Source organism: Mesoplodon densirostris, chromosome X (genome assembly GCF_025265405.1).
Source record: "Mesoplodon densirostris isolate mMesDen1 chromosome X, mMesDen1 primary haplotype, whole genome shotgun sequence".
Classification (NCBI taxonomy): Eukaryota; Metazoa; Chordata; class Mammalia; order Artiodactyla; family Ziphiidae; genus Mesoplodon; species Mesoplodon densirostris.
This window is the reverse complement of record NC_082681.1, coordinates 16,918,728-16,990,816: the sequence shown is the minus strand read 5'-3', so window position 1 is coordinate 16,990,816 and position 72,089 is coordinate 16,918,728. Positions and strand designations below refer to the sequence as shown.

Here is a 72,089-nt window from a genome sequence, read left to right as displayed (position 1 = left end):
ATTCTCTCGTGTGGATTGTTGCTGCCTCTGCCTCTAATCTCAGCCTCTTTAATTCAACACTCCAGACAGCCATGAGTGCCTCCTTGTCTAAATACGACTCTCATCATGCTACTGCCTTATTTAAAACCAACAAACCAACTAACCAACCAGACAACCAAACAAACAACCTAAAAACACCTTCTTTGGTTCCCAAAAGCTTCAGTACAAGTAAAAGTCAACTACTTATCCTGCCAGTCAAAGTCTTCCACAGTCTTGTCCCTGTCTTCTTTTCAAACTTTGTATTGTGTTTCTCCCCAAAGGAACCCTTTCATTCCAGCCATATGGTCCATTTGACATCCCGATACTCATGCTGCTTATATGACCTGCAATGCAGTTCTTTCACTTATTCTTACCTAATATTCTTTCCATCCATTAAAGCCCAACTTGACTCTCACTTGCTCCATCCACCCTTCTTCCACCCAGGAAGGATGCTGGGAATACAATACTAAAATCAATAAGCCTTTTCATTCACTTTTACCGAAAATTGTCTATCTCATCTTATAGAATCTTCTAATGCCAACACTGAAAATTCTCACTGTTCAGGAAAGTGAGGTCCAATGAGGAGAAGTGTCCTGCAATGGTGACACAGTGAGCGGATGACTCAGAGGTGAGTCTAGAATCTAGATCTCTGGCATCTAAAGTCAAAGCATTGACCACTCCCCCTGCTCATTGCATTATAATTTATCCTATGGTTCTTATACACTGCTGTCTTAGAATATAGATTTTTCAGTTGGTTCCCACATCCCTCATTAGTACTGAGTTCCAGGAGGGCAGGTGATATTTCTCCTACTTCTCTGAATTCCCCACAGCACGTAATCCATTGTTTTGGGCAGAACAGGCATTTTAGCAAATATGTATTGATTGAACAGATATGATACATCACAACCTGACATAAAGAATCAATTTTCATTGTCTCATTACCATATTCTATCAATTAAAATTAATAGTGGCCTTGGGTCCCTGAGCAGTTACAATGACAATGCATGATATTCCAAAATAGTCAGGTAAACTAGAGGCCCTAATGTATATTTTATAAAGTCTTTGAAGGGCAGAGCTGGAAATGCCCTAGAAGGTCATTTGACATAGCAGTCTCCTTTATTCCCCCCATTTTATTGATGGGAAAATTGAGATTCACAGAAGAACAAACAAGACTTGCCCAAATGTACACATTAAATGAATGGCATAGTTAGGACCAGAAACTAAATCTCCAAATTCCTGAGCCAAAATTTTCCATAACCCAGGAGAACAGGTTACATACTACAGTGGTTGAACTGTTAATTCCCTAGAGTTTGGAGTCTGACTGACCTGGCTCAGCCACTTGAGCAAGTCATCTCATCCCAGTGAACCTCAGTTTCTTCATTTTCAGTCATAAGCCTGCTTGGGGAGCTCCGAGGCCAGCCGAGGAGACAGTACTCTCCATAGGTTGTGACACTTCCTGCACTGGATGGAAAAGACCCAACCATCAGCTGAGGTCCAAGGCCATGCAGGCCCCTAAAGACACTAAGTGGAAGCCCTGGATGGCCCAGTACATGCACAGATGTGCCCCAGATATTGTCCATAAGCCTGAGATCAAGCAGTGTGGTCCTGTGCCTGCCTGGCGTGGAGACAAATGTGAGGAACATTGGGGAGGTTAACTAATTACATACTGTGAGGAACCAGGGAGTAGGCACTGAAGTAATAGGACAGCACCCTCAGGAGCTGTCATTCCTCCATGAAGGGCCCATTGTGAAACTGTCAACAATGGCAGTTGAAAGTCAATGAGTGGAGGAGGACCTCTTGTCTCCAAGGCACTCAGTTGGAACTGCTTAGTGCTAGGACAGCCAGAAGGACTTTGAGGTCTCACCAAAGGTTACCAACCAAAGAACCAGAAAATGTAGAGAATGGTCTTTCAATGGTAAGTAGCACCTGCCCCTTGAGTAATTGTGGCTACAGGGACAAAGATACTAGGGGAATGCTCTGACCTCCAGGTAGAGTTCAGACAGGGCAAGGCTGGGTGTACAGACACCAGGGGCACTTAAGAATTAAGTCATTGAAGATGAGGCCTGATCAGAAGCATGGGAGACAAGAGGAAGAAACCCATGACATAGAGTCCAGATTTAATAAGCGTAAAGTGCTCAGATATCCAAATAAGTGGTAGAAGGAAACTGATTTATTGAACAGTTACTGTACATTCTAAATTACCACAGACTTAGTGGCTTAAAAACAATATCCATTTATTATCTCACAGTTCTGTGAGTTGAGTATAGAATGGCTTAACTGGAACCTTTGCTCAAGGTCTCGCAGACTACTGTCAGAGTGTCACTGGGGCTGTGGTCTCATCTGAGGGTTGGAGTCCTCTTCCAAGCATATAGGTAGTTGTTGGCAGAATTCATTACCTTGCAACTTGCTTCTTCAAGGCCAGCAGGAGAGAGACTTTTATATCTCATCTCCACTGTCTTCTATAAAAGGCTCACCTGAATATCTCAGACCCACCTAGAATAATCTTTCTCTTGATTAAGTCAAAGTCAAACTAAATAGGGATCTCATTACATCCGTTAAGTTCCTTCATCTTTACCATACAACATAATCTAATACGGATGTGACATCCATCACCTTCACAGATTCTGCTCACATTCAAGGGAAAGGCTTATACACCAGGAGACAGGAATATTGAAGACTATTTTAGAATTTTGCCAACCACTGTCTGTCCTCTGACCTCCAATGACCCGCATCCCTTCTAAGTGCAAAATACATTCACAATGTTCCCGAGAGTCTCATCTCATTATAGCATCAGCTCAGAATCCAAAATCTCATTTAAATCTCATCAGCTGAAAGATCCAAATCTCATCATCTAAATTATCTCTATCAGGTACAGATGAGGCTTTCTCTCCATCTTTTAAGCTCTTTACGTGTATTGTACTATTATACTTAATTCTGAGGACAATCCTGTGCATAAATTTTCATCATCCCCATTTTAAAAATAAGGAAACTGAGGCATGTAGAAGTTAGTTAACTTGCCTAGGGTCATTTAGAGATTAAGTTTCGCAGTTAAAACTTGAGCCCAGTTATGTGGAAATGTGCTAACTGCACTCAATGTCTCTAGAGCAGCATGTTCTGAAACCCTGTTGGCAAGTAGGGGATCTTAAATAATCATCCACATCCCCAGTAGCCACGCTTTGGGGACTGTTAAGATTCTCAGACTGGAGAGTTAAATGTCAGATAGCATCACTAACATTTTAGTATGGATGAAATTCCCTGCTTATGTTTCCATGGTGGAGGTGAGAATTGGGTTGAGAGAAGAGTATGAATTAATGAGAAGAATAAAACAAATGTTAGCGGCTCCAATTACATGATCTAAGAACCAAAAAAAGGAGGGGGAAATATGTGAGTACTAGCTCCTATCCTGCCATGACTTGATATATGACTTTGGGCAGATAGCTTTTTTCCTCTTTGAGCCTCAGTTTCTTTCTTTGTAAAATGAACATGTTGAATGCCAGATGGTCTCTCTAGGCCATTTTCAAAGGCCTGCAATGTTAACAAGAGGGGCAACCAACAATGCAGACAAATGTCATGATTTGGCATTTGGTAGAGCAAAGAGACCTGGTTATTTAAATTCCATGACATTGTTGTTAAACAGAGAATGCTAAAGCATATGGACATAGCCTTGACCTCAGAACATGTGATGGAGCCTTACAAAATATTGCCAGGGAAGAGCCCATGACCTTTGAGAAACAAAGGTGATATTTAAGCCATTGATGACCATTATTTTTATAGTCTATAAAAATATAGACTACTATATTTTTTAAAAAGCAGGGTCCTGAAGAGCGTCAGAGTGAACAAAGCCACATTAGCAGTAGATATATCTTGAATGCCCTGGTTGGTGAGGGCCAGAGGACTTGAATGCCTGGATAGAGGAAAAGGAGCTGTGGGCATGGGGGGTGCAAGGTTAAATGGGGAGTAAACACCTCCCTCTCATGACTCCACTGCTTGACCCAAAGTAACCATACACATCCTGCAGTTCTCTTCCCTCCATTCATGAAGCCTTACCAGTTGGTTTCACTCATTCCACAAATGCTGATTGTACAACTACTGTGTGCCAGACACTATGGGGGACTATGACAGTGATAAATGATATATAGTCTAGAACCATGCTACTCACTCTTTATTCATGATGTCTATCCCTTGATCTTCCACAGAGTATCTGAGACAATTATTCATCCTTCAAGTCTCAGGTCCATGTCTGCTTCTTGGATGACATTTTCTCCGGTGAATGGCGCTCTTCTCTTTTCTCTTCCCTTCCCTTCCATTCTCAGCTCCTTCTGTGACCTCCTCACATAATACTTGCTACTACCAGTCTTATGCTTCAGATACACATGCATAGCTGTGATATCCCCTGGTAGTCTGTGAGGAACTTGAGAACAGGGAATGCTTTGTTTATCATGCAGTAGGTGTTCAGTGCTGCAAATTCTTCCTGGGGCTGCCCTTAGTGGCATGTTTCAGAATCATAATCACTATTATCACTGTTCTGGGGACTGTACTGAACACTCCATATACACCATCTAATTTAATCCTCATTATTCTACAGAGTCAATTGGCTATTAAAATAGTACAGTTCCTACAAGAACCCAGGTCTGCCTGATCCTCAAACCTGTTAAAATACTGTGCTAATCCACCTCCCAGAGGAGCCAGTAATGCACTGTCATCCTTTTATGGCTCCTATAGAGGTAGTTTTAGTTAGAAGCTAGCTCTTCTCAGCTTTTTTTAGTTCAGGTCAATCTGAAGTGAATTTGCATTTGCCAAGCCCACCCAACCGCAGGTTTGGGGATGGAAGAAGGGGAGTGGAGGAAAGTAGGCTGAAAGCAACCCCGAAGCTCACTGAGCCAGGGAAAATGATCCTCCAGGATCCCCAGTGTTAGCGGATCTGATGATAAACAACCTTGAGATAAGAGAAAGAGAGAAACCAGCCAGAGACAAAATGATGACAGGTGGCATAGCTAGGTTTGCCAAGTGGTTACTTGGAGGTTGTTTTCAGGGAAGAGCAGAAGAGGGAAAACCCCCACCCAATATATTCAGTTCCTTTGACCACAGAAGGGAACATCGGAGGTGCTCAGCTCCTTGAAGCCACCCCACACATCCTGCTTACTTTTAGTAGGAGCCAGTGAAGGCCAGTATTGGCTGCTTCAGTGTCACCTTCGTGCCCTCGGCAGTGATAGACTCCACTTGACACTAGAGGCTTTTATCAGGTCTGTGACACATAGATGTACTTTTGGCTGAAAATGTAGAAAATGAACTGGCCATTGTTTGTTATCAAAAAGCAAAGAGCAGCTTTTTGAACAAGCATCACAGTGACCCTTCCATCTGAGTACTCCTTTTTACCTTTTTCCACCGGAGGATGAATACTTCTTTATATATTTACAGTCAGTTGCAATAAACTCTGGGCTTTACAAAATTCATGTACAAATTGAGTTTTTAATGCTGCATATCAGATACAAATTAGGTCCTCTCCCACTTTACTTAGTAGTTTATATTCCAATCACCTTTCTTTGCTCATATTTTTTATTAACAATTTTAAATTTGTGTCTAGGGTGATTTTTAATAAATCATTTGGTAGTGCTCGGCCTGCATATTCCAGCATTCTCCGCACACACACATTCAGCTGCCCAAGAGAGTTGTTCACACCTAAGCACTTGGAAGACTCCAAGAAGCTCCTTCTTCAAATATATTTTATCAGCTGCAGATAGATAAGTCACCGTGTAATGCATTGTTAATATTGAAAACTGTATTTGCCCACACCTGTGCAAGAATATATTTATATTTATATCTATGTATTTATATCTATTTGCTTCCATTTGTCAGAGATGCTGAAAGATTGCAGGTGCTGATGGAGTTTTGCCTTTCCCAAGGGCTTTAGAAGTTCACATTCCCCAGGGTGCAAACTAGAGCCCTAATAAGAGGACGAGGTACTGTCCCTTCCAAATGGTGCTGCTGGCTCCCCAGAAGTAAGAGCAAATGGCACTCCTGGAAGGGCAGGAGGAGATGGCATGACAGGAATGAGGATGTCCAGCTGCTACACACTCAAACGTCACTGTTCTGGAAGAAGGCAAGCTTCCTGGAGAAGTAGTCAGACTCACCCCCACTCCAAAGGGCAGCCAGGTACCCAGAAACCAGATACAGCCACTTGTTTGAAGCTGGAACAAAACAGCCAGAGCACATCAAACAGGTTTAGAGTTTCAGGGCAGTGCAAGCAGAGGGAAAACGCCCATCGTGGAAGGGCAGGATGAGGCAGAGATCCAGGGAGGCAGTAAGGTGGAGGTGTTTGTCAGCAGGTTCCAGGTCTCGTCTGAAGCTGGCTTCTGGAATGGGAGACGTTAACTGATTAAAAGCTCACCGTCTTTGGAGTCATACAGACCTAGGTTTACATCCTGGCCTTGGGACTTAGAGTGCGACTTTGTGCAAGTTACTTATTACAGCTCTGATTCTCAGTTACATCATCTGTTGAACAGGTATAATTGCAGCAGTCACCTCCTAGGGTTATGGGGATGACTGGATTTGTTGGTACAAGATGCTTAGAAAAGTGCATAGCCCAGAGTGAGTGCTCAAAAATAGTACTCATTATTAAAATTAGACTAAAATAAAATAAGACATCTAGCCTTCAGAGGAAGGGTAGGTGAGGATGGACCCTTACCCTTACCTGGAGAACCTGGGTGACCAGATCCCAGGTGGGCAAGTGTTTGATCATAAAGCTTCAGTTTAATCTGTGTCGGGGGGCAAAGCCACAGGAGAACATAAGCTCGGTTGCTAGAATTTTGTCATTGCATTAGAGAAGGATTTTATGATGAGGTCCCTGAAATATTTAACCAAGACTTCCTAAGTCCCCCTTATTGGTTAGGCATGATTCTCTGGTTCTGCAAGGGGTGGGGGGAGGCTCGGCCAGTCCAGCTATAGAGAAAGAAGGGCTGAAAGGCCAGAGCACCAGATGCGTCCCCATCTCGCAGCCGTAGCCAAGGTGTTGACGGGGGCGCTCAGAGCCAACTCGTGCTCCTCTGGGTCTCAAAGCACCTTAATCCAAGGCATCACCAGCGTTGGCCTAGATTATTATAACAGCTTCCTAACTGCTGTTCCTGCTTCCACCCTTGCTCCCTCTGCACAAAATCTGTTCTCAAAAGGCAGACACAGTAATCCTGCTAAACAGTGATTCTCAGCCCATAATGCACATTAGAATCATCGGAGGAACTTTTGAAAATACCCTATTCCAAAAAGTTAAATCGGAACCTCTGATGTAACATTTTATTTCTTGCTCAAACCTTTTAGTGTCTTCTTTTCTCTCCCAGAGAAAAGACAACTTCTTACCATAGCTTATATGATTAGTTCATATGCCGGTTTTTCTGACTTGATCTCCTACCATTTTCCTCCTTGCTCACTATGTTCCAGACACACTGTTCTCTTTGCTCTTTTTTTGAATGTGCCAGGCAAGCTTCTCCCTCACATACTTTTCACTTACTGTTACCTCTGCCCAGAGCACTCTCACCCAGACACATACATGACTCACTCGCTCACTTTCTTTAGGCCTCTGCTTAAATGTCGTTGCATAGGAAAGGCCCTCCATGCTGAGTCTATCTGCGGTACCACTCCAGTCGCACTCTGTCCCTCTGTCCTGCTTTCTTTGTTTCACACACTGTCACTACCTGACTTCATATTTCAGATCAATTTATTTCTATTTTCCCCACTAGAATGTAACATCTATGAAGACAGGGATTTCTTTCTATCTTGTTCATATCTATATGCCCAGCTCTTAGAGCTGTGTCTGGCACATAACAAATATTTTGTGGTTCGTTGGTTGAATGAATGAATGAGTGAGTGAGTGAGTGAATCTCTGTTCCATCTTGCTAGGCTCTGAGTGTATGGGAAGAGCCAGAGGAAGCTCCCTGGCTGTAACAGTGCATATTCAGCACATGCGTAGGTAGAACTGGTGTGCAAAGTCTTAGCTCAAGACTACATTAATTAATTGAAAATTTATTAATAATCAAGATGTCCAGATGGCTTTTGTTTCAATGGTCATAGGATGGACTTCTAGCCATCCTAAAAGCTTGTTGGTACATAACTTGATAGGTATCACAAAGCCTTGTTTAGAGTCTTGGAGTGGAAAGATTTCTGAGCTTAGCTCTAAAAATGTAGCAGATGGCTATGCAAATGTGGTAACTGATAGTAATACCACATTTGCATAAATACTGTATTTTCAAAGCAATTTATTGCTTTACAAAAAGCTGGACCAGAAATGGTACATTATTTGTTTCCCATTAGCCCTTGAATGTGATTCCAGTTCATATAATAGGCTGGGTGGCTCTGCAGTGCTCAGATTTACCCTATAAAACCTTGTGAAGCCACCATGTGGATCCAAACAGATCTCGAAATAGCATGAACTTTCCCCAAAATGGTTATGCCCTATTTTTCATCATTGAGGAGTGACAAAATTGGCCCTCATTTCTGCCTTTTTGCTTTATTTCCACTTTACCCAGCCCAGCCCAGCTGGACAGTTCAGTCACAGGAACAGTCCTGCCTTGAGCATTGCCACTTCTACAGCTGTGATTCTGGAATCTTCCCTGCCTAGAAACCTCTCTGTCTTTTCAGCCTGTTTGAATTCTAGCCTCCTTCCAGGGACACATCAAGTACCCTCTGCCCAGTAAAGTCTTCTCTGACCATCCCAGATCAAACCGATGACCCCTCTGAACTCCGGGGAAACCACTGCTCATGCCATCGACTGGGCCCTTCAGTAGCTTCATCTCTGGACATCACACTGTAGTAGCAGAACTAAAATAGTCCTAGACTTAAAACTATTCTAGATCCCACTTAAATTTTTTTTAAAAGCCATAAAATGATCAAATTGATCCACAAGTAAAATAACTGCCTGCCAAAACAAGTTCTTCATTAAAGGAAGACAATAAAATATAGACACTCAATAAAGTAAATTTTACAATACCCATCAACCAATCAAAAATTAATAGGCCTCGGGGCTTCCCTGGTGGCTCAGTGGTTGAGAGTCCACCTGCCAATGCAGGGAGCACGGGTTCGTGCCCCAGTCCAGGAGGACCCCACATGCCACAGAGCGGCTGGGCCCGTGAGCCATGGCTGCTGAGCCTGTGCTCCGCAACGGGAGAGGCTGCAGCAGTGAGAGGCCCACATACCACCAAAAAAAAAAAAAATTAATATGCCTACAAAGAATCAGGAAAATGTGATGTATAACCGGGGAAATGTTAATTTAAAAAATAGACCCAGGGCTTCCCTGGTGGCGCAGTGGTTAGGAATCCACCTGCCAAGGCAGGGGACACGGATTTGAGCCCTGGTCCGGGAAGATCCCACATGCCACAGAGCAACTAAGCCCGTGCGCCAGAACTACAGAGCCTGCACTCTAGAGTCCATGAGCCACAACTACTGAGCCCACGTGCCACAACTACCAAAGCCTACACACCTAGAGCCCGTGCACTGCAACAAGGAGTAGTCCCCACTCACTGCAACTAGAGAAAGCCCATGAGCAGCAACAAAGACCCAGCCAAAAATAAATAAAATAAATAAAAATTTATAATAAACAATAAAAAATAGACCCAGAAATAACATAAATGGAGTTAGCATATAAATATTTTAAAACAGCTATTATAAATATGTTAAATAATGTAAAGAAAAACATACATATAATGAGAAGAGATCAAATCTCTAAAAATGAACTAAACAGAACTTCAAGAACTGAAAAATACAATACCTGTAATGAAATGTTCACTGGATAGTTGTAGGAGCATATTAAACACTGCAGAAGAAAATATCATTGAACTTGAAGATGTTATTGTAGAAACTATATAAACCAAAGCACAGAATAAAATGATTGAAAAGAGCAGAACAGCAATGGTCTGTGGGACAATATCAAGAGGTAAAGCAAATGTGTAGTCACATTGCCAGGAGGAGAAGAGAGTGCAGAAAATTATTTTAAGTAATGATGGCCAGGGGCTTCCCTGGTGGCTCAGTGGTTAAGAATCTGCCTGCCAATTCAGGGGACACAGGTTTGAGCCCAGGTCCAGGAAGATTCCACATGCCAAGGAGCAACTAAGCCTGTGCACCACAACTACTGAGCCTGTGCTCTAGAGCCCACTAGCCACAGCTACTGACCCCATGTGCCACAACTACTGAAGCCCACGTGCCTAGAGCCCATGCTCCACAACAAGAGAAGCCACCGCAATGAGAAGCCCACCCACCACAACAAGGAGTAGCCCCCGCTCGCCGCAACTAGAGAAAGCTCGCAGATAGCAATGAAGACCCAATGCAGCGAAAAATTAAAAAATAGTAATAATAAATAAATAAATAAGTAAATTAGAGTGGATTCAAAAAAAAGGGTGGAGAATATGTATGCCAATATTATTACTGGTTCTAATTGGAAGAAAAGGCCTTTATAAATTCATTATTTGGATCATCATTTGTGAAAATTATTAAAAGCTTTCACGAACAATTCTAAAGTAAAATGGGTTTTAAAAATTGAGGTATAATTTACACAAAATCTCCAGATATTAAGTGTACAGCTTGATGAGTTTTGACAATTGTATACAACCAAGTAATTACTAGCCAATCAAAATATAGAAAATTTCCTTGTACCCCTTCCAAGTCAATTCCCACCACCCAGAAGTAACCATTTTCTGATATCTATCACAACAGAGTAGTTGTGTTTGTTATATAATTTCACATACATGGAAATCTACAGTGTTTACTCTTTTGTGTATGACTTCTTTCACTTTTCATAATGGTTTTGAGGGTCATCCACGTTGTTGCATATATTAGTAGTTCATTCCTTTTTATTGCTGAGTAGTGTGTTATTGGATGAATATAACACAAATTGCTTTTCAACCTCCTGCTAATGAATTTTTGAGTTGCTGTTGTTTTTTCATATTATGAATAAGGCTCTTGCCCAAGTCTCTTTGTAGACATGTTTTTCATCTCTTGGATAAACACCTAAGAGTGGAATCTCTGGGTCATACGAAAAATATAGGTCTAACTTTAAAATAAATTGCCAGTTTTTCAAAGTAGTTGTCAGTTTTTAACACCTCTACCATTAATGTATGAACATTCCAGTTGCTCCACATCCTTGCCTCTACCACGTGTGAGATGGTATCTCTTTATGGTTTTGTCTCTTGGTTATTGATGTTGAGCACCTTTTCGAGTGCTTATTGGCAATTCGTGTACCTTCTTTCATCGAGTGTCTGTTCAAGTCTTTTGCCCATTTTTTATTGGGTTATTTGTTTTCTTACTACTGAGTTATAGTTCTTTATACATTCTTGGTACAAGTCCTTTATGAGATATATGTATTGCAAATACTTTCTCCATTTTGAGGCTTGTCATTTTCTTAACAGTATCTTTTGATGGGTAAAAATTTTAATTTTGATTCAGTCTACATTGTGAACTTTTTTCTCTTAAAATGTCCACGTTTTGCATTCAACACTAATATATCATAGTATATTACCCCAGCAAAGGCGGTTCCCTCACCCGCCTAACAGCCTGGCTGGCTTACTCCTATGAAGGCATATGACCCTTGTACTCAGCATAACATGAGAACATGTTAAAAATGCGTAATTTCGGGCTACACCCCAAATTGGTTGTATCAAAATCTACTTTTTAACAAGAACTCAGGTGGCTGGTAAGCACATTAAAGTTTGAGGAGCACTAATCTGTGTAAAAGTCCAACATCTCACAATTAGCCTAAAACCCCATTGTGAGTTTCCTCCATCAATGCCATAAAGAGATTCCACTAAATACACAGTGCTCAAATAACTTTTTAACCTGTAACCTTTTTAACATTAGGGTAAAATAATTTATCAGCATGTGGACGGGTGGATTTTCATGTTCCTTTGTTTTCAGTCATCAATATTTAGTTCAACTCCAGATATTCTACTGCAGCCAGGGAGTCTAAGTAGAACAGTTGGATTCGTTTATATATTTTAGAAAACCTGTTTCTTGCCTCTCCTGAGAGACCATTGAGTCAAGCAATGCCTTTTTCCCACCATCCGGTTAGCTCCTGTGATAATTCATTTTGTCGCTGCTCTGAGAAAGCTTCATTTGAAACTCATAATCTGGTTGAGCAATTGCTTTCTTTCCCTCTGTGTTCTTGGTTATTCTCAGAGGGACTTACTGAAAAATACACTTTCTTGCCCATGAATTTGCCCAACCGTCTTTAAGACACGTCAGTGTAGGTGAACAACTAATTTATGCAACACCACGTTCTGCATAGAAAAGGACTCTAATTGGCGCCATATATAAACCACACTGACATCTGCACTTGAAGACATTCAAATGGATATAGTGCTATGTGAGGCAGTTATTCTACTAGAGCATTTGTTGATCACGGCATGAGACCCACACTTGCATTTATTTATTCCATTGTGCTTCCCAAATGAAGGTTGATAGAGCCTGAATAACCCTTCAAATCTTGAACAAGGTTGCCATATTTTTTTGTGGGCAGTGAAATCAATAACTAAAGAATGTGCATAGTTGGTCAGGGAAACCTGGGCTGCAAGCCAAGTTCTTTTGCTCACTAACTGTAAACTTGGGCAAATTACTTAGACTCTCTGAGTCTCAATTTCCCTCATACATGAAATGGTGATAAATGAAATGTGAGGCTCAAATTCAATAATGTTAAGAAAATATTTTGACAGTTTTCCTGGCCCATAGTATGCATTCAATAAATGCATGCTCTAATCATTATTTCATAGAGCACGGCTAGCCTGGCCTGATGCTTAGAATCCTTACCTTTTTCCATCCTGGGAGTGAAGGTTGCCTTTTATGTACTCTGTATGTGTGCCTGTATGTATGTAAGCGTGCATGTGTGCACGCATACATGTTTGTACGTGTTTGAATTGGGGCTACCAAAGAGAGACTTGAAAAGCTATGGATGACTGGTGCGGGTTAGAATAGGAAAATCAAAAGTTTTCAAACTTTTGTCAATCCCTTCTAAAATATCTTCACAAGTTATCTATTGTGTCATGCTTTGTTAGAACCTCATTGCATAGAGCAATAGCAGCTATATACACTAAAAAACACAGAATTAAATAGCTTATATAGGAATTATTATTTTGTAGCCTTACTTACTCATCACACATTCAATTTTTAAGTATTTGAACAGAAACTGTGGGCACAAGTGCTCTGGGATAGGACAGTTGCTTCAAATGCCCCTGCTCATTAGGCCAGCTGAGAGACTAAGGATGGATTCAGAACTCGCCATCTCTACCTACTAAAAGAAAATGTCACATCATTTTTGAATTTGCTGTATCAGAAATCCTGGGAGATTTCTGGACATAGTCTAGAAAGGTGATAATTAAGCGTGTGAAGAATTTTCTCCTTGCTAGGAAAAGATTTAAAAAAAAAATGAGAGTGACTGTTGGGTTAGATAGTATTCCACATGAAGAATTGATTGGTGTAAGCGCAGAAAGAGTTTTCATTTTCTGATACCAGCTCTCTGAGCTGGGCTTATTTGTAAGGTTCCTTAAGTTTGGCTGACTCTTGGTTGGGACTGAAGGGCCTGTAGCAGACTGCTTCGTTTGGAATCATGGGCAAGCACATAAACGCAGAAACACAGAAAGGCAATGGACTTTTCACTGCTGTTTATTAGGACAGTGAAAAGTCAGAGACTGAAGTTCTTCATGGTGGGCTTCTCAAGTTAAGAAGGCCGCGCAGCCTCCCTACCTATATCCTCCTCCCTCACCCCTCAGCCGGGTTAGGGTGTGTTGAATGAGGTACCTGCCTATAGGGATTTTATGCGAGCATAAATTAGTGAGCTTCTACTGCAAAAGTAACAGCTTGATAGGCAATCAGCTTAATAGCTAAAGGTTACTCTTAAATATTACATTGCACATTTATTTTTATGTCCACCTTGCAAAAGTGCTTACCAAGGAGGTGTATGCCAGAAAGCACTATTGATTCGAGAGCCCTTTGCTGCACTGTGGTATGTACTCTCATTAGGCCAGCATCTGCGCTGTGAAGGACTCTCTTCCTGCACCAGGAACTATGTGAAAACAGCCAGGAAAATAGTGTGTTGATGACATCACACTCTCACTCCTGCTTTTCCACTATTGAGTGCAAACACCCTTGGCCTTTGCTTGTGTTGTTCTTGGGAATTCTGAGGCCACTGGGCAGTGCGGGGATGCTTATCAGCCTGAGATCTCTCAGCATTCCGCAGCTACCTTGCCTTCCTCATGCCACGCTCTCCTACTGTCCACAATTGCCTCTTGCTCTCTTACTGGTCACTGGGACTCTGGATGGAGGTGCACACGCTTCAGCGCATTTAAAGCCAGCTGATACAGTGAAAGAAACTGTAAAGGGAGACAGACTTGGGTTCCACTCTGGACTCTGACCCTCACTTGCTGTGTGCCCTTGGGCTAGTGACGTCATGTCTCTGAGCCTCACTTTTCTGATCTACGAAATCAAGATAACAAGAGCTCATTCATAGAGATGACAAGAAAATTAAATGAAAGAATGTGTCTAACTACCACTGTCATTTTTCACAGAACTAGAACAAAAAATTTCAAAATTTGTTTGGAAAAACAAAAGACCCCGAATAGCCAAAGCAATCTTGAGAACGAAAAACGGAGCTGGAGGAATCAGGCTCTCTGACTTCAGACTATACTACAAAGCTACAGTAATCAAGACAGTGTGGTACTGGCATAAAAACAGAAAGATAGATCAATGGAACAGGATAGAAAGCTCAGAGATAAACCCACGCACATATGGTCAACTTATCTTTGATAAAGGAGGCAGGAATGTACAGTGGAGAAAGGACAGCCTCTTCAATAAGTGGTGCTGGGGAAACTGGACAGGGACATGTAAAAGTATGAGATTAGATCATTCCCTAACACCATACACAAAAATAAGCTCAAAATGGATTAAAGACCTAAATGTAAGGCCATAAACTATCAAACTCTTAGAGGAAAACATAGGCAGAACACTCTATGACATAAATCACAGCAAGATCCTTTTGGACCCACCTCCTAGAGAAATGGAAATAAAAACAAAGATAAACAAATGGGACCTAATGAAACTTCAAAGCTTTTGCACAGCAAAGGAAACCATAAACAAGACCAAAAGAGAACCCTCAGAATGGGAGAAAATATTTGCAAATGAAGCAACTGACAAAGGATTAATCTCCCAAATTTATAAACAGCTCATGCAGCTCAATAGCAAAAAAACAAACAACCCAATCCAAAAATGGGCAGAAGACTTAAATACGCATTTCTCCAAAGAAGATATACAGACTGCCAACAAACACATGAAAGAATGCTCAACATCATTAATCATTAGAGAAATGCAAATCAAAACTACAGTGAGATATCATCTCACACCAGTCAGAATGGCCATCATTAAGAAATCTAGAAACAATAAATGGTGGAGAGGGTGTGGAGAAAAGGGAACACTCTTGCACTGCTGGTGGGTATGTGAATTGGTACAGCCACTATGGAAAACAGTATGGAGGTTCCTTAAAAAACTACAAATAGAACTACCATATGACCCAGCAATCCCAGTGCTAAGCATATACCCTGAGAAAACCATAATTCAAAAAGAGTCATGTACCAAAATGTTCATTGCAGCTCTATTCACAATAGCCCGGAGCTGGAAACAACCTAAGTGTCCATCATCGGATGAATGGATAAAGAAGATGTGGCACATATATACAATGGAATATTACTCAGCCATAAAAAGAAACGAAACTGAGCTATTTGTAATGAGGTGGATAGACCTAGAGTCTGTCATACAGAGTGAAGTAAGTCAGAAAGAGAAAGACAAATACCGTATGCTAACACATATATACGGTATTAAAAAAAAATGTCATGAAGAACCTAGGGGTAAAACCGGAATAAGACACAGACCTACTTGAGAATGGACTTGAGGATATGGGGAGGGGGAAGTGTAAGCTGTGACAAAGCAAAAGAGAGGCATGGACATGTATACACTACCAAACGTGAGGTAGATAGATAGTGGGAAGCAGCCGCAGAGCACGGGGAGATCAGCTCGGTGCTTTGTGACCGCCTGGAGGGGTGGGATGGGGAGGGTGGGAGGGAGGGAGATGCATGAGGGAAGGGATGTGGGAACGGATGTATATGTATGACTGATTCACTTTGTTATAAAGCAGAAACTAATAAAAAAAAAAAGGGGGAAAAAAAAAAAGAATCCGCCTGCCAATTCAGGGGACATGGGTTTGAGCCCTGGTCTGGGAAGATCCCACATGCTGTGGAGCAACTAAGCCAGTGCGCTACAACTACTAAGTCTGCACTCTAGAGCCCACGAGCCACAACTACTGAGCTCGTGTGCCACAACTACTGAGCCTGCGTGCCACAACTACTGAAGCCTGCACACCTAGAGCCCGTGCTTCACAACAAGAGTAACCACCACAATGAGAAGCCCAATCACCGCAACGAAGAGTAGCCCCCACTCGCTGCAACTAGAGAAAGCCCACGCACAGCAACGAAGACCGAACGTAGCCAAAAAAATAAATAAATTTATATTAAAATAAAGAAAGAAGAAGGGCAATGCCTTCAAAATCCAAAAGGCATTGTGAGCCAAGAATTTTACAGCCAGCCAATCTATCATTCAATATGAAGTACAAAGTTGGACATTAAGAAAGAGAGTACAGTCAACTCAAGTTAGGTGAGAGGGCGGTGAAGAAATACACTAATTTTATTATTGCTCATGGAATTTAACGGGCACTTGTAAAGAAGTAGATTAAGCATATTTTATAAAGTAGCAGTAAGAAATAACCAATAGGAAAAAATCTAATTTACCAAATATTCAGAATTAAAAATACAAAAGAAAGAAAACAGCTACAGTGAAATGCTTTTTAAAGCTACAGAAATAGCAAATATACTAGTTTTTCTTTTAAATGACAGAAACAAGACCAAACATATCTGTGTTATAAATAAATGTAAATAAGTTAAACTCTTCTTTTAAAAGAAAGACTGTTAGATTAGATTAATGAGAGCTAGGTATCTAGGCATCTGATAAGGAATTTAACAACATGGAAAGAAAGAAGGCTAGAAAGAACCCTCAGGTGTTGGGTTGAAATTGGAAATATCAGTATGAACTCATGGGTTGGTTAAACACACACACACACACTCACACACACAGATACAGAAATGTTTATAGACATATATGTAGGGGTGTGTATATGTATGTAGGTCTATATAGGTGTGTTTTTATATACATACATATATACATACACAGACCATAACTACACATATACATACACATATATTTTCCAGCTCTGTCCATTAAGAGGTCCTGGAAGCATTGACACCCTAGGAACAATGATTATACTAAAATCCCAGATTTTGCTTTCTAAATACCACCTGCTGCTATAATCAAGCAGGGATCCTTGAAGAAGTGACTGATTTGAGAACTGGAACAAGTACGTGATGAGCTTGCCAAGAATGCAAGACCTGAGGTTTGTCATGAGGAAATATTGAACTGACCGAGATTGAGGACTTTTTTCATAATAAAAGGCCTGTAGTCTTGAAGACTGTCATGTGTACGAGAGGAAGGGAAAAACTGAGGAACTAACTATTTTGAAGGAGACTGATGCAAACTAAATGCAATGCATGTTCCTGGAGAGTTTCTTGGACCACAAGAAAATAAGGATTGCTGGAATGGTTGATAAATTTGAATGGGGTCTGCAGACTGCACGGCAGTGCTGCCTCAATGCTGATTTCCTGGTTGGAAGGTTGCATACTAGTAATACAGGAGTGCATCCTCGTGTGGGGAAGTGCACTGCAGTACTTAAGGATATGAGGCATCATGATAGAAAAAAAAAACATAGAAAAAAAGAGACAAAGAGAGGTGGGGGGAGAGAGAGGGATGGAGGGAGAGAGAATGGTTAAACGATTTGGGAATCTGGGTAAAGGAGATGTAGTAGTTTTATGCAACTTTTCTGTATGTTTAAAATTATTTTTTTAATGACAATAAATCAGTCTTAAAACAGTCAAAAAAAAAAGAATGTGTCTAACAATTGGCACAATGCCTGGTACATAGTAGCCACTTGGCAAGCATTACTCTTTACCTTTCTCTTAGCATGAAGCAATCCCCAATGGCCCTCCAGGATCCCCCAGAGGCCCCAAGTTCTCTCTGCTCCCCTGTCCCATTCATGGACTAAAACGTGTACATGCCATCTGTCTTCTTCCCCTGACTCTGCTCAGGGCCTTCCTGCTAAGATGTGCACTCTCAGTCATGACCCCCTATTTCTCTTCTATCAGTATTCCAAGGTTTCACAGAAATTAAGAGCATCCCCTGTTCTCCCAATGGTTGAGGACCCTTGGCCTGGCCTGTAGCATCCAGAGATTAATCTTTTCCTTTACCTGGAGCCCTCTTTAATGGGACCGATGCCTTTGGTATCTTGACAACTGGTTTAAGCCTGGCTTTAACCAGCAGATCCTTGATTCTAGCTGAGCTGGTAATGGAAGGGGGAGAGACACTAACTTACAGCTTCCACCAAACTCTGACCAAATGCCTCAAGGACTGGCCATAGCCAAGACCCAGCTTTAAGGCCGGCAGAGGCGCTGGGCTTTATTTTACTCACTTTGCAACTCTATGAACTTGAACTTGGCAAAGGCATGGCTAGTGACAGTGTCAGCCTCATGAGACTTCGTGGAGGGAAGAGCAGAACTTTTAGTAGCAGTTGTCAGTTTTCTGATGCCTAAGCTCGTGGAGCGCTCATGTTTACACTGCAGTCTGGGCTGCTCGTGCCTGAAAAACCTGAATGTCTCCAAGCTTCACAGAGCTTCGCAGAGCTAGGAGGCAGCAAAAGCATCCTCTGACTTCACTGAATTCCTTGGCTGTGTCTACATAAACATAAAGCAAGTGATAGAAAGAAGAACCAGTCTAGGCAAATTAGCTCTTTGGAAGACAGTCCAGCTGGTTTAGGTCAGAACTAGAGGGACTTCCTCAGAGGTAGCTTTTTCGAAGCAACAGGCTAAAGTATCATATATTCTTACAAAGCAGAGTGGTGCATTGCAAGACAGATGGGTGTGGAACTACCTACCCGATCATGCAATGTGGTGATGAGTTGCCAAACCCCAGGTCACTTTGTTCTCCTATGTAGTATACTTACAGAATACTTTCCTGTAATAACTATCTGATCTCTTTGGCCTTTCTAACTACAATCTGTGTTACCAATTTCAGGAGATAAGGAAAGAAGCTGCTTTACCCTTCTTATCCTCAATGACATATTTTTGATATTCTGATTTCAGCAGAAAATGGAGCAAACAAGACAGGGTACTAGCTCTGTGCCCTCCAGCAAGTCTTTCCACCTCGCAGGCTCAGCTTCCTCATCACAGAACGTATGCAATCGTATATGTTGACTAAATGGATGAATAAATGAATATAAATGGGGATAATAATAACAACACTCAGCTTATAGCAGTTTTGTGGAGAGTAAATGAGAAGCTCCGTGCATTTATGTTCCTGGCACATAGCAGCAAGAGGTGCAGTAGGCGTCAGCTCCTTCTCTCTCCCCTGCGCACACATAGCCCCACCGCCTTCCAGGCAGCCCTGTTCAGATTGCTGTAGCAAATATTTCGTTTCAGGCTGCCTTCCTTCAGCACCTCTGGAGACTGCCTTCCATGCAGCTGCTGTGTGCATGCTGACGGCAGGTGACTCAGAGACAGTGTTAACAGGGTGATGGAAACCGCCACAAAAGAGGGTAGTCTGAAGGCAGAAATAACTACTGTGAGCCCAAGTGCCCATTGATCATCGTTCTCAGGGAGCTGAAAAGGTGCACTTTGGCTCATTGGAACTTTTGCTGAAACTAAATTTCTTAGAATATTTCAAGATTCTTAGTCATTTAGATACTTTGCCGAAGCAGAGAAATCCCAGCAGGAAACAAACCTGATAGTTTACACGCAGTACCGGAGGGCACGAACTAGGCTTCAGATTTCTTTGAGAGCTGATGCGTGCTCAGTGGTGTACGAAGGAAATGGGGGATGTGGGGGTAGCTGCTGTCGCCACTGAAGACCCTCGTGGCCCACCCCATGTCAGTGAAATGTCACTCTCTTTGTGGTCTCATCCTCCTGGCCTTAGCAGCTTTTTCTCGACATGCTTCTTTGTGACCCTTCCTATGTCGTAGCAGATATTTTTATCCCCTTCTTCCCTTTCCCTCTTGTGAACTCACTTCTTACAGGTTGTTGATTTTCCCCCTCTATCACATTGTCCCTTCTCCTGTGCCGGACATGGCCTTCAATTTGATCTGCCAGATTATCCCAGATATCTCATCAAATTTCAAGTTTGCAGCTAGAAAGGATATCATTCCAGAAAATAAAACTGCCCAAGAATTAGAGTTGCATTAAAACAAATGGGCTTCCTAGATAGGTTGTGAGATCCCCGTCACAGGAGGTATGTAAGCACTGGCTCACTGGCCCACTGATGTAGACGTTGGAGGGAAGGTTTTAATATCTGATGGGTCTCAAGAATTCTGAGATTCTATAAACCTTAGCAAGACCAACTCTCTCATTTTACAAATGAAAAAATTAAAGTTAGAGGTTTAAGGAGATGCATTCAGTACATGAACAGGGATAAGAGCCCAGATTTCCTGACTTGTAGTCCAGGGCTTTTCTCACTATAACATACTGGTGTCCTAATCCCACATTTGGTCTCACTTTCCCTGAAAAGTTCTCCTGGATTAGATGCATTTTGGCCTAAGTTGCACTCTACCTCAAGTATAACACCTTATCTTCCAAAAACATTTCAGCACCGCCATGACCCCCACTCACACACCCATAACGTGAGGGAGGGGCATTAAAATTTTTATTAAGAAATGTCTTTGCGCCAAGCTATTGGATGTACCATTGCCAATAAAAATAATCAAATTTGGAAGAGGTATCTAGGAAGTTAGGTTAATACCCTTCCCTTTCAGGTGCTGTCCACGCCTTCCTTCTTGGTTACTTATGGCTACTTAGGCACAAAGACATAACTGAACCTTTAGGTTGGCCCTGCTAAGTTCAGTATTACACAGGATGAAGAAAACTAGAGTCTTCCCTTTGGGGAGCTGAGATTCTTGTTGGGAAGATAGCACACATGTGAGAAAAATACTCAAGGACAATTACAAGTAACATGGCAGCAAGTATGCGATCATATGCTTCTAACTAAAACTGTAGGTAAGAGCTTAGGGTACATGAAGGGGAAAGATTAGGGCTATTTTTCCATCGATTTTTTTCACAATAATTGCTCTAACATCATCATCATCAACAAACAACATTGATGTGTGCCTTCCCTGCTGGAAGGGGAAAAAAGGAGGCATTCATGTCAGGATGGAGGTCAAGGCCACACATGTATCAGGCAGCAAGTGCTCAAGGCCAAGAATGTTCAGGTACATAGGTGGGCAGAGGAGGTGGTGAAAGCAGAGATCCCCAAGGGCCTGAAGAGAAAGGGAGGACTTTCCTGCAGAATGCTGGTCTCAAGCTGCTTCTTAAGGAATAGCTAGGAAACACAGAAGTGCAATGTATGTCAGGTAGGAAAAACTATCGAGAAAGGTTTAGTTTACTATGAGGTTGTAGAAGATAACATTGAAGAAAGAGGCGCCCAACTGTGAAAAACCACAAAGGGCACATTAAATGAGGAGTTTGTTTGTGCCTTATCCTATAGCCACTAGAATACAACTGAGGATTTTGAAAGGAAGAGGAGAGGGGTAAACTTTACAAAAAGTCTTTTAGAAGGATTCATTTGACTTCCAGGTGTGGGCTGTTACTTGTAGTGATAGTGGGGGAATGATCACTTAGATGTGCATATGGCGTCAAAGGCTAGAGCTATGGACTGCAAGAAGAAATGGTAAAACCAGAGAGCCCTTCTTTTGGTGTGAATATTTATGGAAAACAATACACTACATTTGAAAAACAAAGATCAAAGGAAGTTGTTTACTTAAAATCAATAGGTAAGTCTTCAGTGATTTGGGGTATTTGACCTCTTCTTCCACTTTCATGTTTTAAAGGGAATATAAGAACAAGATGAATATTGATTTCTTCTTTTAATTATGCATGAGTAAAAGTATCTTATATTACTGTGAATATCTTTTCTTTTTTAAACCTAAATATAACTAAAATACTACTTATTGCTAAATTAACAATTCAACAACATTAAAGTGAATATTTAAAAATAAGCCCTTGTCCCTGATAGTACAACCCTTTTTCTTTCCCATATTCCCTTCCAGACTTAATCCTTATACGTAATTTATTTCACATGATTGTCATTACAGTTATTTATGTAACTGTCATTAAAACCTACATATTAAATGAATGTGTTTTAATTGAAAACTCACAAGAATAAACCAAAATGTTATAGAGTCTAAAATAAAATGCTGTGTGGGCTTCCCTGGTGGCGCAGTGGTTGAGAGTCCGCCTGCCGATGCAGGGGACACGGGTTCGTGCCCCGGTCTGGGAAGATCCCACATGCCTCGGAGCGGCTGCGCCCGTGAGCCATGGCCACTGAGCCTGCGCATCCTGAGCCTGTGCTCCGCAATGGGAGAGGCCGCAGCAGTGAGAGGCCCGCGTACCGCAAAATAAAATAAAATAAAATGCTGTGTTGACACAATTTTGTTATGACTCCCCAACTTCTCTCTAAACTACACCTAAAGTCATGCAAGATGTTAAAAGGCCCACTCATATTTAAAAACCTGAGACTTGGCATCCCAAGAACATACAGTGTTGATATTTTGGGGATCATTATACTTTTCATAAAGATATAAAATGGACTTTAAGATCTGGAGCTAATAGTGGCAATACTTATTTAATTTTTCCAATAATAATAGCAGTTGCATCTTTTGTGTGTCTATCAATTGCCAGGCACAGGTGCTAAGCAATTTACATACTTTAATGATCTCACTAATTCCTTACAGCATCCTAATGGGGTAGGTATTATCCTCATTTTACATGAAAGGAAACTGATGCTAGAAAGATTAGTGACTTAGACAAGATCACAAAGTTCAAAATAGCAAAGGGGGATTTCAGGCTTAAGTTGGCCTCATTCCTGTGTCTGAACTCTTAACTGGCTCTCCAGATAATATTTTCAATTTTAACAGGAAAGGAGCTATTTTTGTTCCTCTTATTTAGTGCCTCAGTCCCAGCTCCCATGTAACTTTTTGTTTCAGCAGTAGCAACGCTACAGAATCCTTGATCAGAGCCATAAGCGGAGTGTGACCAACCCTGTGGCTGACAATAAAGGCATGAATCCCAGGAGAAGTGGGCACATTGAGAAACTGCCCTGAGCAAGCCTTTGGAGGATTCTACCTAGTAGGAAATTGCTTCTTCCTCCAATGATATGGAGCCCAGGTTCTGAGCTGCTGGGAATCACTTACGTAATCCATGTGTTCCCATATTTCCATATTATAATACCTATACGAGTTAGAAGATGGGGTAGGTATGTGACTAAGCACAAATCCATCCCATTAGTCTTTTGGCAAATATTCTTTGAGTACCTACTCTATGTCTCCATCATATTTGATCAACTCTTGTCACTCTCACTTGTGTTTGCACAAATGTCTTCTGTTTCTTTTATTGGAGCTTCAGTTAATCCTTTCATCTTACTTTTTGCTTATTTTTCTCTACTGTATATTTGAGGAAACAGAAACTTCCGTGGCAGTTTCTCAGAGGCAGTCTGGGCTAGCCATGCCAGGCGCTCTCTGGTCACTTTCCTGATGGAGTACTGCCTGAGGAAAAGTCTTCTGAACACTCACTATTAGTGCTTTGGGCGGCACAGGGGCCAGGTCCAGCCTCCTGGGCATGCAACCCATGTAGTCAGAGGGCTGTGCCTAGAAGGGCCCCAGACTTGGTTGAATGCTCTGCTGTTGCTGTCTTGAAATGCTTAATGATTTTTGAACAAGGAACCTTGCATTTTCATTTTGCACTTGGCCTCACAAATTATGCAGCTGGTCCTGGATGGGGCCATGGCGCACTCAAGCCAAAGGGAGCTGTGCTCACATACACAATCCTTCCCAGCCTCGCCTAGATCCCCTTATTGGATTGCAGGTGGATGTGAAGATGCCTGGCCAATTCACCTCACTAAATGGTAGTCTGCTCTCCAATAACCAGGGTTAAACATCTTTCAGTTATATTTGAAAATTGCTCTGCGTCAGACATCCTCTAGGTATAGAATGGTAGAGTCAGAAAAGTGGCTTACATTTAGCTCTACCACTTGCAAGATGATCTTAGTAAGTCACTTAATGTCTTGGGGCCTCAATTTTCTATCTGTAAAATGGAAATAACAGGGTCTGCCTTACAGACAGGGTGTTTGTGAGACAAATAAGATAATGTATTTGAATATCATTGAGTGCTATTCAAGCTTTGGGATCAGTATAATTGTTTATTCTTTCCAAGGTATATGTACAATAGCTTAGAAGTTTTTCTACTTAACAGAATAAACAAGTGATTATTTCAAGAAATAACTGTAGGAGTTAGGAAATCCACAAAGAAATAGATCAAAGGAAACATAAAACTTTGCAGAGAATACATGACATTTCTGGTGTTAGAAACTACCAAAGTGATTAAATAACCACCATTTTTTTTTTTTTTTTTGCGGTACGCGGGCCTCTCACTGTTGCAGCCTCTCCCGTTGCGGAGCACAGGCTCCGGATGCTCAGGGTCAGCGGCCATGGCTCACGGGCCCAGCCGCTCCGTGGCATGTGGGACCTTCCCGGACCGGGGCACGAACCCGTGTCCCTTGCATCGGCCAGCGGACTCTCAACCACTGCGCCACCAGGGAAGCCCACCACCATGATATTTTTAAGTTCTTGTTGCAGTTCTCATTATTTTAAATAACAATTAAGATCTCAGGAGCATCATTTCTCAGCTACAAATCTATTGTTTTTTCTGCACAGTAGCCTAACACTTCAAAAAGTAGAACTGGAAATATTTCGGAAGAACTTACGACTATGTGTCTAATTTCCAAATCCTTGTACTCATCTTTCTCCTGTCCTTCTATTTGTTGACAGCTGATATTAAATTCTTGTTGTTGTTGTTTTTAAAAAAGAAAGAAAAATGTTTAAAAGAGTATTTCTCTTGGTAGTGTATATATGTCCATGCCACTCTCTCACTTCGTTCCTTCCCCTCCCCGTGTCCTCAAATCCATTCTCTACGTCTGCGTCTTTATTCCTGTCCTGCCCCTACGTTCTTCAGAACCCTGTTTTTTTTTCTTAGATTCCATATATATGTGTTAACATACAGTATTTGTTTTTCTCTTCCTAACTTACTTCACTCTGTATGACAGACTCTAGTTCCATCCACCTCACTACAAACAACTCAATTTCATTTCTTTTTATGGCTGAGTAATATTCCGTTGTATATATGTGCCACATCTTCTTTATCCATTCATCTGTCAATGGACACTTAGGTTGCTTCCATGTCCTGGCTATTGTAAATACAGCTGCAATGAATATTGTGGTACATGACTCTTTTTGAATTATACAGGATATATGCCCAGTAGTGGGATTGCTGGGTCGTATGGTAACTCTCTTTTTAGTTTTTTAAGGAACCTCCATACTGTTCTCCATGTGGGTGTATCAATTCACATTCCCACCAACAGTGCAAGAGGGTTCCCTTTTCTCCACACCTTCTCCAGCATTTATTGTTTGTAGATTTTTTGATGATGGCCATTCTGACTGGTGAGGTGATACCTCATTGTAGTTTTGATTTGCATTTCTCTAATGATTAGTGATGTTGAGCATCCTTTCATGTGTTTGTTGGCAGTCTGTATATCTTCTTTGGAGAAATGTCTATTTAGGTTTTCATACACTACCAAATGTAAAATAGATAGCTAGTGGGAAGCAGCTGCATAGCACAGGGAGATCAGCTCGGTGCTTTGTGACCACCTAGAGGGGTGGGGTAGGGAGGGTGGGAGAGAGACGCAAGAGAGAGGAGTTATGGGGATATATGTATATGTAGAACTGATTCACTTTGTTATGCAGCAGAAACTAACACACCATTGTAAAGCAATTATACTCCAATAAAGATGTTAAAAATAAAATAAAATAAAATAGTATTTCTCCTGTGTGTCAGAAGATGCTGTTAATTTATTACCTCCCCTCCATTTCCACCCAGCTATAGGCAGTTACCCTGGTATAACTTTTATTAAAATTTTTTTTTTAAACCAGGGGAAACTATACCCACCAAAACTGCCAGTCTTCTGTCTTGTTAGCTAGTATGAGGTGAAGAGCCTAGCCATTTTTGAAGGTTGTGCTCTTTTTTTAAAATTTATTTTTTCTAAAGATTAGCTGTTTTATTGACACAATGTTGTGTTAGTTTCTGTTGTACAGCAAAGTGATTCAGTTATATATATATATATATATGTTCGTGTTTATATACATATATTTATGAACATATGCATATATTTATATATATGTGTGTGTATATGTGTTCTTTTTCATATTCTTTTCCATTATGGCTTATCACAGGGTATTGAATATAGTTCCCTGTGCTATGCAGTAGGACCTTGTTGTTTATCCATTCCATATATAATAGCTTCCATCTGCTAACCCCAACCTCCCACTCCATCCCTCCCCCACCTCCCTCCCCCTTGGCAACCACAAGTCTGTTCTCTATGTCTGTGAGTTTGTTTCTGTTTCATAGTTAGGTTCGTTTGTGTCAATATTTTAGATTCCACATATAAGTGATATCATATGGTATTTGTCTTTCTGTTTCTGACTTAGTATGATCATCTCTAGGTTCATCCATGTTGCTGCAAATGGCATTTCATTCTTTTTTATGGCTGAGTAGTATTCCATTGTGTGTGTGTTTGTGTGTATGTGTGTGTGTGTGTGTGTATGTATACCACATTTGTAGGACGTACTCTTAAATAAGCTTTCTCTTGTCCTCCATGGCTGTTCTGACAGTTTTCTGGAAAGTTGGCTCATCCACTGATTTATCTAGTGAGTTCATTTGCTACATTTCCAGAGTAAAATGCATAATGTGCATTTCTGATTTACAGTCTGTGCTTTGTATCTATTTCTTCCAATCTAGACTTTGCTTCTTGGTTAAAAACATCATATTTCCAAGTTAGCAGAGAAATAGATGGAGCATATGCTGCTCCAAAAATTTAGGAGGGGCTATCTCACAACCACTGCTAGGGCTGTTTCATCCCCAATCAGCTCATTCTAGAGGTGGTCAGCCTTGCCTAATTTGTGCATAAATGATCCCAGCACCCAAGCAGTACATACCATTTGGCCATTAAGATGGTCAAAAGCATCGATCAACCATGTGTGGTTCTGTTTTGCTTATCATATACACATGGCTTCACAGCGTAAAATGTAAAGTTACAAAGTAATTTTACAATTCCTTATATTTCATTTCGTTTTGTCATATCACCAAGAGCCATTCATAAAAGAATCTTCATATTCCTATGGCTTAGCCCCTGGTGTTACACAGATCCTGTCTTAGCACTTTGGCTATTTAAAAAAAAATAGGCAATAACCCTCCTGGATTAGTGTCCTCTGAGGTGTTTCACTAGATTTGTCAAACTCGCCTTCCCCGTATTACTGCGAGGCTGATAGGTTGGAGGACTTTGGAAGGTGCATATGTGCACAGCCTTAAGCAAAATATACCCTCATTCACAATATTAATGACAAAAGGGAAACAAAATGGAATGATTCCATTTGCCTTCAAACCAGCAAAGGGACTCTGTTTCTGACCAGCTATGCTCAAGCCCTTGAAATCAAGGCTGCTAATGACAGCGGGACCAGAATTGTGTAAGGTGTTCACAGAGAAGATGCCGCCCACCCAGCCCAGGAGGCTGGCTGCCCAACGTCAAGGACAGAGCAGGTTGTGGCTGAAGTACGGGCTCTACCAGTGGCCACTTGGGCCTTAGGCAAGCTGCTTCTCCTCTCCAGGCTCCTTTTTCCGTAGCTGTAAAAGGAGAGTGTTGGGGTCCTCAGAATAAGTGGGTTTTGATAGGGAGATGACAGATAAGAGGCTGTAGAGCATCGTGACAAAGAGCATGGGCTATGTAGCCAGGCTGCCTGGCTCTGCTGTTTAGGAGTTGAGTGGCCTGAGGGAAGTTGCTTAAACACTCTGTGCCTTCAGTTTCTTCCTCCAGAGTAAACAGGAAGTTACAGTGCCTACTGCATAGCACTGTTAGAAGAGTCAAATGAACTCATACAGGGAAAGACCTTAGCACACAGGACCTGGCACACGGTAAATGCTCAATAAATTGTAGCTATTATTGGTGGTAGTCTGCAAGCTAAGAAAGATCCAGAATTTCTGATTAAGATAATGTCTGGTTCCAGAGTCCCACAAAGCCCAAAATATCAGGCACCCCCTTCCCAGTGCCCCTCAGCCACCCCACTGCTGAATACTACGTCACCTACCTGAGCCATGGGTGACTGGAAGGTTCCCCTTCCCTGCCCCCATCAGCACACACACCACATACACCCTAACGCCCCCATCCCTTCACAGTGCTTTACCCAAACCGAAAGGATGCCCACAGGCACCCAGCACACGCAGGTCCACCATATCACACTTCCACACGTGCACATCATTCAGCGCATGCTCTCTCACACACACACATGCACAAAGTTTCGCTCTCTTGCTTGTTCCAGGACCATTAAATGCAATCATGACATTTACAACATGTAGGCTTAGGATAGTGGCCCAAGCCTATGGTGTGTCCCAAGAGGCCGCCTCCGTCACAGCAGTCTGTGCCTCACCTCTGTTAACAGCAGCGGTGCGCTCTGGCTGGGCTTGCACTTCCCCTGTGCCGCTGGCTACCGAGCGCACGACCGCGCCTCGCACTCACTGACTGACTGAGACCATCGTTACCTGAAGTTCAAAGCCCTTCTCTTTCTAACTCTGTATGGGCCCCAAATAACAGAAAGAGTCTCTTCCTGCATCACAATCACTGCCATAATTGCTGATTCAGAGGTCAGTGGAAAATTACAGCAAGAAACACCAGTGATCGGGCTTCCCTGGTGGCGCAGTGGTTGAGAGTTCGCTTGCCGATGCTGGATACTGGGACCTGAGGTCACCTCAATTACCTGCCAGACCAGCCAAATACTAGCCCAGACCACAGAAGATAACTGGGCCATCCTATGCAGGGGAAACGGGTTTGTGCCCCGGTCCGGGAAGATCCCACATGCCGTGGAGCAGCTGGGCCCGTGAGCCATGGCCGCTGAGCCTGCGCATCCGGAGCCTGTGCTCCGCAACGGGAGAGGCCACAACAGTGAGAGGCCCGCGTACCGCAAACAAACAAACAAACAAAGAAACAAACAAAAACGAAGTAGAAATGCTGTAAAAGTAGTTACCTACAAATTGTGAGTCTTGGCCAAATACCTCCTCCCTACCCCCGCTGCTATTTTAGGATTCACTCCAACCTTATTCACACTGCGATAGTTAATGTACATTTGTGTCACTGTACAGTTTAAAAAGTAATTACAGGGTCATTCCTCCACAGAGTTCTCAAAATAACTTTGTGCTATAGGTATTTTTAATACTGTGTCTACTTTTGGAAATGCAGAAACAGATTCAGATGTTAAGTAAACTCATTTGAAATTAGCAGCAAAAGCACGTCTTGAACCCACAGAGTTTGAGTCCTGAGATAAACTCTCCCATTCCCTTACCCTCATCCCCATCCCCAGGACTTCTACCTGCACTTGTGAGCCTCAAGTATATACTATTCTCCACCCAAGGAATTGAACAGTGTATTTGGATTAGATAATGAGAGGGGATAGATACAGGAATCATTGTACTAGACAAGTTAGAAGCATTCAAGAAATTCAGGTAAATGTACAAAATGGCACTGAACTAAAACGCAGAACTAAAAGCAATAGCCAGGGTAATCTCAAGATGAGTGTCAAAGTGTAATCCACTAACCCTGCTTGGGGAATAACTCAAATCTTCATATAGACAGGAAGGAGAGGAATTACATTTATATATTTTTCATATCAAACTTATTTCCCAATTATGAGTTCAGAGCTTAAAGATTTATTTAACACGTATTTATTAAACACCCACATAAAGGGTGGGCACTGTGCTGTATTCTGGGAATATGACTTTGAGCAAAAATAAAGTCTCGGGGCTTCCCTGGTGGCGCAGTGGTTGAGAGTCTGCCTGCCGATGCAGGGGACACGGGTTCGTGACCCGGTCCGGGAAGATCCCACATGCCACGGAGCGGCTGGGCCCGTGAGCCATGGCCGCTGAGCCTGAGCATCTGGAGCCTGTGCTCTGCAACGGGAGAGGCCACAACAGTGAGAAGCCCGCGTACCAAAAAAAAAAAAAAAGTCTCTACTCACCTGGAATGTGCACTCTAGTGTGAGAGATAGACATTAATCAATCAAATACTCACAGAAATCATGTAAAAGTATTAATGAGATAAGTGATAACAAGAAGTACATGATGACACAGGAGCTTATACTAGGATATGAGATGTAAAGGAGAGTGAAGGTCCTGGCTTTATAGCCTACTCAATTGAATGGATGGGAAATAACCAAGTATGGGGGTGCTGATCATGAATTTGGTGTTGGACATGTTGAGTTTGAGGAGACTTCGAAACATAAAATAATTGATCTCAGGGAAATAAGTGAAAACATACATTTGCAAGGCATCTGCATATAAATGACAATTGAAGCTCTAGATGTGTAAGAAATTCCCTCATGTCAGTGTAGGGCGTACAAACTGAAAGGGAAGTAAGAATAGAGCATTGAAGGATTTAAATATTTAATAGTTGGGTGATAACACTTCCTTTGGCATGTAATTGTGGTTATATTAACATTTAATTTCTTATTTCATCAAATAAAATTGAGTGAAGCCCAGTAACATTGTCTCTAACAATAGAATTTTGAATTTTGATCTTACTGGTACCCAAGGGAGCACCTCAAAGATTTTGGAAAATATTCCCATCATGCACATTGACTGTTGCTGACATTGACTTTTTCTGGCATTTTTTAAACTGTCATAAAGTATATAAAATATACAACTTAACATTTTAACCAATTTTAAATGTACAGTTCTGTGGCAGTAGGTACATGCACATTGTTGTGCAGCCATCACCACCATCAATCTCCAAAACTTTTTCATCTTTCCCAACTGAAAATCTGTACTCATTAAACACTAGCTTCCTATTCTCCCCTCCACACATGCCCTGGAAACCACCATTCTACTGTCTGTCTCTATGAATTTGACTATGCTACGTACCTTATATAAGTGGAATTACACAATATTCGTTGTGTTGTGACTGGTTTATTTCACTTAGCATAATGTCTTCAAGGTTCATCCATGTTGTAGCCCTTGTCAGAATTTCCTTCCTTTTAAAGCTGAATAATATTTCACTGCAAGAATAACTTAAACAAAAAGAGTTGATTAAAAGACAAGCAATTCAGTGTGGGCACGGGAGATTCATAAACATATTGGGAACCCTGGTTTGTTATACTCTGTTGCTTTGTCATCTTCAACATACATCTTCCACCTCGTGGTCCAAGTTGTTGCTGAACTGTTCTGTTACCAGGCTGGTGGAAACGTGAAGAAAGACATGCCTCCTTTCTTTTAAGGACATTTCCCCAAAGCTGCACATGATACTACCACTCTCATTTAACTGGCCAGAATGTAGTCCTTATGAAATTGAAAGTTAATTCTGAATGCATCTCAGTTGTTCAGATTCTTCCACCAAAAATAATGTTTCTTATTAACGTTGAGTGAAGACCCTTATGACTATTTGGAGAATACTGAACTTAGCTGCAGTAACTTCCACTTTGAGCCACATTTAACATTTGAACCCTAAGTCTTAAAAACTGTTTGTTTTTTAAGGAGAAAGGAGGGAACTTAACTTGGAAAATATACTATATGCCTGCCCATTTTGCCAAGTGTTTTCACATAGGCTCTATGATTTAACCCTTACCACAAACTGATGAGTTGGCATTGTTCTTCCCATTTATGAGGAACCCAAGGTTAAGAGGTTAGGTAAACTGCCCCAGGTCACATAACTGGTATATGATGGAGCCAGGATATAAAGCTAGGGCTATCTAGCTCCAAAGCCTGTGATCATTCAACTTCTCTGGATTGCTTTTTATGGGCTATTGTTTTTTTTTCTTTTTTTTTGTGGCACACGGGCCTCTCACTGTTGTGGCCTCTCCCGTTGTGGAGCACAGGCTCCGGACGCGCAGGCTCAGCGGCCACGGCTCATGGGCCCAGCTGCTCCATGGCATGTGGGATCTTCCCGGACCGGGGCACGAACCCGTGTCCCCTGCATCGGCAGGCAGACTCTCAATCACTGCGCCACCAGGGAAGCCCCGGGCTATTGTTTTAATAATCGCAGCAACCTCATTAGGTAATACTAGCATCCCCATTTCATGGATGAGGAATCCAAGATTTAGAGAATCAACTATTTTCTCACAGACAGTAGTAAATTTGGAGCTTAAACCCAGTACTCTCTGACTCCGCTATATCAGAATGCTTTCAAAATGTTGTGCTAGTTGTCAAAGTGCCATCAAGATTTGGGCATATAATAGTGCTTTTGTTCTTTGTGTGTGTTTTCTAGGTGCCTTCTTGATACCTTATGCGATTATGCTAGCACTGGCTGGTTTACCTTTGTTCTTCCTAGAGTGCTCACTGGGACAATTTGCTAGCTTAGGTCCAGTTTCAGTTTGGAGGATTCTACCATTGTTTCAAGGTTGGTATTAAAGTGTTTTCCTTATTGTGCTTATTGGTCTATTCCTGCGTATAGCTGTCCTCATATTAAAGGAAAAAGGGCATACGTTGCTTTTCTGACTATTTGACACTGTCGAATTTAGAAATCAAATGTTAATTTATATTTCTCTTTAGCTTGGGCTGCAGATACGGTAGGGGTTAAGAAGGATATGAGAGAGTTGTAAAGGTGTCATTATTTTCCTGTTTTCACCTTTTGAATGCTCTTGGCACACAGTCTTGTGCATTCACTTTATGGCTCTGGCTTTTTTTCTACTTCATATGTGGTCTTTGTCTTCTTGCTTTTGCATATCCTTTAGAACGCCTCATTCAGAAGAGTTGAAGGGCAGGTCACTAGTTTTTCTTGGATGCTCCTCATGGAATAGGACACTAGGAGAGGTTTTTTTTAAATGCTTTCATTGTTATTAAACATCCAATAGCCTTTCTGTTTGAAGATTAGATATCATTTTGGTATGTGCTAGCTGCTGAAAACTACTTGTAAAGGTTTCAGTGTAACATCAAAAATGTATTTATAGCGAGGTGTATAGAATATAGTGCTGGAATATTAAGGAAGCTACCTCAAAAGCTACTCTTTTTTTTTCTTTGTTGATATGTCTCTTTGATCTTTTTTTTTTAACATCTTTATTGGAGTATAATTGCTTTACAATGGTGTGTTAGTTTCTGCTTTGTAACAAAGTGAATCAGTTATACATATACATATGTTCCCATATCTCTTCCCCCTTGCGTCTCCCTCCCTCCCACCCTCCCTATCCCACCCCTCTAGGTGGTCACGATGCACCGAGCTGATCTCCCTGTGCTATGTGGCTGCTTCCCACTAGCTATCTATTTTACGTTTGGTAGTGTATATATGTCCATGCCACTCTCTTGCTTTGTCACAAAAGCTAGTCTTAACATAGGAGCTACATTCAATATGCTTGCTGTATTTTGAAACTACTGAGTTAAAGGAATTTCAGAAGTTTAAATTTCGATTGTTACTGAATTATTGAATTTTCTTTACATGCACTTGTAGAAATGCTGTACACTCTCCTTTTAGGACATTCATTCAAAGGATTTATCTTCTACTTGTCAAAATGTTGGTTTATATATGTCCATGCCACTCTCTCATTTGGTCCCAGTTTACGTAAAATAGCTAGCTAGTGGGAAGCAGCCACATAGCACAGGGAGATCAGCTCCGTGCTTTGTGACCACCTAGAGGGGTGGGATAGGGAGGGTGGGAGGGAGGGAGATGCAAGAGGGAGGAAACATGGAGATATATGTATATGTATAGCTGATTCACTTTGTTATAAAGCAGAAACTACTACACTACTGTAAAGCAATTATAATAAAGATGTTTTTAAAAATGCTGGTTTATAGATGAAGAGGGAAGTATTGGTCAGCCAGTCGATAGGATATGAGCTTTGAATAATTTTTTTTAGTAATATCCACTCTGACCAGAATTTACAGACTTAATAAGAAAGAATAATGAACATGTTTTTCCCTTATGTGAATTTGATGGCTTAATACAGGTCTTTGATCTTAGAACCTTTTTCTGATCAACTCAAAAACTGTCTCAGAAAGTCAATCATCAAAATAATTTTGAGAAGAAAGCTACTCAGACAGTAGTAGTGCCTCCCCACATAAAAAAGAGAGAGAGAGAGAGAGAGAGAAAACATTGTTTGAAACAGTTTTCTCATTTTAAAATAGATTTTGTGGAAATTGAGATGCAGCTTTAATAAGTAGGACAACAAATTTCACTTGTTTTTTATTTTAATTGTTCTCTTTTCCAGGTGTGGGGATTACAATGGTCCTGATATCCATTTTTGTGACAATCTATTATAATGTCATAATTGCCCATAGTCTTTACTACATGTTTGCTTCTTTTCAACGTGAACTACCATGGAAAACTTGTTCTTATTGGGCAGATAAAACCTGTAGCAGATCTCCTGTAGGTAAAATTCATTTATTTATTTAAAAAAATATTATTAACTCTGCATCAGTCTTTTATATTTTCTAAGAAGATTAAAGGGTTAAATCATTTTCTAACCAATTTAGGTTCAATTTTAAGTGAACCATAGGTTATTGATAAAAGCAGAATAAAGCATGTATAACCTGAAAATTGATTAATGCAATATGTTAATTTCTGAGGGCACCCAGTAAGGCTAAACCACTACTTGGAGTACTTCTTGCAGGCCTAAGTTGTGGGCATCAAGAAAAGGAAGAAAATGGGAAAGTGGTAAGAGAGAAAAGCACTATTTATGATAGTAGTAGTGTTTCAGTTGATGGTTGAGTGTTGCTAATCTTTGGGACAATGTAGCATCCATATTGTAGACTATTACCACTGAGATTGCCTGTGTATATTGGAGGATAAAGTGATAAAGATTTAACACCTCTTAGGAATTTAAAGGTGTCATTTATCTATATAGGTTAAATAAGTCCACATATGAAAAGCTCCTTAGAGCACTAAGTCCCAACTGAAATGATTGTTACTCTATAGCTGTTATTACTCTAAATAGAACCACAATTTAAAAAAGCAGATATTTTCATACTCACCCCCAGCTTAGTAGTAGAGAGGATTTCAGATGCTGAATGTGCATGGCTTATTCCATTTGTAAGATTTCTACTCCACCTTCACCAAGTAACAATTTAGACAGTACTTTAAATGTTTCATCATTAAAACTTTTTTTTTCCAGGTAAGTACTCTTCTAAAACTAAGTATGTGTCTGTGTATGTATTCTTTTTTCTAATTTTTAGTGACACATTGTAATGTGAGTATAAAGCTAGGTGAAATCTTCCAAGTGAATAAAAGCTGGGTAGACGCCAACAATTTTACCTGCATCAATGGAAGTGAAGTTTATCAGCCAGGGCGGCTTCCCAGTGAACAATATTGGAAGTGAGTACAGTAAATTATCTACACCTTAAACGGATGTTATTAAAAATGTTTATAACCATAAAATATTGATCCGCTCTTTTCTTAACCCATATAAGTAGAAAAAAAAGGGCGGGGGGAGTCAAGTCAGAGCAAATTATACTTCGTTTGACTCAAATGTTTACCTAGCCTGTGTGAGTAGTAGTAGCCTGCAAAATTAGCTCATAGTTAATAGATTGTCATTTATAAATTAGTTATTAAATGGGCACAATGTTCTCAGTGATGATTTATACAGTGTTTATTAGCTATAAGCTAGGGCATTGCTGTGAAGGAAAAATATGCAACTTTTAGACTCTAATGAGCAAGTTCTAATGATAAACAGGTGGGTGATGAGTAATATTGGGGGCAAAATTGCTATTTAAGGCGGAGATTCTTCATTATCCATTTTGCTTATAATTGTCATTATATGGCAAAAATAGATGTTTGGGGTTATATGTGCTTTTATTAATTTTAACTGAGCTCTCTTTTATCTCCTTACTGTATACCTACCCTTTACCCTTACATAACTTCTTTGACTATTGCTGTAATGAGCTCTTCCTCAGCTCCATGTTGTTGCTCTTTGTGACCCTTTTAAAATTTGGACCTTGAAATGTTCCAAATATCAAGCTAAGAATTAAAATCCTAGATCCATATATGTCCCTAGTGGAAATCATGGAATTATACCTTTGAAAAAGGTAAAAATAATGGGACCATTTAGGTTTGATAACTACAAGTATGATGAATAAGAAAATATTTAATACAATTTAAATGTTTTCTCCATCATTTGAACTTGAGAAAAAACTACCGTAACAAGTAAAATGAAATAATCTGATGTAAGGTTAAATTCTTTCCATACAGGGGCTTTGAAATATTAGGGTAAAATCATAGCTAAAGGAATGAGTGTGTCTTTTATTCTGGGGTTTGGAACTTTGGATTGGCTGCAGTTGACCAGAAAGTTCAGAGCCTAATTTTTCACTGAACTATGTTTGCCCCTCCATACAACTGTATCAATAAAATACTCACACAATGTTGATGTATTAATAAAGTACTCATGAAGCTTCTCCCTGGATGAAAGATATTAAAAAATTCAATGTATTAAGACAAGTGATTGTGGGGCTTCCCTGGTGGCGCAGTGGTTGAGAGTCCGCCTGCCGATGCAGGGGACAAGGGTTTGAGCCCCGGTCTGGGAAGATCCCACCTGCCGCGGAGCGGCTTGGCCCATGAGCCATGGCAGCTGAGCCTGCGCGTCCAGAGCCTGTGCTCTGCAACAGTGAGAGGCCCGCGTACCGCAAAAAAAAAAAAAAAAAAAAAAAAGACAAGTGATTGTGTGTTCATCAAAGGGCTTATGTGTTTTCAGTAAAGTGGCGCCAACGGTCAAGTGGATTGGATGAGACTGGAGTCATTGTGTGGTATTTAGCACTTCGTCTTCTTCTGGCCTGGCTCATAGTTGGAGCAGCACTATTTAGAGGAATCAAGTCTTCTGGGAAGGTAATTTAGAAAACACATTAGACATTGATGTAGCTGTTTTCCAATTTCATTGTAGTTCAATGCCAGGTAGTACCAAATGCATGTTTTTTCTATGATGGGAACATTCAAATGTGTGAAAAGCTTTCTAAGTAGGCAGCCTCGCTCTAAGAAAATACATAAGAACCCTGCTATTATTAAAAATAAAACAAAACAAGCAAAAATTAGTACTAGATGTGTGCAATTTCTCTAAACTTGGGCCCTTCTAGCTGATACAGCATTCTGAGGCTTGGGAGTATTTCTGTCCTACTATAATAAAGAAGCATCTTGAATGGAATTATATATTGCAATGTTTGGTTTGGAAAGTTTAGATCCTTGTTATATAGGTTATATAGGGTGACAGTGTCAGGATTCTCCTTGTTAGAGAGAGAAGGAAAAAAACTATACCATTGTTCTCTTAAAGCTTGCCAAAATTGACTCAGAACCTTGTCTCAGCAGAGTCCTCTTCTGAAAAACATTTCCCACTTCATTGTTTTATTTTTTAAACTTTCAGAGAACATTGTGGCAATTTCAGAGAACAGTATGAAATTTTCTCTGTGAGCAGTTGGACAGTACTCAGAAAAGTAAATGTGTATGTGTTTGTAACTACTAGACTGAAATTTCCGTAAAGAAAGACGACAGGAATAACTGTGGATACTATCTTTGTGTTCTGGTACAATATCTAGCACAGTCAATTAATGTTACATTGTAATGAGACATGCTGTTAGATCAGAAAAACACAGTGAACATCACAAAGTCAGTGGAAACTTTCCAAAATAATGTTGCAATTGCACATTTTTGAAACCTTTGGCTCCTTTTTGATGTTAATATTGAAAGAATCCATTAAAAGCCATTTATCCACGCAATTAATTTTTATTGGTCTCTGGATGACTTGTTTAAATCATCTCCTTGGGCATATTGTCAAACATAGGACATCTATGGACCAAAGAAATCATCCACATTAATGAAAAGCCAGCCTCAAAGGCAGTCTGCTCATCTGGAACCATGTATTATCTAGGACACAAGCAGTTCACACGTATATATGTGTGCTATCAAACTCTCTTAATGGTAGCTTTAAGGATAATAATAGCAAGTGTTGATTAAGTATTCACTTAATCAACTTTCGTGGGATTTGGACACCTACTAGGAGATTTTCCTTCTCCTTGGGGATTGAGTATCATAGCAGGGTTTAAAATCATTTCCCTTCCCACATCAATGCAGTAATTTACCAAGAGGTGCTATTCAGTCCCCTCAGACATTTATTAGGATACATTTAGGAAGGCACTCGATCTAGATTCCAAGTCACCATTGTTAATGTATTGAGTATTTACAACACAAACCTGGTAAATATTGCTTCATACATCAGAGTGTTTTGAAAGTGGATCATTTGAGAGTGGTGAGAACAGAAAGAGAAAGTTATGCCCACATTGGTATTAGTATTATCGGACATTAATAACCTAATGAAATCTTTGATACTTTATTTTACTAATTTCAACTGGCTAATAACTTTATTTGTATATAATTATACACCATGATTTAAAAAAATAACATTAGCTTTTGGTTGTTCTTCTTGGTAGGTGGTATATTTTACAGCTATTTTCCCCTATGTTGCCTTGCTCATCCTGCTGATCCGAGGGGCAACTCTGGATGGTGCATCAAAAGGCATTTCATACTATATTGGAGCACAGTCAAATTTTACAAAACTTAGGGAAGCTGAGGTAAGACAATTTGGATTTCAAATTATCTGAGGAGGTAAAACTTAAAAGCCAATATTGAAAATCTTTGATTGCCATGGAGTGTCATAATATAGTAGCGTGCAAAAGAATATGTACTTAAGTTTATTAGTGTTTCCGTCCCCTAGGATGTCTGATTTAACTATTGAACATGGCACTAATGCTCTCTTATTGGAAGTGAGACAATCATTTTTAGCAATAGGATTTTCAAAGTCATTTTATTCAAACTGATTCTATTTGACCAAAAGGATTTGGGGCTTATTAATCTGAAAAAGAATATTTCATGCATGAATACCCACAAATTGATGACTAGGGCTATGTGACTTATCAGATAAACTCGTAGTAGATTTAAAGATTATAGCTGATGGTTTAATGGTCTAATATAAATTTTAATTGTCTTCAAAAGTTAGTATCAAAAGTTAATATTATGAAGTTAAAACATAAATTTGAAATGGATGAAGCATTCCATAAACAAAACTGTTACTTGTACCAGACACATAAATATGCGCCATGAATATGAATTGGTAACCCCTTATAATATTAGTCCATCTCCAGACAATGGCTGTGTGTATCATAGGTACATAAAATCTTTTACAATTTTGACTGCAGACAGCATTGTCTGTAAGTGTACTCTATATACTATGCTTCTATTGATACAGGCTAATAACAGTTTCACTTTTTTAGTAGTCATGTCACATTCTTGGAACACATTAAGCTTCTGGTCAGGTAAAACCCCACGATATTACATTAAAATCAAGAAACACTATAATATCTACCATATTAGTAGTGTTAGCCAAAATGGATATTAGGCTATGGAAATGGAAATGCTATGGTATTCTTTGTGGAACTCATGCTAATTTCCAGCAATTGTGACTTTCTAAATACTCACAATCTGGATATTTAATTATTTGTTGTAGAACATTTCTGGTAAGCAAGTCAAATTTATCAGTTTTTAGTCATGGAAATCCATCCTTTACCTTTTTGAAAATTGAGAGGTCAGTCTCTGGCCTTCAGTTACCTTCTGTGTGTCCAAATAATTTTTACTCAATAATTAACCAAAAAACCCTAAATTATTTTAGAACCATGAACTTTTATTGTTTATGTGCTGGAGATTAACATAGTTTGATGTGTCCGTAGACCACTATTGATTTCTTCATTTATCTTGGGCCTCATATCTTTTAATCTTGTCTGTTAGTCTCTTTCCATCTAGACCATTTTTGGTAATGCATGAGAAGCAAATAAAATGGAAGTTGGGACTCACCATCTTCCCTCTGTTAGGTTATTAAACAAGATAAAATATGTTAATGTTCTTTGAAATGGTAAACTGTTATATAAATATGAGGACACAAGTATTTTAATTATTGCTGTTATATAATACTATATTATTGTAGATGCAACATTTTCCCTAAGAAGTGGACCCTCCATTTTCTTTAAACCTCATAACATGGAGCACAGTTGAAAAACCCCTTTGATATTCCTTTAAGTGGCTTTTACAAGCCTCAGATCACCTGGGCTTTATAGCTCCATGAAACTATCCAGAAAATTTTATATGACTATTTCATACTGGTCTGTGTTTCGGTGTCTCTATTGTCTTTAAAACATCAGAGCTAAGCCTAAAGCTCCTTATGAAACATACAGTTTAATCATCCTACCTCCTCTCCCCAACACAAACACTACCCTCATGCCTTCTTTGGGTCTGCTGGCAATGAGAATTTTTTCTTAGATGTTTTTTATTCTTCTCCAATCCATATTCTAAACATGCAATCATAAGTATATATTTTTTCCTTTTCTTTAAGTATTTGAACTCTACTGATATTTCTAGGAGAGTAGAGAACCATAGAAATTTATAGCTAGAGGGGCCTCCAGTGACTATTTTACTAACTCCGTCATTTTATTTTTTTATTTTATTTTTTTTTTTGCTGTACGCGGGCCTCTCACTGCTGTGGCCTCTCCCGTTGCGGAGCACAGGCTCCGGACACACAGGCTCCGCGGCCATGGCTCGCGGGCCCAGCCGCTCCGCGGCATGTGGGATCTTCCGGGATCGGGGCACGAACCCGTGTCCCCTGCATCGGCAGGCGGACTCTCAACCACTGCGCCACCAGGGAAGCCCAAATCCGTCATTTTACAGTGATGAAGTTGAGACCCAGGAAGAGTCACATTTAATTAAATCTACATAGCCTGCTTTTGCATCTTGAATTAAGGTTTCCTAATCACTCAACTAATAATCTTGTATATAGCTATGAGATGGGTAGATACAGAGATTATAACTATGTTTGGAACTATATTTCACTTTTATTTGCAGCCTAGGTACATCATGGTATGCAGTAGCATTCTTACACATCCCAGACCTGCCACACGACCTGCAGCCTCCTTCCCCCAACTCACATATTCATACATAATGTATCAAGTCAAAGCAGCTGAGAGACCAACTAAGCCTGTTGCTCATTTCTTAATATGTACAACCGCCTAAGAAATAAAAGAGCATTTTTTCTCACATGATTTTGTTATATATAAGTGAACTAACCGTGATCTAGCTGTCTATCTATCCATCTATTTATCCATCCATTTTACTTCCTACTGGCTTCCTGCCAGTATATATATTATATATATATTTCACTTCTACTTAACAAAATCATGTGAGAAATAAAATGTAATAATAATCTAACATCAAGCTGTATTCTGAAGACCTAGTAAGTATTTATTTCACTCCTAACAACTTTATTTCAATTGAAATTGGAAATAGATTACATATCTTTCAAGGAGAAAATTATTGTTTTTAACTTCCACAAAAGAAACCGAGTATCAATTTATGTTTCTTTTCCATAAAAACAATAATAATTATCACTGAGTATCCTACTAATTGCTTTACATATGTTATCTCATTTAATTCTCACATCCTTCCTAGGACACATAATTATTACTACTATTATTATCATCATCATCATCTCTACTTTATAGATGATGAAACAGGCTTGAAGATGTTAAATAAATCAAATTCAATGAAAGTGAGACGTACTGGATTTAGGCTTCATTCTTTTTGACTCCAGAGCAAGAACTGTTAGTCAGCATGTTATACGGCCTGCCTTCCACTGACCAGTCCTGTTTTCAGATGGACTAAAAGCACACTTTTGCCTACATATGTGCCAGCCCTATTATGTGAAGTCTTCACAATTAGATTTTTCTTTGGGGTAATGTTATATCTACAGAATTTTACTATTAAAATGGATTTACCTAGGTTTGTTTCAAGATTTATTATTGTCCTTTAGCAGAGACATAGGAGGGGTAAATTGTGAAAGGGGGAATGATAAAGGGGTCGAATTAGATGGAGAGATGAGGCCAGCCACGTGGGGCTCTAATCAAAACATGGAATGAGGGTACTGGATGACTGAGGGGATGCCTAAATGTATCATCATTCTTCAAAAACTGCCTAGTACCACCCTTGTTAAGAAGTAATGTTTTTATTGTCCCCAAGTTGATATGTGGAGTAAATAGAATTGCAACCAAATTCCCAGCACCGTTTCCATGGAACTTGAAAATTTATTCTAAAATTTATGCAAAGGAGAAAAGGCAAAAAAGCAAGGTGTTTCTGAGGAAGTGAGGAAGACTTGTCCTACCAGATATGAAACAATATTATAATGCTATAGGTATAAAAACAATGTGGTGTTAGCCTAGGTATAGACATACAGACCTGTGGCACAGAATAGTAATCTCGGAAACAGATTCATGAACATATGGATATTGATATGTGGCAGAGGTGGGGATGCAGGTCAGTGGGAAAGGGATGGACTATCCAATTGATATAAAATTGATATCCAAATGATATAATTGAAAATATCAATTATCTTTGGACATAATTGATAATATCAATTATCTTCAGATAATTGATATTCCATTTAGAAAACAGTGTGTTGGGATTTCTAATTTAATATGCATAATATCAATTTCAGGTGAACTGAAAACTTAAGGATATAAGCAAAACTTTAAGTTTTTAGAAGAAAATATAGGATAGTAGCTTTATGACCTTGGGCTAAGGATTCTTTTTTTAAGTCAGAGAAATCAAGAACAATACATAAAATCAAAGATGAATACCTTCAGTTACATTAAAACAAAATCTTTGGTTCGTCAAAGGACACAATGTTAAGAGGTGAAAAATATAAGCCACAAATTGGGAGAAAAATACTAACATATATAACAGCTAAAGGATTAGAATCCGAACTACATAAAGAATTCCTAGAGCTCAAATAAGGCAAATAACCCAAACAAAAAATTGGCAAAAAGTATGAACAGGAATTTCACAGGAAAAGACTATGGAATATATATATACACATAAAAACATGCTAAACCTTATAAAGTACTTAGGGTTATCAAAACTCATTTCACAGCCACTAATTTGGACAGTATTAAAAATTCTGACCAGTGTTGGCAAGGATGTAGGGGAATGGGAACTCTCATACCAGCTGGTGGCAGTGCAAAGTGATGCAACTACTTTGGAGCACAATTTGGCAATATTTAGTGGGGCAATACAGCAGTGGAAAAAAATGTTCAGAACTACATACATTTAATTGAACCATATGAATTTGCCTATATTCTTTCATTTTTGACTTACAAAATTGAAATTTCATGTGGTTCAAATTGATAATGGATAAATCTCATACACTACTGAATGGAAAAAGCAGGTTGTATAAGTTTATATGCTTTAAGAAAACTTTTCTATAAACTCAGAAACATGTAAAGCTAAATGCCATATTGCTTAGGTTAGTAAAAATATAAAGAAAATTGAAGAAATGATAAACACAGAAGTCAGGATAGCAGTTACCACTGAGGTTGGAAGAGTGATATGATCAGGAAGGGGCACAGGGAGGCTTTAATAGACTAGTAACATTTTATTTCTTAAGCTGAGTAGTGGGTACTTGGGTATTTATTTTGTTCTTGTATGAATATTTATTCATTTGTATATATGAAATATTTTATACAAATGAAAAATTAAGAGTGTATTTTTAAATATTATTTTCTCTTGTAGGTTTGGAAAGATGCTGCCACACAGATATTTTATTCCTTGTCAGTGGCTTGGGGTGTTTTAGTTGCTCTGTTATCTTACAATAAGTTCAATAACAACTGCTTCTCAGATGCCATTGTAATTTGTTTGACAAATTGCCTCACTAGTGTGTTCACTGGATTTGCTATTTTTTCTATATTGGGACACATGGCTCATATATCTGGAAAGGAAGTCTCAAGTTGTAAAATCAGGTATGTAATGCTATATATTATTAACTTTGATTAACTCAATATAGCTCATTTAAGAAACACTGATCTATTTTACAGCAATTAAAGCACTCAAGATTTAGGGTATTGTGTTTTCTTTCTCATTTCATCTTATATAACTTGATTGTTTTAATGATTTAATAATTCTTAGATGATCTCAGAAACAACAATACATTACAGAACACTTGTTTAAGAATATCTTTTCCAAATTTTGTTTAGTCCTTAATAGGAACTACTTACTGCACAATTGCAAGTATCAGGCATCATGCTATTCACTTTACGTGCATTATCTTCATTTGTGTGTATGTATATCTATATACACATACATATATATATACATGTGTGTGTTAATATGTATATATGAATATATAAGAGACTATATATAAAAATTAATCCACGTAAAATTACACTATTAGGTCTGAATTTTAAAACGCACAAATGTCATACAGATAGAAACACAACTGACTGAGTATACAGCTGTGTCCAACTTGAAAGGAATCTGATTAGTGAACTTCCTAACTTTAAAGACATTAACTAGGGATGCTTAATTATCTGGCTAAAGATTCTCAGGAACAGAGTTCTAGGGTTGTTTTAAGTAGGACTTTCTTATTAAATTTCTATTTATGGTTAGTATCATTTGATGGAGAGATTGATGAATGAGAATAGAATGTTAGGACTAGAAAGGACTTTGGAGATCATCTAGTATCCAGCTCCTCATTTACAGAGGAGTGGATTGATGCACAGAAATGTTATGTCTTGCAGAAGATCGAATCATTAGGAAGTGACAGAGCCTAGGCTAGAAGCTAATTCTCCTGACTCCTAGATCAGTCCTCTGGGAGGTTGGAGAAACTTAAAATACTTAAAACTGAGTATCATATAACATGACTGAAATTTTTTAATAAAGCATCTCTAAAGGTAACATACATCAAATAGAATGAATTGGGCGATTGGGATTCACATGTATACACTGATGTATATAAAATTGATGACTAATAAGAACCTGCTGTATAAAAAAAAGGGCCTTCTTGATAAAATGTTTAAAATAAATCAAAAATAAAAACAAATAAAACAAATAGAAAATAAGATTCAATTTATAGTTTCATTACATACAATTTTGCAGGTATCCATATAATAATTAAAACGGCACTAAAATTACACCCATTACCTTGTAATAACCTATAATGGAGTATAATCTGCAAAAACTACTGAATCACTATGCTGTATATCTGAAACTAACATAAGATTGTAAATCAACTATACTTCAATAAAAAAAATAAAATGGCACTACACGACTGTGAAATGTACAGTGAAAAAAATAATTAAATGGCACTACCTATAGTGATTTTGGGTAAACATTTGGAAAGAGAGTTAAAGACTAAAAAGTTAATTCCATGAACATATCTTTCTTGATAGTGTAATTTTTTTTAGAATTTCTAGGCTAAGGTGACCTAATTTAGGTTTCTGGCATTTAAGACAATTGTTCTTCATTAATTAAAAAATAAATAAAATCAGCTGAACAAAATCATTGATATAGTTAAGATTTCCTATGTGAGAAATGTACCATTTACAAAATTTATCTCACTAGCTTAATTCACGTCATATGTTCACATTATCACATCGTAGAACAACCCAGTCAAACGCTTTTAAAAGTGAAAGTGAAACAGTTGCTAAAGAATGTATATTATGGATTGGGTTGCCAAATTAAAATGAGGTTTTTCTAGTATCTTATTTTGAAAATGTTCAAATATGTGAGTTTTCTTGGCAACTAATTTTAAATGAAAATGCCATTCATTTTTCTTAGGTTTTGATTTGGCATTCATTGCTTATCCAGAAGCTCTAGCTCAACTCCCAGGTGGGCCATTTTGGTCCATATTATTTTTCTTCATGCTTTTGACTTTGGGTCTCGACTCGCAGTTTGCTTCCGTTGGTAAGTAATACTCCCAATGTTAACATATCCCTCTTATATTTTACTCATGTTTCCTCTACTTAAAAACATCCTTTTCTTACCCTTGTTGCCTCCCTCTAGCTTTTACTCTCAGAATCATCTTTCTGAAAGTTCCTTTTAACTTAAGTTTTAAATATGGAAAAATCCAAAGTACTCATGTATCAGACACCCAAAAGGAGCAGAGATTAATATTTTATATTTGCTTCAGATATTTTTTAGAAAACTAAACTGTTATAGATAAATTTGAAGTCCCCTGTGTCTCTCTGTCTAATACAATTCACATTTCTTCCTTCTTAGAAGCAACTGTCACCATGGCTTATGTATGTTATTCAGACCATGTTTGTATACATTTTATATGTATCCATAAATAACATATAAATTTTTAAAATTTCACATAAATGTGAAGTTTCATAGCATACATATCATTCTGACAGTTGTTTTTTATATGTATTATGAATCCATGTTGACACATAGACATATAGTGCTAATTAATTCACAATCTGTTGCCATAATGACGGGCATTTGGATTATTTCCAATTTTTAAAAATTACACACACTGCTGCAATGACTATTCTTGCACATGGTTCTGTGTACACATAGGGATTTCCCCTAGGGTACACACCTAAAGATTCTGAATTTCATCATATTGTGCTCTTACATAAACCATTTTAATAGTTTACAGGATAAGGTCCAGCTTCCTCTAGTTGACTTTCAAAGCCCTTCAAAAATCTCAAATATGTTTCTTAATCCTTTTACTCATATATCCTTCTACTTTTAGCCAGTACCCTGTTTCACGAACACATTTATTTCTTAAACCTAGAAGGCCTTTCTGTCTCCATGTTATTTATTCAAATATAAATAACTGCTAGTTCTACTAGAATTCTTCCTTCCCTATAACCCTCTTTCAAACTACTTCAGCCCTTGGGAACCTGTTACCTTATAATTGCTACCAACGAAAAACCTTATAAAACAGACTAAAAACAACAAATAGAGCTCCATTTGATTTTTATCAGAACTGATGAGTGGTCACTGGCAAGAGAAAGGACCCCGTGGATTTTTAAAAGTAAGAAGTAGGGCCCAGCGTATATTCTCAACACATACTTGTAAATTTGATTAATAGAAGTTGATTTCTGTGATTAAAATTATTGGCAAATGAGTTGACATGTCATTTTTTCCCTTCTGAAGAAACGATTACAACAACAATTCAAGATTTAATTCCCAAAGTGATGAAGAAAATGAGGGTTCCCATAACTTTGGGTTGCTGCTTCATTTTGTTTCTCCTTGGCCTCGTCTGTGTGACTCAGGTATACTACAGTATTTTTTCATAGACAAAATATTAGTTGGAATGTACTCTATAATCTAAATGAGGAAGCCAAGGTTTAAGAGGATGTTTAGTGACAAGTCCAAGTCTGACTTGCATCAAGATTTTCTGAGTTTTAGCCCAGGTTTTTTCCCCAGTATAACACAATTTCAATAGTAAGTATATTTTGCAGAGGGGGAAAAAGCCCAATAATGGACAATTTCCCCAATTACAATAAAGTTATATACTATAAACATAGGCTGTATTTCTTGGCAGCTACTACAGAGCACACACTGCATATCATTTTGATAATCAACTATTCTAAATGCTTATTTTTTAACAGTGAGTCAGTATAGAATAAAAGGTACATCCTGTTTGAGATATTTAAAGCCACATTTGAAAACATTCCTTTTCGCATTTTGGCAGAGGTGAAACCAAGGAGCATATGTTAAAATCAAATTAGAAGATTCAATTTGAGTACCTCATCAATCATAGAAATAATTAAAAATATACTTAAAAGTAACTGATATTTTTTGGTAGGCTGGAATTTACTGGGTTCATCTGATTGACCACTTCTGTGCTGGAGGGGACATTTTGATTGCAGCTATACTGGAACTAATAGGGATCATCTGGATTTATGGTAAATAGTGACTATAGAATTATCTACACATTTTACTAAAATGACTTAGTTTGATTCCTTCTCATTATGTTTACTGTAGTAGCTAAGTATAATATACTGGACAAAAATTTATTATGAATAAAATGTAGTTAAAGGTATATATATGCTTCATTGCTGTAGTATTGGAAAACGTTTAGACATAGAAAGATGACTTGGGGCCACAATGATTAATGAATGAAAGTATAAATAAGGGCTGAATGAACTCTTTGTTGTTTTTAGGAGGCAACAGATTCATTGAAGATATAGAAATGATGATTGGAGCAAAAAGGTGGATATTCTGGCTATGGTGGTGAGCTTGCTGGTTTTTCATTACACCTATCCTTTTGACGGTAAGTATTAACATGCCATGAATTTGGTATCAATAATATATATATTTAAACACTTCTAAGGTAAACTTGAATTATTCACACTGAATAGAGTAAGGCAAATTAATGTCATAAAGTAATGATTTTCAACTTTTACTTCATGACTGGCGCCTCCAAGTTGGCTAAATTACAATGCCTTTCTTTGTAGTTTTAGTTTTGAGGCCATAGGCTTAAACAGTTACCATTTGAGAAAATAACCAGGCTCCTATAGACTTAAAGGTCCTAGATACTTAAAAATTATCAATAGGATAAATTTTTAAAAGCCAGTCATTTGCTCATTCCCTAAAAAATATGCTGAGCCATCTACAATGTCCTTAACCTCTCTGCTTAAGACCCAGTCTCTGCCTTCAAGGAATTCAATCTAAATATACTAATTGCTAAGAAACAACACTCAGTTGTTAATGCATATTTTTTATGGGAAGTGTTTAGTATCTGAAATTACTAAAAGAAACTCACATGTGTCAATAGAGGCAATAGTTTATGTTAAAAATTGGTGCTATTTAGGAGCTGGGGGAAAGCAAAAGATGTCTCCTTGGAGAAACATGACATATAGACGTGATATCCTTAAATAAAAGCTCAGGACAGTAAAAGGCTGAATGCCAAAATAAACACTTAATGGGACAGAGAATTTCTATGGACTAGAGATAATGGTGGGGGTGGGGCAGTGGCAAAGCCTTATAGAGGATGCTTTGGTTCTCACTGCCCCCATGCTTTAAAGGTTTTCCTAGAAAAGGCCATTACATAATTTGATCTAGAATTTGTTTTAGAGGGTGTTTTTAACATTATAAGGTCAGGTTCAAGTAGTGAGCGGTTGGGAACTGGGTGTGCTGAAATAAAATATTTGTATGCTCCATATTCTTGCTAAATGATTTTCACAGTGCTACTAAATATTGTTTTCCTTACTTCACAAGTCTCCACAAGTCTCCATAATAATATAAGTGCTTTACCAACTTAGAAGATCTAGCTAGACTTTTTAGCCAGCTAATTTTCACTGATTACTAGGTTTGACAACTGGATTTACTTTAAAATGCAAAAGTATTAGATATTAAATGATATACATTATCATCTATTTTGTATAAAGTCATATATATTAGATTCCACTATCCCTCAGCCATTCTCTCGTAGTTATGTAAAATTATGGTAATTGTGAAATAAACTTAAATTACTGTAATGAAATGAAAGAAATTAATCTATTTAATTCTAAAATTAAACTTGAATATCTATAAAATTCAAGACAGGTAAATTTAGAGGAACTACTAGATGATTTTTTAGTTTTTGCTCATTTTGTTTTGTTTGCTTTATAGATTTCTAAATAATTAGTTTTAATGCTACAACATTCTAGTAGGGTTTTTTTAAACACTTTTTAAAAAACTTGGCCTTAGTTTTCATCTTGAAGAGTCACTGTTTTGCCCAAACATGTATTGAGCTTGTTTTTTTCTCAATAAGAAAGTGAAGGGTTCTTTGGTAATTATGTACCAATGTGTGAATGCGTGTGTGTTTTGGGTGTGGAGTAAGGGGTGCTCTGTGTAGTAGAAAATAATAGAAACAACTGCTAAGCAAGGTGCAGAGCATGTTCACTAAAGTGTACTTTACATTCTCATTGAATTGATTGATATGCTGGCTAGCTTATAGAACAGAATAAAACCATGCTATTATAAGTGAAATACATGTTGTATTTCAGTATTTGATTGAAATACATGTTGTACAAGTATTTGTATCTTTTATAAGTATATGGAAGTGCTAATTTTGGAAGAATCTATTCAGAGCCAAATACAAGTTATTTAGATTGGTTCATTTAGTATTTTATCTTCTGGCTAGTTACCTGATTATCTTAGTTGGCTTGAATGTATTTTCATTTTAATTGCTTTTGATAAGGAATGGAATCAAATTGCTAATACTTAGTGCAAATGAAATCATTAGTGCAATAAAGCTTAATCTTTACCATTTTCTTTTCATATTTTACTTTCACAGGCAATCTTGATCTGGTCATTGGTACAATTTCATAGACCTAATTATGCCCAAATTCCATACCCTGACTGGAGAGTTGCTCTAGGCTGCGTATGATTATTTTCTGCATTATTTGGATTCCAATTATGGCTATTATAAAAATAATTCAAGCTGAAGGAACCATCCTTCAAGTAAGCATGTTAATATTATTTATACTTTAAAAGTTATGGTATCTATACCCGTACTGAGTTCTACTGAGATGACACAAAGCAAATGACCTTTTTCCTTTATATCTATAATTTTCACCCTTAAAACTTCATCTGGTTATAATACATACTGTAATAGCATGTTAAAACTGGAAAAACTCTGGTAACTTTCTTGAACCCAGTCTAGACCCTGAGTTATCCCTCTTCCATGGAGGTCTAGGGGAGTTGATTATGACATCTCAATAGGACAATGACAGGGTAGGCTCAGCAGGCAGATTGGGTTCAAGATCTAGGTGAGTGCTTTGTGGATCTAGATCAATGGCTTGACCCTCTCTTTGGTTCTTGAAACTTCCCAGGCATACACTGGTTTAGATCCTCACTTAACCCTCACCCTAAGGCCAGGATAGAAATGTCTGAGAATTCAGTGAAAGTATATGAAGTGATATTGTTGCTTGAATGGGTTCACAAAACACTTTCTTTTGAAATCATTTACATACTCAATTATCTTGGCTTTGTAGTTCATACAATTCTATTAACAATTGGTTACATTTGAGTGTCATTTTTTTGGTAGACAGTATATTAAGAATTTAGATGATCATTTTTTACTTTTCTATGGTTCTTATTTCATTTTGGCTAGCAAGGAGACTTAACACTCTAAAATTTCATTTTTTTCTTTGCTTTTCAGCGCATTGTAAGCTGCTGCAGACCAGCTCCTAACTGGGGGCCATACCTGGAAAGACATCGTGGGGAAAAGTATAAAAATATGGTAGATCCTAAAAAAGAGACTGACCATGAAATACCTACCATTAGTGGCAGTAGAAAACCAGAATGAGATCTAGTTTTTAAAAATATGTGGTTGTGTAACATGATTATTTTTGAATAGAGGAAATTTTTATTTATTTGAATGTTGAGCAGAAACACATATATACTAGGTTCATAATAGTATGATGAGCTTTTTTTCCCTATTTAAGCAGGAATGTAATATAAAAATGTGAATCTACTAATGTTTAGCAATGTGATTATTATATTTCTTTTAAGATTATCTTAACACACACATAGCTGCCTCTATTTGACAATAAAATATTAAAAATATTTTTCTAATATATTGAAGGCTTTATTATGAACTGGTTATTTAGAAAATAATTATATATATATATATATATATATATATATATATATATATTTTTTTTTTTTTTTTGGTGGTATGCGGGTCTCTCACTGTTGTGGCCTCCCCCTTTGCGGAGCACAGGCTCCGGATGCGCAGGCTCCGGATGCGCAGGCCCAGCGGCCATGGCTCACGGGCCCAGCTGCTCCGCGGCATATGGGATCCTCCCAGACCGGGGCACGAACCCGTATCCCCTGCATCGGCAGGCGGACTCTCAACCACTGCGCCACCAGGGAGGCCCGGAAAATAATTATATTTTCTATTATACAAGTTTTTAAATATCACTTGCTTACATTTTCTTAGTACATAATCCTTCCTTTCCATAATGCTGGGGAAAATAAATCAATATATTTAAAAGACAGTGTTAAAATTGAAAGCCTCACTTAATTAGAAATGCCATATATATGAAAAAAATGGACTGTGTATATAATATGATGACTGTAGCTTAATACTTTTGGTTCATATGTCTAAAAACTTCATGTATTCATGGCTCACTTTTTCTAGGTGAACTTAGTGGTTACATTCTTTATTTACAAATAGTGACGTAAGACAGAAAACTAAGGATCCTATGGCCAGTGATAAATCTAGAAACTGGAATCCAGAAGCTTTGATTACTTCTAGTTAATAGATCAAGTAGAATGATTTTGTCTTCTCTGAATAAGTTACTACTTATGGGTGGTAACTTATTTACATACTTAGAGGAGATAAACGTGTGAAACTTGTCAAGAATGAGGGCAGCCAAATTAGAAAGTCCTATATCCCAGTTTGCTTACAAAAGATAATGAAAACATATTATATCACTCGTAGATTTTTTTTTGACAACTCATGGGAGTTCTAAGTGCTCCATCCACTTTTTAAAAAAATTTAATTTCATTTATTTTTTATATAGCAGGTTCTTATTAGTTATCCATTTTATACATATTAGTGTATACATGTCAATCCCAGTCTCACAATTCATCCCACCCCCACCCCCACCACTTTCCCCCCTCGGTGTCCGTACGTTTGTCCTCCACATCTGTGTCTAGGTTTTTCTAGGTTCCACATATATGCGTTAATATACGATATTTGTTTTTCTCTTTCTGACTGACTTCACTCTGTATTACAGTCTCTAGATCCATCCACTAATAGGTTTATACATTGACTATATATCACTGACAACTGGTTTACTATCACAGCCTAGGATGGTGACCATTACCTAACTATGTAAGAAACTTTTCATTTGTTCTTAAGGTTCTTAACCTGGGCTTCAGAGAATGTAAGAAGCTGAAATTACATGTAATATTTTTCTACGTGTATGTGTGTATGCATTTTCTAGGGTGAGAGGACATAGTTTTCACCAGAATATCAAAAGTGATCTGTGACTCAGAAAAGTTTAAGAACCACATATACTACTGCTGGCTTTTTGTTCTTGTCAAATGAGGAATAAAAGAATAATTTTAAGCCTTAATTTCTTATACATTTTAAATTCCTTTTCCTCTTCCTTTTGATTGAAGATTAAAGGAGTAAGGGATTAAGGGGTTTCTTTAATTTACACTGGTAACTTATTTTGGGGGGAGGGGGCATGAAGGTAGGTAAATAGGTAGGCCTGTAACTGAAAAACCTCAGTGAATTATGTACATATATAAGATGAACTTGTGTTAGATATTTTGAGGATTTTCTTTGAGTGTAGATCAAATGCTGTTAGTGAATGTCAACAGACTGTTAATTCCTCAATTATACTGGATTTTATAAAATACTATTTGAAATAGATAACTACAGCTTAGATGTTAACTTTAATCCATATTATATTACATGCATTCTACCCTTATATTTTGGTGTTATTTGAGGTGTGGATTTTTCACCAAATAAAAAAATGCATGTAATTTTCTACAAAGACTCTTACAGTTCAGGGAAGATTTAGGCACACTTCTAATGAAATACTGATAATATCTAATTGGTGGTAGTGCTGGTACTGGAAAAGAAATCCACTTCAAGAGCTGACTACAAAGAGTAGTTAAGAGTTTCTGTGACTATCTTTACAATTGTGTAAAGTACAGATCTTAACAGAGTGCCTGGCACATTTTAGGGTGCTCAATGATAGCTCTTAGTATTATTATTACACAGATTCAGCAGTGGTAAGAAAGACTATTCTGCATAATGGAAAGCATTCCATCAAATCCCATTTACTTTAATGCAAACTTGGAGACATTTACAGTATTGTATTGTAAACCATTAGAAAAAACTGTTTTTCACACTTGAGTGAAATTAAAATCACTGTATCTCAATATTCTTTTTAGTGTAGCTTATTAAAAAGAAAACAACTCGAACTGTTTCTTTTTCTATTGTGCTTTCATTCCTTTTGCAGTGAAATATATATTAGCAACATAATCAGTTCTTTAAATGTGGGCCTCTCACTGTTGTGGCCTCTCCCGTTGCGGAGCACAGGCTCCAGACGCGCAGGCTCAGTGGCCATGGCTCACAGGCCCAGCCGCTCCACGCCATGTGGGATCTTCCCAGACCGGGGCATGAACCCGTGTCCCCTGCATCGGCAGGCGGACTCTCAACCACTGCGCCACCAGGGAAGCCCTCTCCTCCCCTTTTTAAAGAATAATTCATTTATAATTAAACACATATAATCAAATGAATCCACTCAAAGTGCCTTTAATGATTGCCTCCAGTGTCATTACATTCTGTAGGCTTGTTAGTGGATTTCCGGTTAACTTAATTCAGGATTTAAACCCTTAGTAACTAGGAATCGTTCCAATTCAACCAGATTGTATTCCACGATGCTGAGGTTTACAAATATTTTCCACTCCATGGCTATCGAGTTTTGGAGATTAATATTCCATTGACTGTTGACTGAAAGACACTTATCAGTATTGCTCTTAGTTGACTGAGTGGAAGAGGATGATCTCACCAGCACAAGAGAAGTCGATTTTGATGACATTTCACCAGTGTTTCTCTTTTTCTTGTTTTTAGTTTCTTCCGCTCCGCGGCATGCAGGATCCTCTTGGACTGGGGCGCGGACGGGGGCGTGGACCGGGGCGCGGATGGAGGCGTGGACCGGGGCACGGACGGGGGCGCGCACCGGGGAGCGGACGGAGGCGTGGACCGGGGCACGGACAGGGGCGCAGACCCGTGTCCTGAACCACAGGGGAAGCCCCACCAGTGTTTCTCTGTAAGGGAAGGAAATTATACATATGTAGTTTATTGAGTTTAGTAATATCCACATACCACCAAATAACATCCTTAGCCTTGGTTTACCAAAATGAACTGATGGTCCTCCCCCAAGATTAAAAATCTGTTGAATGAATACACTGATTTGGAAATATGCCCTTCCCAAACACAGACTGAGAAAAAAAAATAAATTAAAATTTAAATTTTAATGCCCAAATGCCATACCCTTGGCTTACATTTCTTGGGCAATCCAGTAGGTCTATACTTGGATCCTGTCTGATTCCTATCTAAAGGCACTTCACTTGGAACTTTAAATATCACCAGGAAACCCACATTTTGACCTTAATTACTTGTGAATGCCCCCAAAAGCTCTTATAAAGATGGCTGAAAAGGTAAATACAAGGGAGGAAGAGGCAAACAGAAACACATGTGGCAGTAGAAGCCATAGAAGAGAGAAAGTACAGATTCTTAAAATGGGAGTTGGTGCTGGGGAGTGGGTGCTTTCTGCTGTACTTTTCAAGTGGGTGAAAAGATGACCATATCACTTAGTGACTTGGGGCTTTTTATAACATACTTCAGCTGTGGAACCACTGGTCAATATGAGAGAAGTGTGCGGGTAAAGAGTCAACATCTGGGGCTCTTTCAAAAGAAAAAGGAATGAAGTGACCTCCCCCTTACTCTTATTTTACTATCTTTCTACTCTCTTAAACACGGCCCCTCCCAAGTCCACATATTCATCGAGCTTCATCTAATTCCAATTGCTCTTGTACACTTTACCCGAAACAAGGTTTTCCAGAAGACAAAGGTGAAGGCGAACAGAAAGCAGCTCACTAGCAGGAACAGGACTCCGCTCATGGCTCCTCTACGGCCTCTTCACTTTTCTTGGGCACCAAAGCACTCAGCTAGCGCTTGGGAAGCAGGGGGCTGCTAGCCGCCCAGACCACGGAAGCCGCTGACCAGTATGCTAAGCGCGCCGCACCGCCTGGTGCGACTGGGACGCGCGGCAGCGTCCAGCCTTTTATACTGGAGAGGGCTTGTGACCTCACAAACACACGCAGCGGGGCGCTGCTCACAACCTGATGACGTAACACCGGCTTTCAGGAAACCAGGCAGCGCCTAGTAACCGCCCACCTGGTTTCAGAGTTAGAGATGATGGGAGAGTTTGGGATTTTCGAGAAGCTGAAACATGGTAGAAGTACAGACTCTAAATTGACTGGTTAAATACTGGATTTTAAAAATGCTCCCCCCCCCATTTTTTTGTTAAGATAAATTTACTTTGTTGCAACCACTCCATTATTCATTTCAAAAACAAGTTCAAAAACAAAGTAGGGCTTCCCTGGTGGCGCAGTGGTTGAGAGTCTGCCTGCTGATGCAGGGGACGCGGGTTTGTGCCCCGGTCTGGGAAGATCCCACATGCCGCGGAGCGGCTAGGCCCGTGAGCCATGGCCGCTGAGCCTGCGCGTCCGGAGCCTGTGCTCCGCAACGGGAGAGGCCACAACGGTGAGAGGCCCGCGTACCGCAAAACAAAGAAAGTCCTAGTTAATGAATACCAAAGGATCTCAGATAAGGATAGAAGATATTCGGATTTGCAGTTCAGAAGAACTCTTTTCAAAAGAGAGCATCTGGGCTTCCCTGATGGCACAGTGGTTGAGAGTCCACCTGCCGATGCAGGGCACGCGGGTTCGTGCCCCAGTCCGGGAAGATCCCACGTGCTGTGGAGTGGCTGGGCCCGTGAGCCATGGCCGCTGAGCCTGCCCATCTGGAGTCTGTGCTCCGCAACGGGAGAGGCCACAACAGTGAGAGGCCCGTGTACCGCAAAAAAAAAAAAAAAAAAAAAAAATACACCAGTGATCTACTCTCTTTGCTGAGCCTCTCGGCTGCTTCTGTGACCCGTGTAAACTGTAAGATGTTCAAACAAGCAAATCAGGTTCTTCCATAGTTTGAGGTCCGGGTAATAATTATCGGGCCTGAAGAACATAGCACGTTTGCAGCTCTAACTTACTTGGTTAGCTTGAATTCTCCGCAACACTGGTTCAGGGGTCAGGTCAGTCACTGAGAACAGTGGGAAGCAGGAAAAGCTGCTCGTGATGGAAATTCAATACAAGCAAATGAGTTCCCCCTATTCCAGCTGCCACCTTACACAGTGACCATCCCTTCAAGGTTATCGAACCTCTATGGAGCACCCTCTAGCCTCAAATTTTCTTTCACTCTGTAAAATCGCTTTCTCTCCACTGCCCTCTCAGTTGATGCACTAGAGCAGCAATGCGGGTGTCAGCATGCTACAGGAAAAGCACCAGGCTCCAGGAGACCACAGTCCTGCTGGGGGACCTTGTGCCAGACATGTCTCCACTTCTCCCTGGGTAGCAGTTCCTCCACTGGCTACGTAAAGGTTATAGGCCATGTTCTTGAACTTCCTCTTTGGTGAACTGTCTGAGATTATCATTTGAGCTGTGCTCACTTATTTCTAAGACCATACAAGGTTATGTCCTAGATTTGAAAAGTACCCCTGACCTAGGAGCTGTCCCTGTCCCTGTAAGCATTCCCTGAACTCCACAGGGTTCACTGATCAGGGCATTGAGTGAGGGAGTGTGGCTTAAAAGCCTTTACCACTTATAATTGTAAAGCCGCTCTGAAGAAATCAGGCCTCAACTTCCACAACTAAAGACACCTGAAGGCAGAAGCCAGGACTTAAAAGCTGAAGAGCCAGCATGGTGGGGAGGAGGGGGGTTGTTCTTGCGGTCGGAGGACCCAGCTTCTGGTCCTGCTTTGCCACCCATCTACTGGGTGACCCATTTATGTCTCCTCTCAGGACCCTTATTTTTCCTTTTTAAAGAGAGTTGGACTAAATGGTCTCTATGGTCTCTTCCAATTTTGAGATCTGTTTTTTCTCCTAACACTTTTACATAGAATGTAACCCATTCTAGAGTTACACACTCTGTCCCCAGTCCTGGACCAGTGTTTGGTTGCTAGGGGAAACAGGCAAGCAGACGTGTATGACAATCCTTACTGCCCTCACCAGTCACCAAGGGCACATCCGTCCTCCTGACAGTGTCAGCAGGATCACCTTTGTGTTTGGACAACAGCATATTCACATTATTTCTTGATTGAATAAGAGCACCATTGACTACCTGACAGACAAAAAGGCAGTGGGTCCTGCATGACTGCAGTATGCGCTCCCACTGTCAAGGAAACCATTTGACCATGTGAGCTGACAGATGTGGAGGGGCTGTGTAAAATATAAAGTATGGCAGAAACGAGAGCTGTTATGAAAATAGTAAAACACTTACCCAGTGTTCCACTGTGGCTAGCTCTTGCCATTTTTGTTGAAATAGGTAATTGATCTCAGCATCTATGTAAGCAGAGGAAGATTACCCAGCATGTTGTTTTTATAAGCTCCTTCTTACCTAAGTGAAAGAAAAAATAAATTATCTAGCCTTTTTATTCCTGGGGCACTGAATTCAATTTTAGTCAAGGTTTTAGACCTTCCTTCATAAGAAAATGCCAGCTTTTCTAGCCTGTAATCTGGTTATCTAATATCTTGCTAAAGTGATTAAAACTGATTAAAATCAGGAGGGAATGCTCTTTTAAAAAAAGAAAGGAAAAAGAAAATGATTGGATTTCTATGCCTTAGGTTACACTTAAAGAAAGATTGAATTAACTTGATCTTGATTGAATAAAGGACACTCTGAACAGTTCTAAATTTATTCCAAGTCTGAACCTTGTTTTCTGGAATGCTTCAGCACAAAATGTCACTGTCACTTTTATTTCATAAGCACAGATATCCTTTAATACATAGATAATGTACTTTATAGAGGCTCTTTAAGAGCATTCACACATGCATAGATATTTATTTACAACTGTTTTTGCCAAACCAAAATAGAAAAGGCTTAATTGACTTTCAAGCACTTGCATTTTCCAATTTGAAGACGAGAATTATGACTGCAGAGTACCTCATTTACATAACCAAGAGGTGGCAGTGTTACATCCATTATGTATTCACTGCACCAAGTATCATTTAACAGTAAAAAAGTGCAATGTGTAAATAAAAATATGTAACAAATATTTCTGTCCTTTTTAAATGGCTGCTTCAGTGATAGCCACTAAAAACATTCATTAAAGTGTGATGTTTCCTTGAAAACAGCAATCCCCCCTATCCCCACAAAGAATCAAAGCTAGGAACCATAATTTATTACCACCAGTGAGTTTATTGCAGCTCTGGGAATCCATACACATCCCCTTCAGTAATGAGTTGTTTTCTGGTAAAACATTTACCTCCTTCCCAAATATAGATAAAAATCAACGTAAAAAAACAATCACAAGATTCCCCAAAGTAAGAACTTCTATGTAAAAAGCAATTTAGAAAAAAAAGTCAAAGAGTTGAATACAAACAGCATCCTACACACTGATTATTATCACAGAAAAATAACTATTTGAAATCAAACCCTTTTGGTGACCTCCCAAGATTGTTTTGAGCATCTGCTAAATTATGCCTTGTGACTTGTGACTTGGGTTACAGTCCAATTCAATTTTACCTAAGCTACCTGAATCTGTTCTGTTTTATTTTGGGTTTTCTATTTCCAACCAGTCTAGGAGATTGAAAAACAATAACAGCAAAAGCAAGAAACATTTAAAAACTGGAACTGTTGGGTCACCAGTTTCCTATAAAACTACTCTTGGTGAAAATCAATACCATAAATGTATCTGAGCAGTCAGGAATGGATATTTGGAATAGAAGTTCTTAGAAAAGTAGTTTAAATAGAAACTGAGTACTTTACATCTGGGCTTATAGAAAGTTAGGCAGCTCAAACTTTCTGTCACTCATAGGAAAATACATTATTTATTTATTTATTGGCCACACCTAGCGGCATGTGGGATCTTAGTTCCCTGACCGGGAATCGAACCCGTGTCCTGTGCATTAGAAACGTGGAGTCTCAACCACTGGACCGCCAGGGAAGTCCCCCAAAATATGTTATTTTAAACCATGAACTACATAATGCAACATCTCTAAATGAACACCATCCCCTAGAAGTAAACCATTTGAATATTTGGAAATATTTTTATGTTATTTAGATACTTCCACTACCTATTAGCCCACATCCAGAGTGTTTGTTGTACAGGTTCTAAAAGTTACCTAAAAACAAGTAAAGGGCATTTAGAACATTAATATCTGACACATACCAAAATATTACGAGCTTTCAATTTCTAAAAGAAATATTCTATGGAAGAGTCATGAGATTGGCAGTTCTGACTGATTGTGGGCATTTGAATATTTTAGATCTGTCCTTTTTATTTCTTCTTCTGAATTTCATCTTAAGTCAGAAATTGTGGTTGCGATGGAGAGTACTGAATATTTTTTTACATATGGCACAAACAGCAAACATTCAATGTATAGACTAAGAACCTAGTCTGGGAAAATTCGATCTATGGACAGGATTCAAAGAGCACATTATGTAGTGAGGATTATGTAGTAGGATGGTAGAGAGGAGTAGTATTGTGCCAATGGCCACATGAGTGGATCACATACTCCCTTCCAATAACTTCAAAGTGGGCAAGGGTTTCAATTTCTGAAAAGGGCTGGGGGAGTTAATTTAATTCTTACAGTCGCTCCTAAGAAATCTTCCAGTTTCATCACTTTGTGGAATAATTTCTAGTCTCAATTTCATTCTTAATCAAATTTGATGCATTATGTTATTTCCTCCAACATGAAAATAACAACGTATTTTAATGTTTTAATTGAATTTATATTCTCATCCTGTGTATGAATTCTGTGATTGTGTCATGATATTTGATGTCTCATCATTCAGGGACTGATGAGACTATCACCTTCCTCTGTATACAGATACTCCTGTCATGCACTGATATTCTCCCCACCTACCCACCATGCCTCTATTTTTCCTCCTCACTAAGAGATTTCTTAGTCTGAGGAAAGATATAGGTTGGTCAAGAAAAGGAGGAATAAACAAGAATAATATCAACATTTATTCATTTGTTTACAGCGTGTCAGGTACTCTGCTAAGAGCTTTACACTGATTATTCTACATGATCCTCACAAGGCTGTTTCAAGTAGATACTATTATTATCCCTATTTGAAAAATGAGAACACTGAGACTCAGAGATGCGAACTGACTTGCCTGAAGTCACACAGCTGGTAAATGCCAAAGATACAACACAGTGCCACTTAAAGGAGGCACCACCACCACCAATAACTTCCATTTACTGAATTGCATTATGTGTCGGGCACCATGTTAAGCATTCTACAAGCATCAGTTTGTTTAATCCTCACAAACTTTATGAAGCAGGGGCTAACGTCATCTCTACTTTATAGATAAGCAAATGGAGACACAAAAGTTATGTAACGTGCATGAGGGCAAATATCCTGGTACCTGGGATTCGAGCCCAGCTCTCTCTTGACTCCAAAACTCTTTAATGTCCTGCTTTAAAATAGACAGAACTGAAGGTGAAGTTGGGCTCCAAGGATGAGTCACCTTATGAAAGCACATTCAAATAATCCTGGAGCTGCCTAAAGATGTGAAATTGACTTTATGCTTCTGGTTGGTAGCTCCCCTTCAAAAGTAGAGCCAGGGGCTCTCTCTGCACACAAACTCACATTTCTCTTTCACTCAGTACAGTGTTTGGGTCTGTCCTGTAAGTAGGAGTCAATCCAGAAAGAAACATGCTGATATCAACCTTCTGACTCAGAAAAAAATCTTTTTTAATTAAAAAAAATTGGGAGTGCTGCATTGTGTCTTCCTTGCTGCGCACAGGCTTTCTCTACTTGCGGAGAGCAGGGGCTACTCTTCAATGCGGTGTGCAGGCTTCTCATTGTGGTGGCTTCTCTTGTTGTGGAGCACAGGCTCTAGGCGCTCAGGCTTCAGTAGTTGCAGCATGCAGGCTCAGTAGTTGTGGCTCACAGGCTCTAGAACGCAGGCTCAGTAGTTGTGACACACAGGCTCAGTAGTTGTGGCTCGTGGGCTCTAGAGCACAGCCTTAGTAGTTGTGGCCCATGGGCTTAGTTGCTCCGAGGCATGTGGGATCTTCCCAGACCAGGGCTTGAACCTGTGTCCCCTGCATTGGCAGGCAGATTCTTAACCACTGCACCACCACAGAAGTCCCCAGAAAAAAATCTTAATTGACCAGTTTCATCAAAAGAGTTGAAGATCTTGCCCATATAGATACCACTTACAGATGCAAGTGATTCCTTGCCAACACTTATACCACCAAAGCATCATGGATGGAACAGATCCCTTTGGATTTCACAGATCCTTTAAAGAGTGGTGCTGGTTGAAGAGGGAGGGGACTCTGGCCCTGAATATTTGCATTTGAAGGGACAAATCATTGAACAGTAAGGGATAAGAGATCCAAAAAAATGAATTAGAAATGGTAGAATTTCATACACATTTTATGGACTACAGTGCAAACCTAGGACTACAGAGCATTCTTATTCTCAGAGAAAAAGCTTCTTGGCATTAATGCACCAGGAAACAGAGCTATCTACAAAAGACCACAATTAAAAAAAAAAACTTTCTTTTACTTTGTACCAAAGAAATGATTTCTATCTTAGTCTCCAAAGATTAAAAAAGCTCATGTGCAAAGATAGAGACATCTATGTCTTGAATTATTAAAGTTGTCAGTCCCTATTTTTAAAAAGTTAAATTAATGTGCAGTCCTGGATGTCTGAGCCTCACTTCCATTTGCAGGAGGCAGCAGGAAGGATGCTGGATCCCTCTCTCCATTTCTTTGTTAAGTAATGAACAATCTGAAAAGATGAGTTATTTGTAATCAACCCATCCACTTAAAAAAAAGGGCATGTCTAAGAGAAATCCAATCATCATCAGTTGAAGTTTGGGTTCAGTGGCAGGCTTGTCTTTGGAAAGCTAAGTATTAAATCTTATCTGTTGGTTTGTTTATTTATTTATTAGAAATTTATTTTCTAATAAATAAATTTTTTAGTTTTATTAGAAATTTATTGCAGGCTAGTCCACTGGGCTTTGCCTTGTGCGATGCAGTATGTTGCTGGTATATATAATGAAAGAGCTTGGTGGTGCTCTCTTAAATCAGAGGTTTTCTGTTTAAGCATTGTGCATAAATATGGGTAATTTCAACCAGAGTAAACACCATGAAGATATGACTTCAAGTCAAAGCTCTGTCTCTCTGACCTTGGACAAATTACTTAACCTTTCATGCTTTAGTTTTCTCTTGTGAAAAATATGATGCTTGATGCATTCATCCCACAGATGTTTGGGGTATCTATTGTATGCTCCACACTAAGGTTGTCATGGTAAACAAGACAAACCCCTTGCCTTCACATTGTTTGTAGCCTAAGTGGAGAGACATCCAATAAATGTATAAACAAATAATATAATGTATAATTTCACAGAGTAGTATGTTCTATGAGAAATAAAGCAGAATAAAGGAATGGAGAGGGATGGGTAGGATGGATAGACTGTCTTTTTGGTAGAGTATTTCACAAAGGCTTCTTTGAAGTAGAGACTTCTGAGCAGAGACCTGAATGAAAGAAAGAATCCAGCCATGCAAAAATTTAGGGGAGGAGCTTTCCAGGCAGAAAGACTGGAAATCACAAAAACTCTAAGGCAAGTTGCTTAATATGTTGGGGGTACCGGCTGGAACACAGGAAAGAAAATTGAGAGCAGTAGGAGATATGGCAAGATCATAGAGAGGTTTCTAGGCCATCGTGACTTTGGATTTTATTCGAAGTGTGACGGGCAGTTACTGGGAGTTTAAGCAAGGAAGTGACTTGATCTGACTTACATTTTTAAAAAGAGAATTCTGTCTGCTCTGCAGAGAATAGACTATAAGGGGGCAATGGTGGAAACAGAGAGCACTTGGCAAACTATTAGCATAATCCAGGCAAGAAATGATACTGGCTTAGATCCTGATTGTCTTCAGCAGAGGTGGTGAGAAATGGTCAGATGTGGGACATTATTTTGGAGGCAGAGCCAACAGAATTTCTTCATAGATTAGGTTTGATCTGTGAGGGCAAGAGAGGTGCCAAGGATGATTCTGAAGTTTTAGGCCTGATCAACTGAAAAGTTCAAATTGATATCAGCTGGGATAGGGAAGACTGAGGGGACAGTTTGGGGCCTTCATAAGTTCTTATGGACGTGTGAAATCTGACATTCCTATGAGATACTTAAGTGGAGATGTCGAGTCAGCTATTGAATATATGTGTCTGGAACTTAGAGAGTGCTTAGATATGGAGAGAAAGACTTGGGAATTAATTTTGATGGTTTTTGAAGCCATGAAAATGGAAAATCACCCCCTAAAGAAGAAAGTGTACATGAAAAAGAGAAGAGGTCCAACGGCTGAACCTGGGTCACCCATACATTAAGAGATCAAGTAGATCAAGTGGAATCAACAAAGGAAACTGAGAAGGAACAGCTAGTGAGGTAGTAGGAGAAATAAGAGAGTGGTACTTCAGTAGGAAATGTTTCAAGGCAGGAGGAAAGTGATAAATCGTATCAAATTTTGCTGAGAGATAAGTAAAATGATAACTGAGAATTGACCACCAAATCTAGCCACATGGAGGTTACTGAGAAATATAATAGTGGTGGTTGCTGAAGAATGTTTTGTGAAAGCCTGTTGGAATTGGTTCAGGAGACAATGGAAGGCAAAGGAGAGACAATAAGTATAGACAACTATGTATTTTTAGGAATTTTACTATGAATAGGAGCAGAGAAATGATGTACTGACAATGCTGATCTTACCTGATTATAATAAAGATGCTTTGCAAACTTATAATTTATATACAAATAATTAGGCTATGATAAAAGGGAATTACTACCTAATATCCATAACTAGCAAATTCACTTTATGTGTTTCTATGTATTCATGTTTTGTAAAGGCTTATTATTTTTTTATGTTTTGTCAGATGTTTGGTTTTTTTAAAATGAATTTATTTATTTTATTTATTTATTTTTGGCTGGGTTGGGTCTTCGTTACTGCGTGCTGGCTTTCTCTAGTTGCAGCGAGCAGGGGCTACTCTTCATTGCGGTGCACAGGCTTCTCATTGCAGTGGCTTCTTTTGTTGCAGAGCACGGGCTCTAGGCACACGGGCTTCAGTAGTTTCAGCATGCAGGCTCAGTAGTTGTGGCTCACGGGCTCTAGAGTGCAGGCTCAGTAGTTGTGGCACACGGGCTTAGATGCTCCGCGGCATGTGGAATCTTCCCAGACCAGGGCTCGAACCCGTGTCCCCTGCACTGGCAGGCAGATTCTTAACCACTGCACCACCAGGGAAGTCCAAAGGCTTATAAATATTTTTAATTGGCCACCTCCATGTTTATTTTAAGCACATGACAGTTTCGACTGAGTCAGGCACCCCTTGATATGAAACACAAACCTTTTGCCACATGCTCATTGGCATTGTGGATGCCTTTGTTCACTGAGAGACAGAATCTAAGATAATGTCTATAATTTTCCCATCAGCTTGTATCCCCTGACACATATACTACCCAGAGGGATTACACTTTCTCTTCAGTCTTCAATAGAAGCATAAGATCTGTGAGGAAAATAAAACCGGATGAGTCGAAGTCCTGGAGAGTGGCTTGAGGTCAGTGTCACAGTTATGGAAAGAGATGCATCAGATTAAAGAATGAAACATAACTTGATTTCTTTTTTGTTTCAATAAGACAATCATGGAAAGGAAAGGGAAATAAAACTTGTATTGGAATGAAACTTTCAAAAAGACCTTGAGGGATAGACATGTGATTGTCATTTTTTTTTTCATTCCAAGTTATCTAAGGAGTTCTTTAGAACCTGATCCCATTCAGTTAAAAAATGGAGATGGAGGAAGAGTTTATGACAATAAGTGGCTGACGGTATTAATTAGTTCTGGAAGTTCTGGCTATTGCCAAGATTCTCTTTATTCTCAAATGATATTTAGAGTAAAAGAGAAACAGAATTTGACCTAAGGCAAAGTAAATATTGACTGCCACCTCAAGAGTTTATCTGGCAGGCATGGTAAAAGCAAACGATGGCCAGTGTGCCAAAGAGAGAAAGGGCTCCTGTCACCAGGTACAGAGTCTGTAATCATCACCCACAGACATTTAGATCAGGAAAGGGAGCTCTCAGCTTGGAAAACAACCTACAGTGTGGATTTTAGCCTACATACACTCACATGTGCGCACACACACACACACACATATGCACACAACCTTTATGCAGCCTAATAGCTAAAGACCAACTCCAGATAATGTTCTTCATGGAGAGAGCAGTCAGCAGATGCATAAACTCTGTTTGTTGACATATTTATTCCCAGGGCTGATTGTGTTAATTTCCAAAAGCTCTTGGCCTTGATGAGAGCTAGTGGGGAGGAAAAGGAAACAAACTCTGTGGCATTGTATAATTATATCCACAGTTAAAATTTTCTTTTTGTTTCTCATCAAGATGCAAGGCTTACCGTATATCACTGTGCACTGACAGCTCTAATAGAAGAAAAAATAAAGCAAACAATTAGCCTTGGGGAAAAGATAAACTAATGCACAATTCATGAATTTGCTACTCATTCATACCTGCTGTGATTCTAACAGAGTTGATGAAATATAACAGCGAGTGACTTTGAACAATTTTGATTTACTCTTCTGAAAAACCACTTGGTGTTGGGATTATTTAAAATGTGTCTTGTCCTTATGGATTATATGCAGAATACTCTTTCTCTGAGACAGATTGTTTCATAATATAATTTGGTACAACCTTCCTAAGTAAGCCTGGGATGAGAATCAGGGCAGCTTTATTACTGACTGCAAAGCACCCTTTGATGGCATATGGTTTCACAGACACAGGTTCCATCTGCAGTACTCAGAATACTAGGTAGATTCCAACTCAAGCCAGCTTATGCAAAATGAGAAGTTACTGGTTTAAGTTACCAAGTATAGAGGAAGGAGGAGTATAGGTGGTTGTCAACAATAACTGGAGCCAACAACTTCCCTACCCCCTAACAAAGCTCTTTTTCTCCATTGTCAGTCAGTTTCTGTATCAGTTTTATTCTCTCAGGTTAGCTTTTAAAATACTAGGGAAGAGATACCTTCAAGATAGCGGAGGAGTAAGACGTGGAGATCACCTTCCTCCCCACAGATACATCAGAAATATATCTACACGTGGAACTGCTACTATAGAACACCCACTGAACGCTGGCAGAAGACCTCAGACCTCCCAAAAGGCAAGAAACTCCCCACGTAGCTGGGTAGGGCAAAAGAAAAAAGAAAAAGCAGAGACAAAAGAATAGGAACGGGACCTGCACCAGTGGGAGGGAGCCGTGAAGGAGGAAAGGTTTCCACACACTAGAAGCCCCTTCACTGGCAGAGACTGCAGGTGGCGGAGGGGGACAGCTTTGGAGCCACGGAGGAGAGCACAGCAACAGGGGTACGGAGGGCAAAGCAGAGAGATTCCGCCACAGAGGATCGGTGCCGACCGGCACTCACCAGCCCGAGAGGCTTGTCTGCTCACCTGCTGGGGCGGGCGGGGCTGCGAGCTGAGGCTCAGGTTTTGCTCGGATCGAAGGGAGAGGACTTGGGTTGGCGGTCTAAACACAGCCTGAAGGGGTTAGTGCGCCATGGCTAGCCGGGAGGGAGTCCGGGAAAAAGTCTGGAGCAGCCGAAGAGGCAAGAGACTTTTTCTTCCCTCCTTGTTTCCTGGTGCGCGAGCAGAGGGGATTCAGAGCGCCGCTTTAAGGAGCTCCAGAGACGGGCGCGAGCCGCGGCTATCAGCGCAGACCCCAGAGACGGGCATGAGACGCTACGGCTGCTGCTGCCGCCACCAAGAAGCCTGTGTGCGAGCACAGGTCACTATACAAACCTCCCTTCCGGGAGCCTGTGCAGCCCGCCACTGCCAGGGTCCCGTGATCCAGGGACAAGTTCCCTGGGAGAATGCACGGCGCGCCTCGGGCTGGTGCAACGTCACGCCGGCCTCTGCCGCCGCAGGCTCGCCCCGCCTCCGTACCCCTCCCTCCCCCCGGCCTGAGTGAGCCAGAGCTCCCGAATCAGCGGTTTTTTTAACCCCGTCCTGTCTGAGCGAAGAACAGACGCCCTCAGGCGACCTACACACAGAGGTGGGGACAAATCCAAAGCTGAAACCCGGGAGCTGTGCGAACAGAGAAGAGAAAGGGAAATCTCTCCCAGCAGCCTCAGGAGCAGCGGATTAAAGCTCCACAATCAACTTGATGTACCCTGCATCGGTGGAACACCTGAATAGACAACGAAACATCCCAAATGGAGGAGGTGGACTTTGGGAGCAACGATATGTATACATTTTTTCCCTTTTTCTCTTTTTGTGAGTGTGTATGTGTATGCTTCTTGTGTGATTGTGATTTTGTCTGTATAGCTTTGCTTTTACCATTTGTCCTAGGGTTCTGTCTGTCTTTTTTTTTCCTTTTTTCTTTTTAGTGTAGTTTTTAGTGCTTGTTATCATTTGGTGGATTTGTGTTTTGGTTTGGTTGCTCTCTTCTTTCTTTCTTTTTCTTTTTGTACTACTTCTCAATTTTTTAATTTTTAATAACTTTATTTTATTTTTCTTTCTTTCTTTTTTTCTCCCTTTCCTCTGGGCCAAAAGGCTGACAGTGTCTTGGAGCTCCAGGCGAGTGTCAGGCCTGAGCCTCTGTGGTGGGACAGGTGAGTTCAGGACACTGGTCCACCACAGACCTCCCAGCTCCTTGTAATATCACGTGGCAAAAGCTCTCCCAGAGATCTCCATCTCAACGCTAAGACCCAGCTCAACTCAACAACCAGCAAGCTACAGTGCTGGACACCCTATGCCAAACAACTAGCAAGACAGGAACACGAACCCACCCATTAGCAGAGAGGCTGCCTAAAATCATAAGGTCACAGAAACCCCAAAACACACGACCAGACATGGACCTGTCCACCAGAAAGACAAGATCCAGCCTCATCCACCCGAACACATGCACCAGTCCTCTCCAGCAGGAAACCTACACAACCCACTGAAGCAACCTTAGCCACTGGGGGCAGACACCAAAAATAATGGGAACTATGAACCTGCAGCCTGCGAAAAACAGACTCCAAACACAGTAAGTTAAACAAAATGAGATGACAGAGAAACACACAGCAGATGAAAGAGCAAGGCAAAAACCCACCAGACCAAAGAAATGAACAGGAAATAGGCAGTCTATGTGAAAAAGAATTCACAGTAATGAAAGTAAAGTTGATCCAAAATATTGGAAATAGAATGGAGAAAATACAAGAAATGTTTAACAGGGCACTAGAAGAACTAAAGAGCAAACAAGCAATAATCAACAACACAATAAATGAAGTTAAAAATTCTCTAGAAGGAATCAATAGCAGAATAACTGAGACAGAAAAACGGATAAGTGACCTGAAAAATAAAGCAGTGGAAATAAATACCACAGAGCAGAATAATGAAAAAAGAATGAAAAGAATTGGGGACTCTTTCAGAGACCTCTGGGACAACATTAAATGCACCAACATTCAAACTATAGGGGTCTCAGAAGAAGAAGAGAAAAAGAAAGGGACTGAGACAATATTTGAAGAGATTATAGTTGAAAACTTCCCTAATATGGGAAAGGAAATAGTCAATCAAGTCCAGGAAGCAGAGAGAGTCCCATACAGGATAAATCCAAAGGGAAACATGTGAAGACACATATTAAGCAAAACTATCAAAAATTAAATACAAAGAAAAAATATTAAAAGCAGCAAGGGAAAAACAACAAACAATATACAACGGAATCCCCATAAGGTTAACAGCTGATCTTTCAGCAGATCCTCTGCAAGCCAGAAAGGAGTGGCAGGACATATTTAAAGTGATGAAAGGGAAAAACCTACAACCAGGATTACTCTACCTAGCAAGCATCTCATTCAGATTCGATGGAGAAATTAAAACCTTTACAGATAAGCAAAAGCTAAGAGAATTCAGCACCTCCAAACCAGCTTTACAATAAATGCTAAAGGAACTTCTCTAGGTAGGAAACACAAGATAGAAGAAATACCTAAATAACAAACTGAAAACAATCAAGAAAATGGTAATATGAACACACGTATTGATAATGACCTTAAAGGTAAAAGGATTAAATGCTCCAACCAAAAGACATCAACTGGCTGAATAGGTACAAAAACAAGACCTGTATATATACTGTCTACAAGAGACCCACTTCAGACCTAAGGACACATAAAGACTGAAAGTGAGGGGATGGCAAAAGATATTCCATGCAAATGGAAATCAAAGGAAAGCTGGAGTAGCAATCCTCATATCAGACAAAATAGACTTTAAAATAAAGACTATTACAAGAGACAAAGAAGGACACTACATAATGATCAAGGGATCAAACCAAGAATAAGATATAACAATTGTAAATATTTATGCATGCAACATAGAAGCACCTCAATATATAAGGCAAATGCTAACAGCCATAAAAGGGGAAATTGACAGTAACACAATAACAGGGGACTTTACCACCCCACTTTCACCAATGGACAGATCAACCAAAATGAAAATAAATAAGGAAACACTAGCTTTAAATGATACATTAAACAAGATGGACTTAATTGATATTTATAGGACATGCCATCCAAAAACAACAGAATACACTTTCTTTTCAAGTGCTCATAGAACATTCTCCAGGATAGACCATAGCTTGGGTCACAAATCAAGCCTTGGTAAACTGAACAAAATTGAAATCGTTATCAACTGTCGTTTCCGACCACAACACTATGAGCCTAGATATCAATTACAGGAAAAGATTTGTAAAAAATACAAACACATGGAGGCTAAACAATACACTACTCAATAACAAAGTGATCACTGAAGAAATCAAAGAGGAAATTTAAAAATACCTAGAAACAAATGACAATGGAGACACGACAACCCAAAACCTATGGGATGCAGCAAAAGCAGTTCTAAGAGGGAAGTTTATAGCAATACAATCCTACCTCAAGAAACAAGAAAAATCTCAAATTAGCAACCTAGCCTTACACCTAAAGCAATTAGAGAGAGAAGAACAAAAGACCCCAAAGTTAGCAGAAGGAAAGAAATAATAAAAATCAGATCAGAAATAAATGTAAAAGAAATGAAGGAAACAATAGCAGAGACCAATAAAACTAAAAGCTGGTTCTTTGAGAAGATAAACAAAATTGATAAACCATTGCCAGACTCATCAAGAAAAAAAGGGAGAAGACTCAAATCAACAGAATTAGAACTGAAAAAGAAGTAACAGCTGACACTGCAGAAATACAAAGGATCATCAGAGATTACTACAAGCAACTATATGCCAATAAAATGGACAATCTGGGGAAATGGACAAATTCTTAGAAAAGCACAACCTTCTGAGACTGAACCAGGAAGAAATAGAAAATATGAATAGACCAATCACAAGCACTGAAATTGAAACTGTGATTAAAAATCTTCCAACAAACAAAAGCCCAGGACGAGCTAGCTTCACAGGCGAATTCTATCAAATACTTAGAGAAGAGTTAACACCTATCTTTCTCAAACTCTTCCAAAATATAGCAGAGGGAGGAACATTCCCAAACTCATTCTATGAGGCCACCATCACCCTGATACCAAAACCGGACAAAACTGTCACAAAAATACAGAAAACTGCAGGCCAATATCTCTGATGAACATAGATGCAAAAATCCTCAACAAAATACTGGACAACTACATGTAGAAGAATGAAATTAGAACCCTCCCTAACACCATACACAAAAATAAACTCAAAATGGATTAAAGACATAAATGTAAGGCCAGACAATATAAAACTCTTAGAGGAAAACATAGACAGAACACTCTATGACATAAATCACTGCAAGATCCTTTTTGAGCCATCTCCTAGAGAAATGGAAATAAAAATAAACAAATGGGACCTAATGAAACTTAAAAGCTTTTGCACAGCAAAGGAAACCATAAACAAGGCAAAAAGCCAACCCTCAGAATGGGAGAAAATATTTGCAAATGCAGCCACTGACAAAGGATTAATATCCAAAATTTACAAGCAGCTCATGCAGCTCAATATCAAAAAAACAAACAACCCAATCCAAAAGTGGGCAGAAGACCTAAAAAGACATTTCTCCAAAGAAGATATACAGATGGCCAAGAAACGCATGAAAGGATGCTCAACATCACTAATCATTAGAGAAATGAAAATCAAAACTACAATGAGGTATCACCTCACACAAGTCATAATGGTCATCATCAAAAAATCTAGAAATAATAAATGCTGGAGAGGGTGTGGAGAAAAGGGAACCCTCTTGCACTGCTGGTGGGA

At 39.4% G+C, this 72,089-nt stretch overlaps 1 pseudogene; it reads left to right on the top strand.

Moving 5' to 3' along the window:
- The first annotated feature begins 32,537 nt into the window (after window positions 1-32,537).
- LOC132482136 (sodium- and chloride-dependent neutral and basic amino acid transporter B(0+)-like) lies at window positions 32,538-51,352 on the top strand (annotated as a pseudogene).
- Window positions 51,353-72,089: the final 20,737 nt, after the last annotated feature.